The sequence below is a fragment of the Epinephelus lanceolatus genome, chromosome 16 (assembly GCF_041903045.1).
Source record: "Epinephelus lanceolatus isolate andai-2023 chromosome 16, ASM4190304v1, whole genome shotgun sequence".
NCBI classification, from domain to species: domain Eukaryota; kingdom Metazoa; phylum Chordata; class Actinopteri; order Perciformes; family Serranidae; genus Epinephelus; species Epinephelus lanceolatus.
In genome coordinates this window covers 34,532,441-34,604,529 of record NC_135749.1, presented here as the reverse complement: position 1 = coordinate 34,604,529, position 72,089 = coordinate 34,532,441, and the positions used below count along the sequence as shown (strand labels likewise).

The 72,089-nt window shown below is 40.1% G+C and overlaps 1 protein-coding gene across 1 annotated transcript; it reads right to left on the bottom strand.

Moving 5' to 3' along the window:
• Positions 1-26,006: 26,006 nt before the first annotated feature.
• LOC117263978 (cell adhesion molecule CEACAM20) lies at positions 26,007-70,998 on the bottom strand. Its single transcript, XM_033637726.2, has 10 exons — positions 70,842-70,998; positions 70,145-70,468; positions 62,907-63,070; positions 62,227-62,353; positions 59,224-59,502; positions 54,714-54,992; positions 54,050-54,304; positions 51,014-51,131; positions 32,491-32,530; positions 26,007-28,525 (listed from the first exon to the last, which is right to left on the bottom strand). Exons 1-9 carry the CDS (start codon positions 70,888-70,890, stop codon positions 32,512-32,514), a joined length of 1,614 nt encoding a protein of 537 aa, XP_033493617.1. The 5' UTR covers positions 70,891-70,998; the 3' UTR covers positions 26,007-28,525; positions 32,491-32,511.
• Between the last annotated feature and the right edge of the window lie 1,091 nt (positions 70,999-72,089).

The window sequence follows — 72,089 nt, the reverse complement described above, 5'->3', positions numbered from 1 at the left end:
TGTGTGTCCCAATGGATCCTGGGAGTTGGGTTGTCCCCTGACAGGGTCTCCCAAGGCAAAGTGGTCCCAAGGGAGGAGCCAGACTAAGAGCAGTTCAAGAAGACTTCGGTGACACAGCACATTCAGGGAAAGAGTAAGTCGCTTGTTATGTGGACACCGGGACCCCCCTCTGGAGCCAGGGGGGCAGGGGCTCACCAGCAAGCATCTGGTGGCAGGGCCTTGGGCCATGGGGCCCAACTGGGTTCAGCCCCAGTGAATGACATGGAGCCACCACCCTGTGGGACCACCACCTGCAAGGATTGGCATTGGGGCCAGGTGCATTGTGTGTCACGGGGCAGACAGGGGTGAAGACCTGGGTGTGCTGATCCCTGGTGTTGCAGTAAATAATTTATTCTCATTCAGAAGCACATGTCACGTGCACTCACTGTCAGTCCTTATAACTTGGCACAGGTGATAGCAGGAAACATCTGAGTAAATAGTAATAGTAAATAAGAAGATGCAGTGCACATAAGAGGGCTGCATTGGTTCTTCTTAATCTAAATCTGAACCGTTACAAACAACGCCTTTTTGGTGAAACGGTGGATAAAAGACGTTTGTAATGTTTCAAATGAAAATAAATTCAAAGAAGTAATTCAACCCTCTGGTGTGCGGTGCATCTACCTTTTTACTATAAAATAATTTTGTCTGTTGATATGATTCATTCACACAGTTTTATAAGAGCTCATTTACAGCTGAATTGATGTGTTCATGAAGAACAAAATGTTCAATACTGCAACTGTGGGAAACAGGTGATAAATCTGTGATTCAAACAGACAGACGTCATTTATCTAATCCAGCCTGTAATCGTGCTGCGGAGCCACAGAGCTGCAGACATCATTGACTGAAGGCTGAAAGATGTCTCCTGACCTGACAAACTGAGACATGAACAGATTATGATACAAACAGAACTGGGTCACATCAATGATGGTGCTTATACGTTCAGATGTAACAGACTGAATTTAAATGAAAGAACAGTCCAACATTTACTCTTGTCACCCAGAATCAGAGGTTTCATTTCTGTGAGTTCAGAAATAGGTCAAGGATGTGGTTAGCTTAACTTAGCCCAAAGACTGGAAGTGGGGGAAACTGCTGGCTCAGCACCGCCAACAGAGACAATATATGAATTTATGACATTGCTGTTTTGGATTGCAACATTCTGCCCCTCTCTATCAACACATTTTACAAGTTTATCCACCTTTTAAATATGCACCAGTTTGCTAAGAGAAAAACAGCAATGAAAAAACACACACACATCAAACTGTCAGCTTCATCGAAAAAATATGGGTTGAGATTTGGACTGGAGGAGGCATTTTGATGAAGAAAAGGTGTTATAAAGGCTTCTGGAAACAGAGTTTTTAACAGGTATTTAACGATATTCTGGCACTTTTTTCTCTTTAATGTCTCTTATGTTGTTTCCCTGAATTTGGCAGTACATCCAACCAACCTCAGAACAATGACAATTACAATGACATACTGCTGTCAGGTTAAAGGACAACTTCAGTATATTTCAACCTGGGTCCTATTTCCCCATGTGTATGTGTGCGTATGATTCATGGGTACAACTCATTCTAAAATTGGTTCAGTATTGAGGGAGGCGGATGCAACCGGAGCCGCGAAACGAGCTAAAATGGTAACGGGGGCAAATACGTCCCGTATAAGTTTGAGCATTAAAAGTGCTTTTTTTTCGCCACTGACTGGTTCAGATTGCCAGTGCTATGAGTGGAGTCAGCTGTCAGTCAGTGTTAGAGCAGCAAGGGGGAGGGCTGCCCCGCTGGGTACTGTAAGTGAGAATGTGTGTATGAAGTGTGTGTTTTTTCGCCACTGACCGGTTCAGATCATCAGTGCTATCTCTGTGAATAGCATACTAATGGTTTCAAACATTGTTTATATAACATTACCTCCACTGTGTCTGTAGCTCTCTCTACTCGTGGGGCAGCCGTTTTCTTGAGGAAGAGGTGTTTCGGGATTGGATGTCTTCTCTTCTTCGGCTGGCAGTAGTCATCTTGGGAGAAGTGAGCACTGCAGACTCGATGGTCTGCAAGGCGCAGTGTCTGGACAGGAATGTTAGCATCCATTTGTAGCACAACTAGCCACAACTTCAGCATCTCGCCGTCCGACAAAGGCAGCCTATGAAAGCTGTACGGGGTGTTGTGTGACATCCTGTTCTTGCGGGAAAAAGGCCTGTTTATTTGAGCACTCCAAAAACTCCAGTAACAGTCCAGGGGGTAGCACATAAAAGACTCCGTCCTCTGACTCTTCTAGCGTAACACACACACTTCATACACACATACACACATACTCACTTACAGTACCCAGCGGGGCAGCCCTCCCCCTCTCTGCTCCAACACTGACTGACAGCTGACTCCACTCATAGCACTGGCAATCTGAACCGGTCAGTGGCGAAAAAAAGAAATTTTAATGCGCAAACTTATATGGGACGTATTTGCCCCCGTTACCGTTTTAGCTGGTTTCGCGGCTCCGGTTGCATCCGCCTCCCTCAATACTGAACCAATTTTAGAACGAGTTGCATCCATGAATCACACGCACACATACACATGGGGAAATAGGGCCCAGGTTGAAAAATACCGAAGTTGTCCTTTAAGACAGTGGCATGCAGGTGAGCTTCCCTGAGACGTTTTCTGATGGTTTGTGCAAACTATTTGTTGCATGGTCTCAAACTATCTGAAGACGCTGGATATAGAGGTCATGAGCTGGTGCAGAGCTACATGTGGTCTGTGGTTGTGAGTAGTGATGGCCAAATGAAGCCTCATGAAGCATTTTCTTTATTTTATGAGCCCACTAGATGGCGCTCTTGGTTTGTAGAGAGAGGCTCAAAGAATGGCAATTCAGTGTGCTTTCAACCTTTTGTTGAACAAAAAGTGCCATCTAATGGGCTCATTAAAATAAAGAAGATGCTTCATGAGGCTTCATTTGGCCATCAGTAGTTGTGAGAGCCCGGTCTCACTCCGAAGTCATCGAAATCCGGCACTTGGGTGGTGACTTGTGCTGTCAGACACTGACAAAAAAACAAAGCCATCCTTTAACGTCAGCATGATATGCGGCCGGTCGCTGTTATAGTTTAACATTGCTTGGCAGCGTCAGAGGGAAACACAGAGGGACAAGAACAAAAGTTAAGGTAGCCAAAGTCCCAGTAGGGTGGGTGTTCTTCTTTCCTAAACTCAACCAAGTGTTAGTTGTTGAAGGAAAAAAATGCCAATTTGCATTGTTGTACTGATGTAGTGCGTTTATTTTGAAAGAGACTGTATGTGAACGGTAAATTTCCTGTGAAAATGGGAGTGTATTTTGAAAGAAGACAATGCATATAACAGGCAGAACTTGACACGGCGTCCCAGGCCGTCAACAACCAAAGCACCAAAGGTACCTTGCACGACGTATCTGGACGTGGAAGGTCCATGAACAAACATCGATATGTGACGACATTGGAGTGAGAATGTGTTGGTTGTGAGGCTGGTTGGATGTACTGCCAAATTCAGGGAAACAACATTGAACACAGCTTTTGGCAGTAAAATGAACAATCAGTTTACAGGCAGCAGCTCTGATGGACATTCCTGAAGTCAACATGCCAACGGCACACTCCCTTAAAACTTGGGACATCTGTGTTATTGTGTTGTGTGATCAAATTGAACATTTTAAAACAGCCTTTTATTGTGACCATCCCAAGGCACACCTGTATAGTAATGATGCTGGATTATCAGCATCTTGGTATGCCTCACATGTCAGATGGATGAATTATCTTTGTAAAGGAGAAGTGCTCACTAACACAGATTTTAACAAATTTAACAAATTAACAATTTTTAAAAATATCTATGGAGTGCATGAAAAAAGTTTTAGATCCTTCACATAGGCCTTAGGGCTGCTGTGAAACTACTAGTGATGGCCAAATTAAGCTTCATGAAGCATTTTCTTTATTTTATGAGCCCACTAGATGGTGCTCTTGGTTTAAAGAGAGAGGCTCAAAGAATGGCAATTCAGTGTGCTTTCAACCTTTTGTTGAACAAAAAGTGCCATCTAGTGGGCTCATAAAATAAAGAAAATGCTTCATGAGGCTTCATTTGGCCATCACTAGAAACTACGCCTACTTTGGGCAACAAAAAAGTTTGTCTTGGGTGCAATAGACAAACAAGATGGGATGGCAGAGGAGATACCCACACACCAATGTAACTGGGCTAGAAAACCACAAAAAGCACATTTTTTGTGCAAAATGTCTTGAATAAATAGACTATTTTTGCATTGATCTCAGCCTATGGACGTTTTTGTGGCTTTCTAGCCCAGTTACATTGAATTTAACTTAAGCCAAGTGTTGTATTTAAATTTTTGTTCAGTATACTTTGCAGAAAAGGTTTTGAGAAATATCTGTGCACATTTTTTTTCAGTTAGATATTGCTGCTGTGAATACTTGTACTCCTCCATTGGAGGTTGTAATGTTGTAAGCGACATGAGTTCATGAAGAAATGTTTAACAGAATCTTTTCAGGACAGAAGCATTTGAGTCTCCTGTGAAGTAATGCAGTGAATGCAGTTTCCATTGCTTACTGGTATCTACATTTACAGTTCAGATTTTTCCCTTTGGCTCATATTTGTAATAATCTCCTTGTTTTGTCTGTGCATGTGTGTGTATGTGCTCTCCCTCTCGTCAACAGACAGTGATCTAATTGCTGCTGGGAAAAAGAGGTGACTGTGGACAACAATTCATGTTTCTACTGAAAATGCTGACCAGATAAACTGTATGATGATTTCATAAGAAAATGAGGTAAGTGATAGAGACGCATGTCTGTATCATAAAATGCTTATAGGAGAGAAATACTCTCATTACTATAACAAAGTCATCGTTTTGTGTAGTTGTATGAAAAGTGCTCTACTTTGCAACATTTGAAGTTGCATCCATACAGAGTAAGAACAAAAGTCACCTGAAAAAGTCCTGATAAAGTGTGTGAGAAAGGATCAAAAGATAAAAGAGGAATCAGCAGCTGCTGGTGTGTCTGCAGCCGGTGTTTTAAGGTGAAGATGAAAGACTCAACAATATGACTGTGGTTTGTTTGTTTTTTACCTTAGGCAAGATATGACGCTGCAATAAAACTTAATATCCATCTAGATTTTCTAGAAAACTACATTATATTTCCACCAGCAGGATGGAGCCATCTTACAACAGGCTAGCTAGTGATGTCACTGGGATGGTTGTTTACTATAAGCGCTACTTCAGACTAGTTTAACTAATTTTTAACCTTAAAGGGTTTGTTCAGGATGATTGAAGTGGGGTTGTATGAGGTACTTATATGAAGCTCAGCGTAAGTTCAATCAGGAAGACTTTCTTTGCACGTAGGCTACTGACCTGTTGCCAAACCCGGTCTCACACCATTTCTTGTCGTATTCACATTTGTTACTGGCCAGCCCTTCGCTTTAAGACGGTGGCCGTGTGGGTGTGATGTAGTAGATGTTGTGGGAAGTAAAGCGGCGTATAGAGTGTACGGACAGGAATGCACCGTGAAAATAGTAGTGTTCATGCTATGGGTGGTTGCAGTCTGTTTACAGTGTTTAGACAGGCTCCAGTCACAGCATAGTCTCTGTGAGAAGGCCCTGCGTTATGTTATGTTATGTTTTCCTGCTGTACAGGAGAAATAAATGTGCTTCTGCACAGACATCAATCCTCATTCTTCAAGCAGAGCTGGTCCGGACTCCTGGAGCTAGTTACCAGCAACGAGCCAAGTTGTAAAGATAATCTACAGAAAACCAGTGTGTTCCAACTACGGTTCGGAGCGCCAGACTGGAGAAGGTAACACAGTCTATCACAGTTAGTCAACAATCATCACCCCCCTCCCCCCTTAAAAAAAAAAAAGAAGATGTTTTTCGTGTACTAATTTTTAACAACCGTTTATGATCTCAAACACGTGTACATGTGTAAACGTGAAACTATGGATTCATCACCCTCCTTAAATCATACCATCTCTATGGGGTCAAATCGCCAAAGACTTACCACATTTTTCATTCATATGTGCACATGTAAATAAATATTCTTTTACTATCAAAAAAAGTCTCTCCTGTTTAAGTCAGAGTATTGCCTTCAGCAACACATTCTCACTCTGACTTTGTCACATATTGACGTGCTTGTCATGGTCTTTCCATGTTCAGATACGATGTGCAAGGTACCCTGGGTGCGTTGGTTGTTGACGTTCTGGGATGCCGTGTCAAGTTCTGCTTGTCACATGCATTGTCTTCTTTCAAAATATTCTTCTGTTTTCACAGGAAATTTACAGTTTACATAAAATCTCTTTCAAAATAAAAGCACTATTTCGGTACAACATTGCAAATTGATGTTTTTTTCCCTCAAAAACAAAAACACGTGGTTGGGTTTAGGAAAAAAAGAATGGGATGTGGCTTTAATATCTTACGGGACGCATACACCACAGTCTCGCGTGAAAGTCAGTGCTTGTTGGACCCATCCACCAACACTCCCTCCCACCCCACTCGGACATTTGCCCTGTTAACTTTCTTCCTTGTCCCCCCACCTTTTCCCCTGACGCCGCCAGGCACCTTTAAACTATAATGGCAACCAGCCACGTATTATGCGGACGTTAAAGGACTCAGAGTGAGACCAGGCTCTGAGTAGATGGCTGGTTGCGCCCCCAGTTTGGAATAGCAGGCTGGAGTCCCACCAGGGAAGCTCAACATGACATTGCTTTGGACAGGGGTTTATATCAAAATATATTTTAGCCACCTTAAAGGAGGCCCACTTAAAAAAATCAATATCAGTCTAAGTGGACACTATATTGAGGATTTTTTCACAGCTTTATCTTGCTGTCAGACAGCCCTTTTCTTTGACATTAAAGTTTTTCAACTGTAAAACTTCTATATTACTGTGCCGCTGCTGCCACACACTGTATTACTCTGCAGCTCAGACAGGAAGTGCTGTTGTGAGGTCAGACGTAAAAGAAACTTTTCTTTGTTTAAACAGCATAGAAAAACACAAGCTTTTGTAAATACTAGTATTTCAAACAAAGTGCATGGTTGACATTTTTTTCCTTTAACAACAAACACTCATGGTTACGTTTTGCCGACACACACACAGGGTTGGGTTTAGGAAAAAAGAACAGGGTTTTGTTTTACAGTCTTACAGGAAGCAAACACTGGCCTCCTGGGCCACCTTAACTTTCATTGATGTCCCACCATGTTTCCCGTGACGCTGCCGGGTGCCATTAAACACTGGTTAATCTTTGGTGTCTTGATAACGGTCGACTGTAGATTTAATGGCTGAAATGAGCAGAAATACATGCAGGAAATGAGACAAGTGCATCACCCATAAGGGGCAAGAAGAAGTGAAAAATAAGTACTTCTCTTTCACTTCCCTCAGAGGAGAATATTTTCTGTGGAGTTCTCTTGCTAACTGCTGAACCCTGCTGAAAACAGTTTGCGTGTGAGTGCAAACACACCCAAACCCCAGTTTCAAATGTTTCCATTCTGATGCATTCCATTATTCCCTGCTATAATTTTCTGATAATTAGATCCCTACAAGTAAAATTGTACTAATTAGAGAAAACTAGAGACAGAGGTTCTGAGACAGTTTAGAGTTTAATACTTATCATGAGTTGAAAAGCTGTTTTCCTTAAAAGAAATGCATTATTTTAACCCAACGAAATATTCAGATATTTTTCAAGACTAAATTCCTAGATGGGCTTAATTAGATGTGTAAAGCCTGGAAACAAACTGTATGTTTTGTATGTTGAGTTGATTAACGATAGAATTTGAAAAGCATTTACCAAATTACAGCCAAATAACATTGTTTCCCACAGAAAACTGTCATCCCTCTTATGTCCACACTAAGTGGAACGTTTTTTTTTTCTGTGCATATTTTATTTTCTTGAGGCAATGATAATAAAAATCAGTGTTTTTTTGAACAAAGGCCTCTACCAAACAGTTGACTTGCCACTTCATGGTATTTGTAAAACAAAAAGAAAAAACAAAATGACAAAGCATATACTGTTAAATACTTGTAATATGTTAGTATATACCAACATATATCAAAATGTTGCCATGGAATTAATATTATTACCAGTGTTATTTCCAGGTATTTATTCTAGATATTTAATAACAGTACTTTCACACAGCATCTCACAAATTATGAAACAGGTTGCATAAAAAAATCAATTTAGACAGTTTTTTCTACAACTACTGGTATTTGAACCCAGGTTCACTGTAACCTCTGACTTACCCATCTCACTGTTAAGAAGCAGAAAAATAAAGAAGCGTGAATTCTTTCTCCATCTGCAGCATGTTAGTCTGGAGGTTTAAACTTGTGTCCTCTCACAGAGTTGGTGACTAAAACTAAACTTTCATCTCCATCTGAGTTCAGACTGTTTACTTACAGCACAGCTACACTCACAGATAAGTGAGCCTCCTACCTGCCTGTCAAACAGCATCAAACCATTGACCTTCTCTAATCTGGACTAAGTGGGTTCCTGCGGAGATCAGCTGTGAAGACTGGTGGCCGGAGGCGGCTTGCTTCGCTGCCGTTAAGCTAATAACAAGCGGAGCTAACTGCTAACAGCCACTGCTGCAACTTACAGACTCCACAAATCCATTCAGCAGCTCCGCCATTCACAGTCAGACACACACGGCTGATTAGTTACTGCTGAATTACAGCTCACAACTTGCACCAGTGGCTGGAGTTTACCAGAATGTCGCTCAGTAAGACCTCTGAAACTATAACATGTCAAAAAAATATGCCTGTTGAAAAACCCACCACACAGAGCCCTCATGTCTGGAGTGACTTTTTGTTTCTATGTTTCTGTGATTTCTGTGAGCTGAAAGGGCATACTATGTAAAGACACAGTGACATCTAGTGGATTTATTTTAGGCATGACATGCCTAAACTGAATAGTAGAGATAGCTCAATTAGGTTAAGTTAGGTTCAACACATTTTTCATTAAGTGTTAGAGACTCAAAATGTATTCTACCTAATGGATAAGCATAATGTTAAAGGGTTAAGAAATTAAAAGGCAGAAATAAAATGAAAAATATGTCTGTCGAAGTTTACAGTTACGCTTTCACAATCTAACTGTGCCAGTAAGTTCCCAAAACTTAAACCATAGTATCTTAATCTAATGATAGGAATGAAACTGAGCTTTGACTTGAAGGAGGTTATTTTAAAGTAGCAGAAGACAAGATTAAAAAGAGAGAAATACAGAAAACAGTAAAACAAAAACAAAAAATAACCCCCCAAAAATAATAATATTACCATGAACACAATACATTTTTAAAAAGGCAATAAAACAGACTGTCATCTGATTGTCATCAGAAACTGAATGAGTGTGTTCGCGGCTTCAGTAACTCCAGCATTTCATCACACACACTTCCTGTGGTGACTAACCATATAACAATGAAACAATCCAGTAACTGTGAGCTTCATCCTGTTCTTAGAAAATGTGTGCTGATGTGACTGATATTCAAATGAAGCTCATTTCTGCTGGGAAAAGAATGAAAAAATAAATGAAAAGCCCAATGATAAGAAAGTCATGAGGTGAGTCAGATTTTCAAGAGAGCAAGTCAAAATTATTAGGTAAAATATCATGAGATACTGTGTCAAAATTATGAAATAGTCATTTAAAATTATGAAATGATTCTGAGTGAAATTATGAGATTGTAATAAATCAAAATTTGAGATTATTTCAAAATTGTATAGACTGTGTGGTACTACAGCAGGTAAAACTTCTGACTTGCCATGAGCATTTTTATTTTTGTCAGGCCAACTTTTTTTTTTTTTTTTTTTTTGAGAAAAAAAAAACAACAACACTTAATTAGCTCTGGAAAACAGATACTGACTCAAATATGTGGTTTACTATAAATGGTTTGTTTCACTTTGTTTCGTTTTTGTAACTTTTGTCTCTATTTAATAACTTTAAAGTTCACTGCAAAATATAGGCACTGGTTCTTTAGACTGACAATAAAGGCATTAAGTTATCATATGTCTCAAATAAGATTTATGAATATGCTTCCTGTTCTTACACCACTATAATTATGGTTCAGTGAGGTTTAGGGAAAGCTCATAGTCTGTGTTAAAATGCTTAATTAAGGCTTGGCAAGCCACTGCACATGTGACGCACATAGCACCCCTTAATGTCTATGTTTGACACACAGCTGAAACACACTGAAACACCTGGTAATGTCATGAAATCAGTCAGTTAGCTTAAGGCAACAAAACTTGTAGAAAAAAGATCATTTCTTGAGTTAATATACCTATGTTTGTTATGTAAAATAGATAAATAAAAAACATTGCAACCACCATACGTACATTAATGTTATGTTAAAACAACTGGACGTAGGTACATAAGTTACAGTACAGGCCAAAAGTTTGGACACACCTTCTCATTCAATGCGTTTTCTTTATTTTCATGACTATTTACATTGTAGATTCTCACTGAAGGCATCAAAACTATGAATGAACACATGTGGAGTTATGTACTTAACAAAAAAAGGTGAAATAACTGAAAACATGTTTTATATTCTAGTTTCTTCAAAATAGCCACCCTTTGCTCTGATTACTGCTTTGCACACTCTTGGCATTCTCTCCATGAGCTTCAAGAGGTAGTCACCTGAAATGGTTTCCACTTCACAGGTGTGCCTTATCAGGGTTAATTAGTGGAATTTCTTGCTTTATCAATGGGGTTGGGACCATCAGTTGTGTTGTGCAGAAGTCAGGTTAATACACAGCCGACAGCCCTATTGGACAACTGTTAAAATTCATATTATGGCAAGAACCAATCAACTAACTAAAGAAAAACGAGTGGCCATCATTACTTTAAGAAATGAAGGTCAGCCAGTCCGGAAAATTGCAAAAACTTTAAATGTGTCCCCAAGTGGAGTCGCAAAAACCATCAAGCGCTACAACCAAACTGGCACACATGAGGACCGACCCAGGAAAGGAAGACCAAGAGTCACCTCTGCTTCTGAGGATAAGTTCATCCGAGTCACCAGCCTCAGAAATCGCAAGTTAACAGCAGCTCAGATCAGAGACCAGATGAATGCCACACAGAGTTCTAGCAGCAGACCCATCTCTAGAACAACTGTTAAGAGGAGACTGCGCCAATCAGGCCTTCATGGTCAAATAGCTGCTAGGAAACCACTGCTAAGGAGAGGCAACAAGCAGAAGAGATTTGTTTGGGCCAAGAAACACAAGGAATGGACATTAGACCAGTGGAAATCTGTGCTTTGGTCTGATGAGTCCAAATTTGAGATCTGTGGTTCCAACCGCCGTGTCTTTGTGAGACACAGAAAAGGTAAACGGATGGACTCCACATGCCTGGTTCCCACTGTGAAGCATGGAGGAGGAGGTGTGATGGTGTGGGGGTGTTTTGCTGGTGACACTGTTGGGGATTTATTCAAAATTGAAGGCACACTGAACCAGCATGGCTACCACAGCATCCTGCAGCGACATGCCATCCCATCCGGTTTGCGTTTAGTTGGACGATCATTTATTTTTCAACAGGACAATGACCCCAAACACACCTCCAGGCTGTGTAAGGGCTATTTGACCAAGAAGGAGAGTGATGGAGTGCTGCGGCAGATGACCTGGCCTCCACAGTCACCGGACCTGAACCCAATCGAGATGGTTTGGGGTGAGCTGGACCGCAGAGTGAAGGCAAAGGGGCCAACAAGTGCTAAACACCTCTGGGAACTCCTTCAAGACTGTTGGAAAACCATTTCAGGTGACTACCTCTTGAAGCTCATGGAGAGAATGCCAAGAGTGTGCAAAGCAGTAATCAGAGCAAAGGGTGGCTATTTTGAAGAAACTAGAATATAAAACATGTTTTCAGTTATTTCACCTTTTTTTGTTAAGTACATAACTCCACATGTGTTCATTCATAGTTTTGATGCCTTCAGTGAGAATCTACAATGTAAATAGTCATGAAAATAAAGAAAACGCATTGAATGAGAAGGTGTGTCCAAACTTTTGGCTTGTACTGTACATAACATTACAATAAATCAACACTGAGTTTTGGTTTCACAAGGGACACAATCTGTGGTCTCCTAGGTTAAAGTCTTGTTTTGTTTGACCCATCTACCACTGAAAATGTGTTGCTGGACACGATTCTCAACATGGAGGTGACTGAGCCTGTGACGAGCAGCCATTGGTGCTGACTCTATGAACAATGCTTAACAACAGCAACAGTGCTGGCAGTGCTAGCGGTGTTAAACTGGGGTGAACCAGGGGGTGGGTGCTATGCTTTCGCCACTCTGCTGTCCCTATATCAGCAGTAACCACTATACGCACAAAGTGCAAAGTGGTGGCGTTTAGCTAGCCAGTGTGATACACACATGCACGCACTAACATGCAGTGTGGCTGGACTGGTTTATCACAACAAACCACAGAGTAGCTCAGATTACAACACACAAACGTATCTTAATTCTCTCCTCAGGACACCATTACTCAAGCAGTAGTCCTTAAAAGATTTAAAGGAATACCATCAACATTCCTCAAATCACTCCTGAAGCATTATCCACTTCTCCATCTGTTAGATCAATATGTTTGTAGTACTCATATAGTTTCACAGAAATGTGGCGAAATTATCCTATAGCTAGTGTGGTTAACAGCTGGCAACAGAGACGTAACAGATCAGTGGCAGAGAGGTGGATTAAACCAATCTAGTCTCACTCTGCTTGATCAGTGACTTCCGGTGACACACAGGCAAAAAAAGCCGTCCTTTCACATCGGCATGATATGTGGCCAGTCGCCATCATTGTTTAACACCAGGTGAAAGTTAAAGCAGCAGAGGTCCAAGTAGGGCGGACAGGAGGGGTGGTGGGTGATTCCAGCAACCATCGACTTTCACTTGGGAGGCTGGTGTTTGCTTCCCGCAAGACTGTAAAGCCAAACCCTGTTCTCTTTTTCTAAACCCAACCACAGGCATGTGTTGGCAAAACATAACCACGTGCATTTGTTGTTGAAGGGAAAAAAAAAACATAGATCTGCGGTGTTGCACTGACGTTAGTGGTTATTTTGAAAGAGACTGTATGCAAACTACATTTCCTGTGAAAACAGAAGTTTATTTTGAAGTTGAGACAGCGTCCTAGAACATCAACAACCAACACACTCAGGGTACCTTGCACAATATATCTTGACGTGAAAGGTCCGTGACCGAACACCAATATGTGACGAGGTCAGACTGAGAATGTGTTGATTAAACTGCAGACAAACATACAGAACAGAGGGTCATGCGGAGGACCAGAACTGGTTATGATTCTCAAAACAAAGGTTTAAGATAAAGTGTTTGTTTAAAACTACCCCAACAGGTTCTTTTTGGTTTGGGCTCAGCTAATTCTGGAACTCTGAAAGAAAACAAAACAAACACAAGATTCATAGTTGTCAGACCATGATGGATGAATAAAGTCATTCATTTGAAGTAAAAAATTTTGCACAAAAAACATTTTTTCTTCTTTTTTGTTTAACAGTGCAGACAGATCCAGTCGGTCCTTCAGCCAGAGACTCTTCATTTGTGTGTAAATAAGAGACTGATGCAAATTCTCCTGCGGCTCCTTTCTGTATCCTCAGTGGAGTTTAAACAGACCGAAGCTGAAGACACAACAACGTCAGCATCGCCTGTCCTCAAGACCAGAGACTGTTATCAAGCAGATAAGAAATTCTTAACAGGTGGCAGAGAGTGACCATGGAGGTGTTAGTATCACAGAATTCTTAGCATACAAGCTGAGGGAGTCAGGTTAGAGTAAATATTTTGAATGTTAGGAAATATCAAGGTATAATCTGAACATCCCTGATAGATATCAGCTGAATGAGCTACACAGCTGCAGGGGTTATTATGTTCTGTTGAAAGTGTTTCAGAGAGGTGCTGTGTAATCATTTTGGTGGATGCAGTTTGTAGTGTTGTTGAATTATGATGGTAGACTAAACAACACAAAAGCTTCTGAATAACACAGTGCAGTTCAACAGCAACCAGACTGCAGCCTCTAAAACTGTATATTCACGCAGCCCAGTAGCCAGAAGAAAATGTCGGCATTGTACATCTGCAAACCACAAATATATTTCTTTTGTATGTCTCATACAAATCATATCAACGTTTGTAAAGTGACGTAATATATGAGTTGATTTTGCAATCAGGAGGTGATCAGGAGGGATGAAGAATGGCGTGTCACCTAAGCAAGAAACCTGCCAAACTGCACTAAATTGGGTGTGACTTAAAGGGACAGTGCACCCAAAAATGAAAATTCAGCCATTATCTACTCACCCATATGCCGAGGGAGGCTCAGGTGAAGTCCTCACATCCCTTGTGGAGATCCAAGGGGAGAGGGGGTAGCAACACAACTCCACCCAATGCAGGCTTACGGCGCCCCAGATTCAAACGTCCAAAACACATAACTGAAACCACAAAATATCTCCAGACTGCTCGTCTGTAGTGATCCAAGTGTCCTGAAGCCCCGACATAAAAAGCTGTTTGGAAAAACGTCATTTAATTTCTGTTTTTAGCCTCACTGTAGCCTGTAGCTCTAACTGCCTCTCTGTGCACTGCGCTCACGTGTGTGCGCTTGCGTGAGACTGTGAGACATGACTGAGACTGCCTGACCACAGTATGAATAAGGAAAGAGATATTTATCTGAAATGGGTTGAATTATTGAAGTGTTCATCCTGAACTCTTTGTTCCATCAATAAAATTATTTACTTTTCTGATCAACAGTGCCACTTACTGAAAAGTGTGTCTTGATTTAATGGAGAGATTTAGGAAATTTCAACGCATTAAATGTGTTTTTAGTGTCATGAGCTTGCATGCTGCATTAAATTCACCCTCCTCTGTATATCCTGCACTAATCACAGTGCTGGAAGGAAAAAGATCAAACCATGAAATCCATCCAGCATGCTTTTCCCTTTCTACACAGAAACTGACATTTGAATCACAGAATGAATCATCACACAAATATTTCCAGCAATTAGCCCGAGCCTGGCAGCAGCAGTGCTTTCCTTCCGATCCCACTATCAGCTCCTGGGGGAGACATCACGACTCCTTCAGAGGACATCAGTCTGGATTTGGAGACATGCCTGCTGTTTCCTCTTTAAGATCCCTGCCTCTAAAAATGTGACATTTCATTGGAGGAGAATACGTTTGTTCATGCAGATTAGCCTCCATTAATAAGCCTGTTGTTGTGTGACTCCCGTCAGTTACAGGATGTCATGTCAGGACAAATCATTCAGTGTCGTTACGCCAGGTAAGATTTTCACACCCTGGAGATTAAATACATTCCTGGAATTTTTTTTATCACTAAGCTTTTTATTTGCTTATTGCCATGTAGAGCAGCCAGGCCCTGCTGGAACCTGCAGAGGTTTAGTTTAAACTCTTCTGATGATCCCAAAGTTTTATAAGATGCCAAATTTCTCATGGCTGACCTTTGTGTGTACATGTATGTGGAGCAATGTGACTCCACACCTTTTCATTTCAGTGCTTCTTCAAATTAAATGAGATACAACATGTTAATCGGTGAGCTTTAGAGGTGGTGGATTATGTCACTTCTGGTCAGAGCCAGGCTAACTGATTGCCTAATTTTATTTAGTTATGGCACTAATTACGTAGAATTTTAAATATGGCAGACAAAACCAAACTTTTCACTGCAGGCTTTTCAAGGGCCCCCCTTCCATTGGTGCTCCGGGTAATCAATCCTACTTTCCCCTCTACTACGATGCCCCTAATGCTATGCTAAGCTAAGCTAATCAGCTGCTGTAACTTCATACTCAAAGTACAGACAGAGTGAAATCAATCTGAACATCTTACTTTAGTCACAAAGGAGAATGAGCATATTTCCTGAAATGTAAAAATATTCTCAAGTCAAATCTGAAACAGACCAAGTCTGAGTCGTTTCAGATCAGGTTAAGACCCAGTCTACATGTGTCCAAGTCAAGTGATGCACCAAAAAAAGAAAGAAAAAAAAAGTAGTACTCTATTTATACTGTTGTCTTCTTTTTGATCACAGTGGGAGTCAACTGTGATGATATTTGAATCACTCGGTACTGGAGTTATTCATGCTTTTATTACCTCTCAGCTAGACTGTTGTAATTCTTTGTATGTGGGTGTAGATCAGACGTCACCAATATTGGCCTCCTTCCACTGGCTTCCTGTTCATTCTAGGAATGACCTTAAGGTGTTATTGCTGGTTTTTAAGGTTTTAAACGGTCTGGTGCCACCTTACCTAGCGGAACTACTGCATCTTCATACTCCAGCTAGAGGACTGAGTTCAACCAATAAGATTTTCCTGAATGTACCCAAAAGGAAGCATGAAAACAGTGGCAACCAAGCTTTTGTGGTGGCTGTCCCTAAGCTCTGGAACTGCTTACCTGTACAAATAAAAACTGCTCGACATTAGAAACTTTTAAGTCGCTACTGAAGACCCACCTCCCTTTGTTGGCGAATGATTGATTCAATCATTTTCTTTTGTGCTGCAATGTGCTCTACTGTGTTTATTTTTTCTTCTGTTTCTACTGTTGTTTGCTTCTGTATTTATCTGTTTGATTTTTTTGGACTGTTCAGTAGTGATGGCCAAATGAAGCCTCATGAAGCATTTGACATTGAATTGCCATTCTTTGAGCCACTCTCTACAAACCAAGAGTGCCATCTAGTGGACTCATAAAATAAACTCATTCCTCTTTTTCCAGCATCTTTTCAGCCCCAAAATGTGGGTGTTTTTTTAGCAACCCATGGCTCTTTTCCCAGCAGCTTTTCAGTCCCCTAATGTGGGTGTTTTTTTGCGACCTGTGGCTCTTTTCGCAGCAGCTTTTCACCCCACAAATCTCTGTGGTTTTTTAGCAACCCATGGCTTGTTTCTTACAGAGCTATTCCTGCTTTTCCAGCAGGCATTGTGCCCCCATGACTGGGTATTTTTAGCCAAAACATGATCAAATAGCTTTTGTGTCTGTACATAACCATGCATTAAACACAGCATTGTTGAAACATTACGTTTGAACTTATCCATTACATAATAATGTACAAATCTAACATATTCATGGTTTGTAGAAATGTTCAGTTCCATTTCTGGTGCCAGTTCTGGTGATTTGGATGTTAATTCAGTCAGGTTTTTGTGCATATTTGTTGGTTAATCTTGTATATAGACGAGCTTCAACTTCTTTTTAAGATTTGGTGATGAGATGTGATTGTAGAATTTAAGGCTGAAAGTTTGTGATCAACTTTATCGCTCACCAGTGTAGTAGATTAATTTATATGCACTGCTTGCAACTCCACAGGCACAGCTAAAACTGTTTGGCTGAGACTGCCTGACCACAGTATGAATAAGGAAAGAGATATTTATCTGAAATGGGTTGAATTATTGAAGTGTTCATCCTGAACTGAATAAAATTATTTACTTTTCTGATCAACAGTGCCGCTTACTGAAAAGTGTGTCTTGATTTAATTTGGCCATCACTACTGTTCAGCACATTGGTTAACTGTGGCTGTATTTAAATGTGCTCTACAAATAAAGTTTGACTTGCCTTGAATTTGACTCAGTCTAGTCCAGTGGAGTAAACAATACTTGAAGTGGCAATCTTTTTTCGTGATACCTGTAGTTACTGGTGGTAACAGGACAGTTGGCTTAAGACTACTTGCAGAGAGTTCTGGGGGCAGCAAAACAAACTAATGTTGTTTTAATAAAGACATCAGGCAATAATTAGCCTTTTTTCATCTTTCTGTGAGCCACTGTGATCTGATTTTACGCTGCAATTCACAGAAGTCTACGGGTAGCAAGGTAAGTCCCTTCTTTATGCTGCGCTTGCATTTTTACTTCAGTGGGATCATGCTGCCTCAGTGTGTGATGGTACACAGCATGCCAGCATCTCGGGAGCTTAAGAGGCATGACGGGCATGTATGTATTACAACAGAATCAGCCTTTGGTGTGACATAATATACTCATCGGCAGTGCTTTATAAACAAAAACAATGACATTAACATGGTAATAATTCTCGTCTTTCTTATATGGTTGCTTGGAGGGTAAGGAGCTGCCAGACATCATAAGTTTCCCAATTTGCAGACATTTTCGGTTGCTGTTCTTCCTCTATCAGTTGGCCGCTTACTGCGACCAGCAACGTTTAAATCTTCTGCAGCTGGTTGCACGCAAAGCATGTCAAAATGTCACACCTGGGCTGTGTTTGATCCCATCCTGTCAGCTGTCCTGTTTATAGAGACACTGTTTCAGCGCTGTGACAACCTCTGATGTCCCCCCATATTGCTATTGTACCTTTTATACAGAACAGCTAGGTGGCATAACAGCGTGAAATTCCCACCAAGAAGAGGCACTGTCAAAGGGGTTACACCAACCTGTTGTCAACAAATGCCAAAAATGACTGTTGTCTTTTTTGTAGATGCACTTTTGATGAACTATAGTGGTAAGTACTAAGCACAATATATATATAAAAACAACACATTACACAAATTACATAAAAGTTAACTCATGTTTGGCCGGTGAAATGCTTTCACTATGAAGCTCCAGCAGTATGAAATGTTAATTTGCATTGGCGATACCTTAATACAGCATTTTTTCAACAAGTGTCACCCTTGACACCTAGTTCATAATAATGCAAATATATAAATAATGCAATACTTTTGCATTATTATTCATTTAAAATGTGACAAGAAATAGAGACAACTAGTGGCATACTCTCTCTCTACTCTTTCTCTATACAGTATGCTGTCAAATTTGTATCTAGAAACTAAACACGCTTCAGATCAGTTCTCTGCCTTCTGTGTTTTTGTCCTCAGTTGGCTTCTGTACCGGTGGAGCTGAAAGAAAAGACATTCTGTGTTTAAGCTGTGAGTTATTATTCCGTCATTCCACCCAACAAGGCCGTTATTACTCTAACCTGTAATCACACACACACACACACACACACACACACACACACACACATAGAGGGTGTAACCTGCTGGTACTGGCCTACAGGCTACTCACTGAAACACAGTGTAAAATGTATACGTGTAGTGTAAAAGAATCACACTCATTAGTCTAAACTGAGAGTGTGTTCCATTAAGTCTGAATGCTGATGTAACTCATTCACACACCAACAGTCAATCGCTACCTTTCTCCTTCCACAGCAAACACACATCAACAGGCTTTATTCAAACTGTCTGAGTTTATAAGCTGCTTCACCACAAGGGGGTGGTGAGGATACTTAAACATACTGTTCAAAATGATCTTTTCATTTATTTAGGAGTTGGTGCAACATGACATAAAAGGTGACAGGGCAGGTGCAAATCAAAATACCTTGGGAAATGGTAGGAAGACAAGGAAATAAGAATAAGTCCAACTCCTGAGTTGGATGAGTCATAAAAAATGTCCTAAAATGACAAAGTATAGTATGTCGTAAATAAATACATAAAAATGTAATAGCATAGTATGTCATTAAACATCTCATAGTATTATAGTATTAAATTAATATGTCATATAATAATATGTTTAAATAAATCATAAATGCGTCATAGTATAGTGTGTCAAAAAATGTCGTAGTATACAATAGAGAAATAAATGTCATGGTATAGTATGTCATAACTGATCATAGTAGAGGACACTGATAAATAATGAGACATCCTTAAAATGTAATATTATAGTATGACAAAAAAAATCATACAAATGTCAAAATGCATTATGTAAAAAAAATGATGAAATTGACAAAGTATGATGATGAAAATCATAAAACCGTCATACAAGAGTTTGTCAAATCAAATCATAAAAAATGTCACAGTAGTTATCAAAAAAACATATAAATGTCATAATAATGTTTATTATAAAAGAATACAAAAACCTCATAGCGTAGTATGTCAAAAAATAGTATATAATATTTTGTTCAAAGAAATCATAAAAATGGCATAGCACAGTATGTGAAAAAAGAGTCATAGTATAGTATGTCAAAGAAGATCATAAAAATGTCATACTGTGGTATGTTGTTAAAATGTCAGTTTAGTATGTTGGAATCATAAATAGTCTTAGTGTAGTTTGTCAATGTCATCATGAAAATGTCATTAAATAGGACATGATAAAACACTTAAAGTATAGTATGTCATAAAAAATTAAAAATGCAATACTATACAATGTTAGAAAAGGGTCATAGTATTTCCATTTTCAAAGAAAGTACAAAAAAGTCTTAGTATAGTATGTCAAAAAATGTCAGAAAAGTAGGTAAAAAGAATCAGAAAAAAAGTCATAGTTAAGGATATGTATATTTATAAAAAAAAAACATTATGAAAATGTCATAGTATAGTATGTAAAAAAAATCACAAAAATGTAATAGTATATTATGTCAGAAAAAACATAAAAATGTCACAGTATAGTTTGTCAAAATCATAAGACAAATGTCATAGAATAGTATGTAAAAACATCATAAAAATGTCATAATATAGTATGTCAAAAAACAAAAATATCATAGGATGTCAAAATAACATCATAAAAAATATAGTATAGTATGTCAAAAATCAGAAAAATGTCATATTATGGTATGTCAAAAAAATCATGAAAATGTAATAGTATGGTATGTCATTAAAAAACATAAAAACATCATAGTATAGTATTGTAGTAGTTACTGAAATCTTACACTTGAACCATGACATTCAAGCTCAAGGGCTGTAGTGCGGAAGTGATGGTTATGTTTTCACGTCTAACCACGCCTCTTTCCTCTCTGCATGGCTCATTGTTGACTCAATAAGAGGTAACACACATTCCTGACTAAATGCTGCAGGCGTGTTCAGTCTTGTCATCTATACCTGATTCAACACACACACACACACACACACACACACAGAAACACGGACCGTTTGTGTGTTCAGGATAGAGGAGGAGGAACTTTCCTTTTTTTTTCTTCTCCGGTTGTATTTGAGGTTTCTTGAGGAGAACTTAAATGACTTATGTGAGTTCAGGACAGCCGTGCAGTTTTAATGCCTGGGGTCTCTTCATCTCTTTGACACACCAGAGTCTGAGACTTTAAATTATTGAGTGCCTTTCTTGTAAAACCATCTGTCCAACAATTTTCTCCCCTCTCACTGGTTCTGGCAAAGCCTCCCTGAGAAAAAGGCTTCATTTAAACTAAAGAAGCTTGTACTTTCGGTAACTTGACAGCTCACTCCTTCACACATGAACCCTCCTCCTGCACCTGATTGGATGAACACACCTATCACTGGGCTCTCATTGGTCCTCACTTTTGATTTTTAAAATTCAAACATGATAGATGCTATGGAAAAATCTACATACAACTGTGCCACCTCTGAATTTTGATTTGCATAGAGTGCGAACACGTCTTCAGCACTCCTCTTTATTGAAGTGTCCTCTGAACACCTCATCACAAAGTTGCTAAGAGCTAAGGAAAGTTAAATGGGAATGTTTTTTGAGAAATATGCATAATCTCTTGCCTAAAATGAATGGGGCCTTTAAGTTTGGACACACCCGTTATTTTTAGGAGTTAAGAAGTAAAAATGAGAGGATTTCCATGGTTATGTTGCAGAGATCATTTGTGTGAACAGTTGTGCCCCTCCTGTCCTCAGTTTGTTTTTAGAGTTCCTTTAAGAGCTCACTACACACCTTACTGCCTCGAGGTATAAAAGCTGCTTTGAGAAGCTGAAATTTACCCTGATGGAAAAAACATCTGATATTGACACATACCTGCTACAATCGTAACTTAACTGACTTTTTAGAGTATCAGAGTCACATGAGGTCTTTTCAGAGACGCTGCATGTGTGTGCTAGCCTGGAAATCCAGACTCAAATCTAGAAAGATCTTGAGTCTGGCCCTCACCGATACACCCTTCCTACCCAAGGGGCGGCACTAACTGAGGCATATTAAATGCCGCCGCACGCAATTGGATAGCACAATAGCCAATCAGAGCAAACACAAGGTGACTTATTCACTACACTAAGCCCCATTTGTTTGCCGACCAGGGGGACTGACTGATACATTATGCTTTTGCTGTATCCCGTCGGCAAAACAGCAAAAACATCCTTCCTGGAAGTGAAGGCTTCTAGGGCAGTCTTCTGTTCCTCTCTCAAGGAAAAAGATAAGTGTAGTTGGCTTAGCGTTTCTTCCAAAGCTAAATTGAATGGACGTGGTCCTTCGGCAGCTGCCATCTTTTCTGTTTACTTTTCGACTCCTACGGCGCAGCGCTGTCTTCCTCATGTTACGCCCACCCAAAGCCCGCCTCTGTCAGGTAGACTGATCTGACTGGTCCGATTGGTGATTCAACGGACTCTGCACATTGGGGCCAGATCCCCGTGCAGTGCAAATTCAAATTTGCTAGGGGCGGGGCATCTGGATTTCCAGGTTATCTGTGTGCAGGTGTAGAGAAACTCTTTTGTGTTGTATCTTATTAAATCTGCAGCTCTCAGGCTTTCACAGAAATGACAGGTGTCAGGAGAATGGTGCTGAGAGACTCATTTGATCCACACATTTGTTTATCAGGTGGAATTACTACTAGCAGCAGGTCAAAGGTCATGTTTCAGTAAGGTGTTTGCATGTGTGGATGAATGTTTTCATTTCAGTCCCCAGCACAGGGGTGTAAATATAGACAGTGCAGGGAGTGCGGTTGCACTGGGGCCCATGGGGTGGAGGGGCCCGACTGCCACCTGGAAATACACTTGTGTTCAAAGAAGAACTCACATTAAAACAAAAATGGTGCTATTTTCCATACATGCCCTAAATAAGGCAAACCCATCTCCATCATGATTTTCTAGTTTTGTAAAACAGTGTCAATCTGTAACAAATTATAAACTTATTCTACATGAACTATTTAAAAAACCTATAATTTACCAAAAAAAAAACTATCAAGTTAAACTAATAATTTCCTATGTTCTTTTGTAGATTTGTCTTATACAGATAGGTAATGATGATTGCTGTGTAATATGTATGTTAATGTGTCCAATATCAAGTGGATGTAACGTAGAAGTGGCAGTAAGACACACTGTTGCTAAAATATACACCTAAAACTGTGTGTGTGTGTGTGTGTGTGTGTGTGTGTGTGTGTGTGTGAAAGGGCCCCTCGTAATAGCGTGCACTGGGGCTCATTGTAACTACCTTACGCCACTGCCCCAGCACTAACGTATGCAGCATATGTTGCCAAAACAAGATAAAAGCCTTTAGTGACTGAGGTAAGAGATGAAAATAACAAAACCTATGTATGTAACAAGATGATAAACAGAGAAAAATGTGTATAAAGTGAATTAGGTTTGGTTCAGTCTGAAAGTGGGTTGATATTGAAGGAGGAAGCTTTAATTTATAAAAAAAAGATCTTTTTCTGTGTGTGTGTGTGTGTGTGTACGTGCATGTGTGTGTGTGTGTTGATAACCAGTATTTACCCCCCTGTTGATGTAAGCAGTCGCTGTCTTTGTGTTTGTGTTAGATTGTGTGTTTGTGTTGCTTTGCTGTGAGTTTATAGACACCACAGAGGTCATTCACTCACATGCAGAACTCACTTCCACAGGACTCTTCTCCTCCTGAGGTTAACCTCAAACATGTCACTGACATTTCACACTGCTCCAGTCACAACATGCTGTATCACAGCATGGTCGCTCAGTGATAAGTGGCCCCTGGTCGACGAAAGGAGGTACTTTTCACAGAGAGGTTAGGACATTTCCACCCACGTTTGTGGTGAAAAAAGCAGGAGAGGTCTGGACATTTTTAGCGCAATTGTGGCAACAAAAGTGGTTGTTTTTAAGGAGAGTTCGGGACGTTTCCAGCAGCATTTGTGGTGACAAAAGCCACTAATTCTAACAGAGTTTACGACACCTCCAGCGCAGTTGTGGTGACAAAAGTAGGTGTTTTTTAACGAGAGTTCAGGATATTAGAGTGTTTGTGGCGACAAATGCAGTTATGTTTTAACAAGAGCTCTTTATAGTTCCAGCTGCATTTATAGTGGAAAAATTGAGTATTTTTAAAGAGAGTTCATGACTTTTCCAGCCATGTTTTTAACAACAAAAAACTTTTTTTTCTTTCTTTCTTTTTTTTAATGAGTTTGGGACATTACCAGCTGCATTTGTAGCTACAAAAGCATTACTTTTTTTTTTTTAATTTTTTGATGAGAGTTCAGGACATTTCCTACAGCATTTGTGGTGACAAAAGGGGATATGTTTTGACAGGACAATGGGACACTTCCAGCGCGTTTGTGCCAACAAAAGCAGATGTTGATTGGGAAATTTCCAGCCAATTTCGTAGCAACAACTGTTTTTTTTTTTTTGTTTGTTTTTTTTTTACAAGAGTAAAGGACATTTTCAGGAGCATGTCAAGCAAAAAAAGTTCTTTACATTTCTAGTGGCAAAAGCGGGTATTTTTAACTAGAGATCATGACATTTCCAGCTGCATTTGTGGCAACAAAAGCAGGTATGGCATAACGAGAGGCCAGAACATTTCTAGCAGCATATGGGACAACAAAAGTGTGTATTTTTTAATGAGAAGCTGTTACATTTCTAGCTGCATTTGTAGTGACAAAAGTGGGTATTTTTAAACAAGAGGTTGTGACACTTTGCTGCCGCACAACTTTTTTTTTTTTTTCCCCCAGAGTTTGGGAAATTACCATCCGCATTTGTAGCAACAGAAGCAGGTGTCTTTTGAACAAGAGTTTGGGACATTTCCAGCCACTTTTGCAGCAACAAGTTTTTAGACAAGAGTTCAGGACATTTCCAGGAGCATCTGAGTTGACAAAAGCAGGTATTTTTGACAAAAGTTTGTGACTTCTCCAGCTGCGTTGATGTTGACAAAAGAGAATGTGTTTTAACAAGAGTCTGGGACAGCAACAAAAGTGGGTGATTTTTAACAATAGTTTGGAACATTTCCAGTTGTGTTTGTAGCAACAATAGTGGGTATTTTTTCAAGAGAGGTCATGACCAGAAAACGGGTGTATTTCCAGGTGGCAGTCGGGCCCCTCCACCCCATGGGCCCTAGTGCAACCGCACTGCCTGCACTGTCTATATTTACGCCCTTGTGCTGGGGACTGAAATGAAAACATTCATCCACACATGCAAACACCTTACTGAAACATGACCTTTGACCTGCTGCTAGTAGTAATTCCACCTGATAAACAACACATTCCAGTCATGTTGATAGCAATTGAAGCAGGTATTTCAAGCCAAAGATAATGTTTCATCAAAGACCTTGACAAAGTTCATGAGGGACTAAAACATTAGTACGACCAATAAATTGTGATGCTGAGCCAGAGGACCCACAGACCCAAGGACTGCAAGAGCAAAGATAAATGCATATGATTTCCTGACATTGATGGTGTGTGTGTGTTCTCTGTTTATCTCTGGAGTGTTTTGAAGAAAAAGAATAAACTGGAGGTTAATCTGACCCACAGGAAGAGAGCACAAGCAGACACAGATTATGCTGTGGGTTGTACTCCTGTCTCTGTGAGGACCAAATACAGTTTTCGACCTTGAGAGAATATTTTTAGAAAGTGAGGACTTTTTTGAGGATTTTCTCTGGTCTTCACTTTTTCACTCTTTTTGAGACTCATATAATTTGGTTTTAGGGTTTTATTTGGGGTTCTGTAAGAACATTTTACAAATGTCAGAACAAATATTTTTCAACAATTGAAAACAATAACATCCCAGATTTAGATTTTTTATCTAGTTCATTGTCTATAATCATTGTCTATAATCAATGTGTCTTTAAGAGGAAGACCTAAAAGCTGAAACTGAGATGAAATGACTTGTTGAGACGGATAGTTTTCAGTGTGTGTGTCTGTGTGTGTGATCTACGGCTGAGGGCTTTTTCCTGTCTTTCCTCACCTGCCACGCCCTAGTCTCCTTGACTCCGTAGAGAAAACACACACACAAGCGCACACACACAAGGTATGCATTCACACAGTTGACCAACAGTCTCAAAGAAAACACTCACCTTTCTCTGTGATTGGACAGTTTGAAGATACTCAGACTCTGATTGGTTGTGTTCAAGTCACAGTGAAATATAAATTAAAAAAACACAATAAATGAGGCAAAATTAGGAAAATATTTCCACAACTTTTATCTTAAACAGGACAAGAATTTCACCTTGGGGACATTTATTTTATCTTTTAAGATTTTTACAGGAATTTCACAAAGGCGAGACAGTTTCTGTAAACATTAACAAAATGACAGAACAAAAACAAACCTTTTTTAACAAATGAATCATGATAAGAAATAAAAACCCCACATATATTTCCAAAAACGTCACAAATTGTTTACAGTGTATCTATCTCTATTATTTACAGTGAGGGCAGTTTCTCTTTAAGGCTACTTGGGTCATTTTCAACATATAAATGTGACTTGTTAAGGACAACAAAATGTATCTATGTGTGTTGTTATTAATACATTCTGTGCTCTGTGTTATCCCAAACTGGACACATAAATATGTTGAAAATGACACCTTGTTTTTAAAACTTTTTAATAGTCAATTTGAGCATCTTCGACTGCACAAACGATTGCGATTTTGAATGTGTGTTCTGCAGACCAGCTATGATCTTCAGCTCCAGTTACTAAGGTTTTTTTTCTAAACAAAATAAATACTTATCTCACCGGAGATCAGTGCATGTTGAAGTCTGAGATCACACACAACCACTAACCACACAAACGAAACAAAAATAATCATCCATCAGCTCAAAGCGCAGGAGAAATCATCTGAGGTTTGATGACAAAATACTCAAGAAAAGGAGTGTGATCTAGTGAAAAAGCTGAACTTCAAATAACACAAAAAGTGGTTTGTTTTCTTTAACATTTCAGATGAAAGCCAGATGTGTCATTAACCTGCGAATACTATAATTTAGTTTAAAACAACTTCGATCCAATTGTGGTAAAGACTGTTTAAAAAAAATTCAGTAGCACCGCCCTGAAGCTCACCAAAACTTTCCCTCCAAAACTCAAAGTATGTTGCCGCTGACAAACATCTTCCCACCCTTTTTTTCCTCTTCCGTTTTCTTTCTTCTCCCCCTTCACCACCCTGACCCATCCCTGCGTGTTGAATCTTGTCTGTGCCACCTTAAACATGAACCTCCTCCTCTTTCTACTCTCATGCTTTTCCACAGAAGGCGCAAACCATCACTTAAACAAACACTAAAGAGGATCCTGGACCAAACAGAGGGGAGGATGAAGGTAGAGCAAGCAATCCAGAATCACAGCAAAGATTATGGAAGGAGAGTAGCTGAGTGTTTGGGTATCTATTTCTATTTTATCTTTTCATGTGTACAGACCCTAGAGCCTGACTAATATTGGATTTCTGAAGCTGAAATCGATATTTGACAGTTAAAAAAAATATATGATATTTTTCATACAAACACATAAAATAAGCATATTTTGAAGAAAAGTGACATCAATAATGGATCTATTTTGTGCTGTTAGTGTTTGCATGTTCTAAAACACTTCTTTAAAGGAAAGGAATACTCCTTCAGGAACATCAACGGCCCAGTTAAAAATGACAATAAAAACTTTAAAAATACATATTGTACTTGTTTCTAATTGGCTGACAGGTAGGCTGTAAAAACAAATATGGTTATTCCTAAGATACATTCTGGTTAAAAGCTAAACCACCGCTCTATTTCAGTGCTCCAGGTGTTGAAGATGTTTACAGCTTTAAGCTCAGTAGTGGCGAACGTCTATGTTGTGTTGAACGAAAACTAAAAAATGAAGGAAAGCAGCCGCAGAGAGGGACAATATTGCTAATAAAGTTTTGTACTAACCTCAGTAAAGAAAAAAAAAAAAACTCAACTGGCGGCATGTTTGTTACAAAGTGGGCTCAACAGGTGTGTTAGAAAGCTTTCTCAAAATAGTGAGCACCAGAGAAACTGAGGTATTTTGGATCAAACTGTCCTCCAGTAACGCTGTCAACTGCAGAGGAGCATCTAAAACTTAACTCCTTTGCTGCACTTGAAGCGACCCCATCAGCTAAACTCCACCCACCTGGCGCAGAGAGTGACATAAATCAAACCACAACTTTTTTTCAGATATTATTTAAAACCAGAATCCTAAATGTCTACATGTGTGGCCAGCATGTGTGTGTGTTTCCTCCTCAGGTTTCCAGCAGGATAAAGAGTCACTCATCGTAACCGCCAGTCCATCAGCTTCAGTCCAGGAAACGTCTCCGTCACACAGAGTTCCTCTGTGTTTTTAGTTTCCTATAGGAAGCGGCGAACGAGACAAAAGGTGAAGGATGACGTTTGTTAACACCAGGTGGAGGAGAAGGAGAGAAGGAGGTGATGATCCACTGATGGTGGATGACTTTATGGTGAAGGTGAAAAAAAAAAACTCAAAAATGTTTAAAAATTTAGATGGGAACAAACAGTGAAGAGTCCAGCTAAAAATCCAAACTGATAGCATCCACTGTTTGGGTCAAATCAAGTTTCCATTGTCCTCATCCAGGGAGAGAGAAAAGAGAGGGGGTGATGGGAAATCTGGTTTAGTAAGGGCTTCACTGGAAACTAGCTGGATCCAACTGGACGCTCCTCCCCGGCTGCACACATGGATCATGGGAAACAAAACGGTCAGATGCTAAAAAGACAACGAAGACAGAAGAGAATGTTTGCAGAGGTATTAATTTCATTTTAAATTCCACCTGGTCCCTCTCTTTACTTTTATTCCTCTGTTATATTTACATTTCTCTGTGAAGGAAAATCTACATCTGCCTCTCACACACACACACACACACACCACACCCATACATGAATTTCTGCATCATATCAACCCCAACATGCATTCACAGTGTAAGCTTTTGTAAACGTGTTGTTCATCCATGCCTGTCTTTGTTAAACCTGTTTTTGCTTCACCAACTTCAAGAAAGGAGAAAGGTTAACCTTCATTAATGACTCATACTTCAGCTAATTTAAAAACAGGTTACAAGAGCTCATTAAAATCTCATAATAAACTTTAAGCATGTTTTAATTCAAGCGGTTTTGAGAGAAAACTAGACTCTGCACCCCTTCTTTGGCTCTGTTTTCAGGCTTTAGAAAATCTAGCCCATGATGGGAGACTTTGACCAATCACAGGTCATTTCAGAGAAAGGGCGTTCCCATTGGTTGTTCTACAGAAACAGAAGTGTGTGCACATCCCTTCAGAGGGTGAAAATGTGATTCACTGGTGGAGAATCCTGCAAAGAAAGTTGCTATTCCAGCTTTGGCAACAACTGCCTACCCTGCAGTGCAATCCAAAACAGGAAGATACACTTATCTAAAAGAGTCTGACAATAAATGAAATAAGGCAGTGTGTCAATATGTCATGTTAACATGTCAATAGTAAAGAAGTGAGATGGAGTGAAAGTGTCACTAATAGTTTAGCCTTCTGCTAACTGGAGCTAAAGGCTGCAGCTTCATGTTCACGTTTATGTAACAAGCGTTAGCTGGAGCCTTGAATCCGAGTGTGTCCTCTGCCTCACCCCGCCTCTACAGACCACGTTGCCAGGAGGAGAGCAGGCAGCAGCTCTGGAGACAGCGGCTGCAGCAACCCAAATTCAGCCAGTGCAAACCCCACCTCTAATGACCGAACAGCCCTCATTCATTGCTGGATCAGCAAACTTTCTGTTGCTGCCTTTCCACAGGTTAGACCCAGCGCTGTTGCTGGCCACCAGCCTGCTGTGACACCTGGCACTTGGGGTTTTGCACTGGCTGAAACTGAGTTTCCACAGCTGCTGACTGGGGTTTGAAATTAGCACCAGGCACCAGCCAGTGCTGGTACATATGCAAGTGACTGCTAGATTTGCTTCACTCACCAGCCAATAAAACAATGGTGGTCTATTGAGTGGCTGTAGGTTTTAGATATTCCACCAGCCACAGTGACAGGTAGACAAAAAGTTAATTTTCAACACTGCCAAACCAAAGGCCAGTCTCCGGAGACCCCCTGACGTAGTCTATAGTAGCGGGTAATGAGGTGGAGGGTCAGTGGGGTGGCTAGCTAGCTAATTCTTGTGTCATTTGTGGTCTGATAAACAGAAAGAGAGAACGGGGCCAAGAGAGGCTGAATGGATGTGCTGCTTAATCTAAATATTTCCATTTGAGTTCAGCTGATTTCGATGTTGGATATTAGGTTCACTAAGTCTCCTGTAATTAAAGTACGGTTTATGTTTTCATTTGTATATTTTTGTGGCTAGCTTTCACCTTTTAATATTTTCTGTACAATAATACATTTCGTTGTCGTTAAAATGTGCTGTAGAGATATACTATTTGAAATTAAAGACCATAATTAGTGAAACACTGAAAATGATGATATTCATATGATTTTAATTTCAATCTCATTCCTCATTAGTGTTGAGTTTGCTGAAAGGACATCTGACAAAAACTATTTGGGGGTCTTGTGACCACTGATCCCAAACTTTACTGACACATTTTTGTGAATTTGTCATTTTTTTTCTGGAAGCTGCATTACAGTATTACTGGATGTCTGGGAAACCTGATTTAATGTGTAAATAAATACCAACCAGTCACAAACTGCCAAACTAGCACTCAATTAAAATCATAATTAGAATAATTATTATAATTATCTTATTGTCTTATTTGCTGTAACTTAACAGTTTGAGTGAATAATGCCTTAAGCACTGGGTGTTACTCATATATGATACTCTTTAGTTAGTGACAAACATGCATTACTTTTTATTTATATTCATACTGTATATTTTATTTAGAACATAATAACTGCTGCCCTGAACTTTAGGTCATGTGTTACAAGGCATTTGTACTTTGCACTTTCCTTTATTCTACTTATGTGCTTATTTTTCTACTTTTACTGTATATATATATGGAGTATACATATACTATTTACATATTTATTTTATTATGTTTACTGAGCATCTCAGCCACAAAAGTTTCCTTAAGGATACATAGGTTTTTTTTTAATGTATTCTGTAGTTTACATTTAGCTTCTGAATCTACAGCAGAGTGTCGGGAGATCAAAGAAAAAAGCCAACAACGCTAATTTCCTTGAAAACACCTGAAAAGCTGCAGGTAGAAGCTCAAACCAAGAAGCTGCTTCAGGGCTCCAACCCAGACAGGCTGAGTGTGACTCCACTTTAAATCAACACTCTTATCTCACACACATACATACACACACATCCGCAAGGGTTTGGGGTTTGTTTGTTCGACCAAGTGGAGACAGCCTTGGTGGCTACTGTTTCAACACAGACTGCACAAAACACACACACACACACACACACACACAGTACATGCATACACATATGTCAGTGTCTGAGGAGGAGAGGCTCCTTCAGGGACATCAAGACGACTCAAACTGTTTCAGTTTATCACAGAAACAAGTCTGTCATCACTTTCCTGCAGTATTATATAATATGATATACTGTGATATATATGATCTAATTAGCATATTAATACACTTTGAAAATCTCTCCAATTAGCAGTATGGATGTAACACTACGCTAATAAATACATCTGTTTATTGTACAGAAATATTTCTGTTTGTATGCAGATGGACACCAGATATGGTGCTGGATAAAAATTTGGACATTGTGTGCAAAAAGTGGCCACCCACTCTACTAGAATACTGACTTCATTTTAAAGACAGTCTGTAACCTAACATCATTCTGTTCATATCCCAGTAACATACAGGGTGTCCACTAGGGCTGTACCTGACTCAGAATAATGTCCGTCGAATTGGATTTAGCTGTTCGCTACGAATATATGACTATTTGTTAATTTACTTCCACACAGAATTTGAGTTTGATTGGGGTTCAGCAGGACGTTTAGGGTGACAGCAATTTTCATGAAATATATTAAACAAGCCATGTTAGCCCTTGAGGTAATGGGTGCTAATTATGCTAACAAATCGTAAATGTGTCCCAGGACTTGCAATGTTTTTTTTTTTTGTTTTTTTTTTTTTGCTGACAATAGATATCAAACAAAAGCCAGAGACTGTATCATATTAAGTCCCATACACTTAAACTGAATGCTTTTTGACACCTTTTCAAGGTAGTTTTTAATCAAATTTAAGACAGATTTAAAAAAAAAAAAAAAAAAAAGCATTGCAGGTTAGTATAATGGTAAGTAGTTCATACATGGTTCTGTACAGAGTTAGGTTTTATGTAGGAATTTGGTTATTAGAGTGAATGACTTTCTACATTTTGTCAAAAAGTAAATGCACATATAATATAAAATCAAAACACAGCATTAGGCTTAGTGGTAGGTTTGAAGATTTGTAAGATCAGAAATGTGGACTTTCATGCAGATGAGCTTGACTCATTTTGACAAAAAAAAAAGAAGTGAAAAGATTTCTAAATAAGAATAGAGCATTTGTGGTGATTATGACCTCACAAATTCAAATTTAAGACTACTTAATGGCTTTAAAGGCCCTGCAGACACCCTGATGTTTACACATTTAGTTCAATTCTTATTCAACAGTTTATGTCTGACTGTCTGTTTTTACTTTTCTTTGGCACTGACTGGTTTTAATGTCACTGTAGGTTGACATGCTTTTATTTGCTTGTTATAAAGAGTGCAGTTACAAGAGAGACTCACCAGCAATGTGCGGGAACTTCTTTAGTACGGTGACTCAACCCTGAGAACAGAAACACAACAGAAAACAGGCATTAGTACGGCAGCAGCGATGACCTTGCTCTGGAGCACATCTCACATATATCTGTGATATCAGCAGAATGACACTGTTTATGGTTTCACATGGTACGAACACTGAGAAGAAACAAGATTAAATATAAATAAATATGACCAGTTACGTGCAAACTGAGATAAACTCATATCAACAAAATTAAATATTATGACATGTTTTTAAGGATAGATGGAGCTTTAATTTCTTGGCTTGTGTTATTACCACTACCAACAACCACCACTGGGTTTGTTAAAAACAAAAAGGAAAAAAAAAAAAACAACCTTGAATTTTGAAGATAAATATCTTTCATTTTGGGAATTAGCTCTCTGTGCTCAACTGATTCACTGATCGTCTATCTGACAGCATTATCGTTTCCTTGATTTCAGGATGATGTAATCTCATCACACACACACACACACACACACACTGATACAGAGCTGTAGTGTTCAAACCACCTCACACACACAAACACACAGGAAGAAGGTGAAAGGTCTTTTAAGTAGTGACTAATGTATAAAGCTGGAGCAAAAAGCTGACAGCCCAGTCACCAGAAGAAAATGTTGTCTCTGTACTTTTCTGCAAACAACAAATACTTTACATTTGTACGTTTCATAATTATCATATACATAGTATATGAGCTGATGTAGTCATCAGGAGGTGGAGGGAGTAGTGGATGGTGTGACATGTTGACGAGATACCTGCCAGGCTGCAGACCACTGTTTGAGACCAACAAAAACAAAACTGGTTGTTTCTTAGTGACCTTTTGCTGTTTCAGGCTGCTTTTTAGGCACAAAAAGCTTTTGTTTTTTTACCATAGACCATAGTAAAAATAATGGATGTAGCTTCCATGACATCATCCATTGGTTTTGAAGCGTCTAGTTCAGCATCACAACTGTTGCCATGTTGTTGATTTTTAGAGCCAGAAGTGACCATGTTTGGGTGAGAGGCTAGCACTGTGGAAGAGTGAGGGGTGGATCTGACTGAGAACCCAAGGACTCGATCAGCAGAGCAGCCACACCCTTAATCATGTATAACTTAAAGCCTTAATAAAATGTAATCGGTTGAGTTATAAAATGTATCCCCCTGTACAGTTGTCATGAATGTTAAAATTATCTATAGAGACCTTGTACCAGGCTGTGAACAGGTTTATTTCTGCTGTAAAGTTGTGCATTTAAACATGAGGGTCTATGGGGATTGACTCACTTCTGGAGCCAGCCTCAACTGGCCATTAGAGGAACTGCAGTTTCGGGCAATTCAGTGTTGGCTTTTTACTAAAACATTGCTGCTTTTACAGCAGGCATTGTGCCCTCAGACTGCATGACGTGATTTTGCCAAGTAGGACATGCCCCGGATCAACATCCCACATTGTATTCCAGGACCTACACTGCAATCAACCAATCACAGCCCTCTGATATCATCAGTGTGCTGCTTCTGTGCTTCCTTCAAAATCCCTTTGTGCTTCTTCAAAGCTATGTTATCTTTCCAAATTAAAGTTACAACTGAACAAAATCCTCAGAAACATTGAACAAAAACCATGTAAGCTACTGCAAGGTTAGTGAGTTTGCTTGCTCACTAGAAAGGCTATGCTAACAAGTACGCTTACAAATAGGCTAAAATATTGTTCATTAACATTATGAGCAAGGATAATGTCATTTTGCAGTTGCAAAGACCTGTGGAGGATACATTTGGCACACTGAACAATATTCTAGCCTATTGGCAAGCTTACTTGTTAGCATAGCCTACCTACTTAGCAAGCTAACTGGCTAACTCTGCAGTAGCTTACATGTTTTTTCATTCAGAGTTGCTGAGGTTTTTGTTCAATTGTACTAACTTCAATTTGGGAAAACTAGCTTAGCTCTGTAGAAGCACAAAGGAGTTTTGAAAGAAGCACAGGAGCAGCACACTGATGATGTCAGAGGACTGTGGGATGTTGATCCAGGACCATGTCCCACTTGGCAAAATCATGTTGTGCCCCCCCAGACTGGGTATTTTAAGCCCAAACATGGTATTTTCCTAACCATAACCAAATGGTTTTTGTGCCTAAACCTAATCACGCATTAACCGTGCCGTTGCTGAGACACAAAGAAATGTAAAGTTTCAACGTATTTGCTAAATAATAAGGTACAAATGTAACATATCACTGGTTTGCAGGAACATACAATGCCGACATTTATTCATTTATTTTCTATATACGCTTTAAAGCTTAAGTTTTCCCTAGCATACTTACATTCCGATTTTTCTCAACAACATTTTAGCTCCTTTAAAACCCCAAAATGTTTCAGAAGAAAACGGCAGTGTGAAAATGTTTCTGCTTCGCATATTTTCAGAAAAATAAAACACGTATCAACAATTTTGAGTTTGTGCTTTCAACATATCACAGAATCAGCATTTTCTACCTTGTGTGTCTCATCTGGTCACTTCTAGCTGTACAAGTGTACTCGATGTAAATCAGGCCAACAGGGAAATGTGATATTGAGAAGACTGGAAATATAAATATGAGCTTTTATACTTATTTTTTTTTTGTGGTTTTTATGTGTTAAATTTGTTTTTAACACTATTGACACGCCTGTTTTTAATTATCCCATTGTGGGGTTTTTTTGTGTTTGTTTGTTTAATCTCTATTATTAATTCATGTATAGGGCTCAGGTATAACTAATAATAACTGTTGATTGTTGTTTTGTCTTTTCATGACTTTAATGTCTTTGTTTTGTGTCTTATTATCCATTTCTGTTTGTAGGTATGATGCAAGCCCCTTGAAAACAAGATGGTTCGTCTTTAGGGGTTTATCCTAATGAATAAACTTGTACAACAACAGCAAGAACATACTTTATCTGAATAGATTTAGACACATGTGAAACAGATTAAATTACATATATAAATCTAGATCTATCTCTCCGACATTTAGAACATCTAAGTCAGTTTTAAATGATTAGTGAATATGAATAAACTTTCCTCGTAAAATTCTTTTGGTCTCTTACAGATTCAGGTCACATTAGTGCACTTTAGTCTGACACTGCTACTTTGAGCACATTTTTACGGTGCAGTCTAATCTCAGTCAACTTTATATTCTGACTGATTAAACTTGCAAAATATTTGCCTGCTCAGCCACCTTTACATTTACTCATTATGAAACCTTCCTCAGAGAGACATTGAGTGAGTCAGGCAGTGACTACAAAGCAAACAGCAGTCAGCGTCTTTAAAAATACCTTTTTGTTGAGTCACTGAATCTTATCACAGAAACTGATAAATTTTTTGGGCCACTGATAAGAGCAGAAGCAAGACAAGAGGTCATAGAATAAATAAGAAAATCGCTAGTAATTCAATGACAGGACATTCTAAGAGGTCAAAGGTTAGAAACAGAGAGGTGAGAAAGAAAAGCTGAGAAGAAGACAGAGAAGAGGTGATGATTGGAGTCTTTGATGACGACAGAGAAAGTGTCTGCGGTAGAATAGACTTGGACCCTTCAGCTATTTATCGACTTTACAATGTGTCTTAAAAAATTAAAGAGTTTACATAGGGGCAGACAAGAAACATTTAAGCGTCAGATCGAGGTGGAGCCATGTTTGTTCGTCTGGAGCTGCAGCTGTTAGAAGAAGACAACACTGACTATGTTTACAGGCACAGAATATTCCTTTTTTGCCTTTATTCAAACAAAGATAATATTACTATGAAACTGCTGGCTAATGAAAATGAATATTCTACTAATATTCCCAATTACACGCACTGTGCATACTCTGATTTACGTGCCCTAACATGACCTTTCTGCTTATGCCATTCAGCAGCTTCCAACCGATGGTGGACTTGTTGGACTGTGGGAACACAGCCTCCCTCTTTTATTCCTTCAACCACCTTCTTGAAAAGGTTGGTGTTGGGATATCTGCACATATCCAAACTAGGGATGTTCCTAGCTACCAATTTTCCAGTCAACTAAATGAAAATTTTAATTAAGACTAGTTGACCAGTCTAAAAAAGGGAAAACAATCCGCTAGCAGCAGCCGTCATTCCGTGCAGGTTAACATCCAAATGCACATGTTGAATGTGCATTGCTCAAGTCGAGTGATTATATGACAGTTTATTTGTTTACATATTCTAGATCAAAGTACTGCCATACCGTGCTGGTTTTGTGAGAGGACATCGCTCTTATTTCCCACCGTGCTGTTTTAAACTCCAGTTTACTTGCGCATTACCACAGGGAAGGGGGCTACTGTCTGACTGCTCCATAGCACCTATTAGTGGCGGGCGGCTGCATGACAGTTAAGCTGCCTTGTACATGAATACAACATTAACTGGTTTAACCGACTAATATTTCTGGTGCCTAGTGAGGGGGTGGACATTTAATGGTTTAGACAGCTAATCATGCGCATCCGTAATCCAAACACCTGCTGATATCCAGGTCTTTCATAATGTTTAAGGGTGCTTTCATACCTGCCCCGTTGGTGGAAACACAGCAATTGCACCCGGGTGCGCACCAAAACAACCAGGTGTATTGTGTGTTTATTGCTTGACATTAACTTTTTATTGCAAAAGTAAGAATGAGTCATTTGTTCTTTCAAAAGTGGTCTTGCTTGAATTCCTCTTCTCTTTAGAGGATATAAAAATAACTTTTTAAGACGTTTTTTCTGCTTGATTATGCAGAAAAACAAACCAGAGGTCGAAATTAAATCAGATTAAACGAGCAAAGATAAAGGAAAAACTGTAGGGCTATAGAGAGATCAAGAAGAGCTGAGCAGCGACACAAATGTGAGCTGAAGAAGACGAGTGCAGACATGACAGTGACATTCCTGCCATTCTCTGAAACACAGGCCTCGCCCTCGTTAGGGAGAGGAAAACAGCTCATTCTTGGATACATGACTGAGGCCAAGTTCTTTAGAAAAGATGCTTCAAAGGTCAAAGGTGTGTTACATTAAAAACAAAAACAAAACAAAAAACAAACTGAGCAGGTGAATCCAGGTGTTTTAATGACCTCACCTGCTGCTGAACACTTAAAGCTGTGTTTTATGAGTCACGTAACACTAAATCCACTTTTTGAGTTTGTTTATTACAAGTTTAACCTATTAAAATCTCAAAAATATTTTCATTTCTGACTCTAAAATTGATCAAAGACAAGCTGCAGCGAAGGTTTGTCATATTTAATAAGTTGCTCTGTCTGCATTACTGTGGGTAAAAGCCTTCTGGTGGCATGTTTGTCATCTGCTGCTGCATCTCTGGAGCTAATAATGCTGGGTGGAGATGTGAAGACTTAAAAAAAAAAACAAAAAAAAAAAAACAAACTCCTCAATATCCAACTTGTAATTATGACTGATGGGTGTGACGTGAACGGGTTTTCCCAGCTGGCAGTTTTTTTCTTTGTTTGTTTGTATTTTTTAATGTGGCATCAAGAGGAGGTGATAGAAGAATGATTTATAAATCATAGAAGTTTGAGTAACTGTGCAAAAGCATCTGACTAGTTTGCTGCTAGATTTAAAAAAACAAAAAAACCAAAAACAACCTCTTTTTAAAAGATTCAATCAATATGAAAATCCCCACTGATGGCACCAGAAGTATGCATGTATCTCAGCAGTTAGGTTATATTCAGCCTGTTCCCTGTAATTATTTCAAAATAAAGCTTTTTATCTCCACAGTCAATTTATCAACTTACAAAACAACCACAGAATGAAAACATCAAGTAAATCACAGGGTGAAGTCTGGCATGCTTTTATGTCATTTTCCTCTTCAAGATCAAATTCAAAGTTTGTGTTTAATGCATAAATGTAGACACTCTGGCTCATGTGCGCCACAAAGAGACAAGAATCCAACTGGAGTGTCTGTTGGAGCTGCAGACTGATTCCCCTCCAGCTACAAACAAGCAAATATCCCTAACAGTCAAACTGGTGAAGCAGAAGTCTGCTGGGTCACGGGGTCGACTGGTTTCTCTGCTGACGTTATAGTTTTTTCTAAAAGAAAATTTGAGGGACTGTGCGAAGATTAACCAGCCCCACAGCCAGAAAAAAAATGTTGGCATTGTATGTTTCTACAAACCATGGATATGTTACATTTATCAGTTTCATATGTATCATATAATTTGTTCTAAAGTGATGTAGGTCTGATTACATGTATATGAGCTGACGTTATCCTTGGGAGGTGGAGGGCTGCACAGCTCCAGACCACTAGTACCTATTTTTAACACTCATGAGCCCCTTTTACACTGCCAGATTTTTCGCGAATGTTGGGCTGTTTTGCCGGCAAGCTGCGAGCGTTTATACACACAGAGTCGGATTGGCGAGTTGATCCGAGGTGCCCAATTTTCCGCCTCGTAGGGTAGTCATATTTGCGGAACCCTTTTAGTTTAAACAGACCGAGGCGACCTTCCACAACGGGAGGGGCTGTTAAAGACTTGTGGGAGGAGCTGTTGATTGACGTACGTGCGACCCACTGGCGGTGGATAAACAGGAAACAGCTGATAGCAGGAATTAGCGAGCAGCTAGTAGCAAGAGGGAAACGCAAACCTGACAGACACTGTAAAGATGAGCAACTGAGGAGACAAAAAATTGCACGCCTTCCTTGCCCTCACAAACAAAGAGGCCATTAACCGTCAGATGACAGGAACGATGAAGAATGGGCCAACTTATGAGAGAATCGCCGAAGGACTGACCAGCAACGGCTTCCCTCCCACATCACTGTTTACGTCACACGCTGAGCTACACGTTTTGTTACTTGCTCACGCCCCCCATTGCCCCGAAAAAGGCACATTCTGTATAAACAAAGTAGGTAGGCAGCATTTTGCTGCACTCCCCGATTTTGTTTTTATACTGCCAATGCTGAAAAAAGACTGATTGGGCTTTCCTGCATATTTGCACAACTCCTATCTAAAAAGGGCTACAGAGAGACCTTTAAAAAAAGCTTTTCTCTCCAGTCTTCTGCAGACAGAGGGGAGTAAAGTCTAGCAACACAGGCTTGTTCAGGGGGTAGAAAGGGGGTCATCGGGGGTTGGCTGCGGTCGGCAAGACATCACTGCTACCCGCTTGAGGGTCAGCTGCCCGGCTTTTGGATCTACTCCTGAGAGGGTCCATCTCTTAGCACGGTGCATCTGAACCAATAATGGAAACAAAAATCAGTGCAGCATGACTTTACTCTGCACAGCCAAGAGTGCCAATGGAAAAAGGGTATAGTAGTAGGAATCTCTAGGCACCTCACGATTTGATTACAATTTCGAGGGCTATGATTCAATGATAAAAATGATTATAGATGCATCTCGATACATTAACATTTTTGGTTTCTATATTATTATTATTATTTTCACTGTGTGACTACTTGCTACTTTAAAATAACAGCAGACTGTGTTTGTAGTGATCCATAATTACATTAACAGATTAATGTAGCCTACCTGTGTATACTGTGGCTCTTGTCCAGGTCCTTTTTTCATTCAACTTCATAGAAGCCAAAATACTTCCATACCCCAGCTTTTCAATCGATCACTTTTATTTATAAAGCTCAATATCACAAATCACAATTTGCCTCACAGGGCTTTACAGCATACAACATCCCTCTGTCCTTCAGACCCTTGCAGCAGATAAGGAAAAACTCCCCAAAAAAACAGGCAGTGCCAGTTGGATTGTATCCAGGCTATTTATGCTGGCGCTCTGTGACATTGGCCTTTATACCAGTAATATATTGCAACAATGTCCTTAAACCACTCTGTCAAATTAGACTAACACACCCATGCTAACGCTAAGTGCTAATGTCACTGAACTTTGTCAATCTTCTTTGTCTTCTTCTGCGGCAGTTGGTTGGTTGGCTGCCAGTAAACACGCATCCCAGAATGTCAACCAGGGTACCTTTCATGTCGTATCTGGACGTATGTGACAAGGTCGGAGCGAGAATGTGTTGGCGATTGGTGGGTGGTGCATTTTACTTACTGTTGAATAATAAACTGTCCACTGCCTTTTTATTTTAAAACGTTAACTGCATCAGTAAAGAGCAGCCACTCCACTGCACATGAGCTCCAGGAAAAGGAAACATAGCAATGACTTGGTAAAAAACAACCAGTTTTGTTATTTGTTGGTCTTAAACAGTGGTCTGCAGCTTGACAGGCCTCTTGCCAAGAAGTCACGCCATCCACCATCTTCTCCCCCTTGACATATACTTTGTCACTTTAGAAACACTGATATCATGCGCATGAAATGCGTAAATGAAGCATAGCCATGGTTTGCAGAAGCATACAATCCCAACATTTTCTTCTGGTGTCTGGGCTGCATTCAAAGTTCATTCCTGACCACTGGAAGTAGCAATTGAGAAAACACGCACATGGACAAAAAGTCCTCAAAGTCCCAAAATGTAAACTACTTCTGCTTCTGCATGAAGATCATGTAATATGATCAAAAATCTCCAGAACAAATACTAAATGGTCCCACTGGTGGGACTGTTTAAACAACCAGAGATCATTTTGTGACATAAACATATATAAATCTGGACTCTGAAAAAGCACCGGCTCAAATAAAAATGACTAATCTCTTACTGTGCAGGTTCCTTTATAGTGAAAACACCTGTCACCACAGGGAATTACATAATAATCCAAAATCAAGTTCATTATAACACCATTAAAAAGAAGCTGCTATACATACTTCCTGCCACCTTAACACATACACACACACACACACACACACACACACACACGCCTATCACTGAGAAGGAGGCGGAGTCATCCTGGCTGTGACTGACAGCAGAGTGTAAAGGAATGCAGTCAGACTGTGTTTTTTAAAATACCGAAACTCACACAGACAGACCTAATCCGGGGTGACAAGGCCACGTTCAATGAGAGGGTGTGTGTGTGTGTGCGTGTGTGTGTGGGGGGGGGGGGGACTCAAGCAATTTAACCTAATTTTGAAGCTGAACTGCAGACATTAAGATGCTAATGTAGATACATCCTTAAATGAATCCATATTCATCATCAGATGCATCAGTTCTTGTAAATACACACGATGGAGCTGCTCTTCAAGCGTCCTCCCACATCTCACTGTAAATACAAGCCTCTATGTTTATACCTGTCCTGACTGTTTACTGATTTTATCAGTTTAATCCTCTCTCCTGTCATGAATTGCACAAGGTTTTCTCAAACATGGATCAACATGTTCAGGGCAGGATGTTTCAGTGTGTTGTACGACATGATACTTTGTCTGCACCTGCAGCCATTGCTGATTCGTCTAATTCCTTTTCTTTTTCATTTAAAGTTCATACGGGCTCCTGTTTATCAGAGGACAGGATCTTTATTTAGATTTCTGTATCCCTCTCCCATGCCCCCATATAACAGGTGTGTGTGTGTGTGTGTACTATTGTATCCTGAAGAGAACCGGTTTTAGTTCTAGACCTTCAGGACAAGAACATTGTTGTGCAGTGAGGTAATTTTTCTCTGAAAGCCTTGTTTTTGAATGAAAACCTGTTGCTAGAAGCCCGCACATAGTTTAGATTTAGCCCCTTAAGTGGCAGCATGTTTGCTGAATTAAAGGAAAACCTGGACCCTATTTTCCCACATTTTTTTTTTTTTTTTTTTTTTTTTAAACTGGTCGAGTACAAGTGCGAGCACTGCAGTAACATCCGCAACACAGGGTGCGATGTAACCACCACTATTATTATGCACTGTCAATTCAAGTCCACCACAAGTGCTTGTATTTGCCACTGACAGATTATTATAAGTGTCTGATAAATATGTATATATACATATATATATATATATATATATATATATAGACATATATATATATATTTACCTTTTGCTGATACATTCTGTTTAATTTTGTCTAAGCCTCACTCAAGGACAAGTTTTGCACTGAAGTAGCACAAGCTGAGTTGTTGTAGGAAAACATAATGTTGTATTTCTCTGTAGGGCTCTTGAAGGCTATATAACCACTGTTCCTACAGTGACAAGTTTACATGCATAAGTAAGATATACAAACATAACATTTGCAATTGCAATATTTGTTGTGATTTTTTTGCATTTTATTTTCACTGAAAATAAAAAAAAATAAAAAAAATTATGATGATATGATTTTTGCTGGGTTGCACCTAACAAGCACATCTAGAATATGATTTGTAGGCCGGAGCATCTCTGTAGCCACACAAAGCTTTATCTACAGTGGTATGTTATGACACATTTAAGGCATCTCCTTTGATTTTAATATTGCAGTTGGCCATATTGCAATTTCAATAATATTTCAATTCATTGTACTGCTCTAACTATGAGTGACCACATGATCAAATGTTAGACAGACATTATAAATAATTTCATCATGTTGAGAATCTAACTGCAAGTGCATTCCCATTAATATCAGACGCAGAGTGTCGCACATTTATTCCACCGCGCCCTTCTTTATAAAAGGTATAGTAGTCAAATGGGGGGAGGACAAAGACGTCTCGCCTTTAGGCCGGCAGCGGAGGTAGAAACAGTGGTGAATGGGACGGGACCATGGTTGGGACAGGAGTGACGCTTTGATGGCATCTATGTGTGCAACCCACTGACGGGAGATTTAGTAAGCAGCAGTAGCAGTTAGCGGCTAAGAAAAAGAAAAACACAACAGCCGAAAATGTCCTAAAACTTAAGGAAATAACGAAGTCCGGCAACTCCTTACCCTCCAAACAGAGAGCAACATCAGCCACCATATAACAGAGACTGTAAAAGATTGTAATTGCCATGTTATACTGTTGTTATTGTTTATAAAGCATTGCAGATGTGTATTTAGATGACAAACTAGGGGCCAATGTTGTGTTTAACGGCATACTCATTACACCTCTCTTGCTTCCAGGATGCCAGCATGCTGTGTAAAATCACACACTGGGATGGCATGACGCCAGCGTTGTTTGGTTCTGTGTAAAAAAGCAAAGGCGGCTTAATGAAGGGATGTAGCTGCCCCACCGTGCAATCTCTGGTTAATGCTAGTTAGCTAGCTAGCATTTGTAGAACTCAACCTGTTAGCTAGCCCAAGGTGGATGTGAGCCTTGATTAAGTTTTGTTTAACTAACGTTACATCATAAACTTTTACCTTTAGCTGTTCCAAAACCAAAAGGATGTTCTGCTGCCTTTTCATCTTCTACTTGGCAGCTTTAGACTGAGAAAAGATCATTTAATTCACTGTGCCAGCCGAGCATTACCCCCGGTAGCTCCTGGCAGCTTTTAAGTTGGAATGTTGTCTTGCATGTTACTCAGTGCATGAGTTAACGTTGTGAATCAATCAACACACCATATATGTCAATATGACAATTTTGGTCATTCCATTTGTTTTCATTTGCTCTCTTGCATGACATACGCTTTAGCGATGACTGTATCTCCAAGCGCTTAAAACACGTATATGAATTTTAATCAGAGCAGCAGCAGTGTTGCCAACTCTTTTCCAATGAAAGTAGCTGGCACTAGCTCCAAAAGTCACAAAAGATTGCCAGATGATTGCTCATTTGCTTACTGGTAACTTTACTGAGCATTTATTTGGAAGTATTTTACAACTCTGCTGTACTAGATTCAATAGAAAAATCCTCAACAAAACATTTCAATGCAAAGAGAGCTTTCTTATGCTCCTAATCCAGAGAGCGAGAGCATCGATGTAAACTCACAATGACTGAACTCCCACAGTGCCCACACTCCAGGAGTGCCTGCGCAGGAGAGGGGGAGAGACTCAGAGCTGTTGCCAGAGGAGCCGTGGACAGCAATTACTCAGAGTTAATGAATTATACATTTATTTCTCGCTTTTTTTTCCTGATGGTTTGAATAAGTCCTAAATTTGTCGCTTGTTACTTTTTTTTTCGAAATTAAGTCATTACGAGGGTCTGAAAAGTCCCTTGATCTAGTGAGAACAATGAGGGGCGGAGCGTTGCTCTAATGTGCTCCGGCGCAACACTTATGGGTGCAAACTTGTACTTAAATTGCAGCCTGCTTCACAGCTGCCAGCTGCAGCGCTCTCACTCAATACTGGACCAATTTCAAAAAAATTTGTTTTACAAGCCCCTTTTTCACAGTACCTGTTCAAGGCAGGAATATCGCACTCTTATGCCCCCCCGCCATGCAGTATATAAGGTATGATTGCGCAATAGGGGGACAGAGTGATTTCACGCTGAAGCCACTACAAGAGGTAGTAACAGTGCCGAAATAGTGTCCGTATAAACATGACGGCCGGCAGGACGGGACCATGAGCAGGATGGGGTTGACGTTTTGATGGTTTGCAATGCGTGCAGTCCACAGCAAGAGATTTAAAAAGTAGCGGTTAGCAGTTAGCAGCTAACTTAATGAGGAAGAACAGCAGCTCTAAATGTCCGCAAATTGGGAAAATAATCAGATCTGGGAGCTCCTTACCCTGTGAGTGGAGGATGAAATCAGCTGCCATATAACATATAACATTGCCATTTTATGCCATTGTTATTTATAATCACTGAAGACATGTATGTTTTATGTCACACTAGAGGCCGACACTGTTGTGTTACATGTCCCGCCTATCATGCCTCTTTTGCTTCCGCAATGCCAGCATGCTATCTAAAAACACACACGAGAGTGACATGATGCTGCTCTCGTTTGTTTTTTTGTAAACATGCAAAGGCAGCATAAAGAAGGGACTTTGTAGTGGCCCTATAGCATGAACTCTTTGTAAAAATGGCTACTTAAAAACAAAAACACTGGAAAATAGGGTCCAGGACCAACATTACCCTTAAACCACTGAAATAATACAAACTACACCTGTAATTCTGCACTGCCAGTACAGGTTCTCCACACTCATATCTGTCTGCTGAAGTCATCCTGCTGTCGACACGCCTGATGGCTTTTCTTTTTGCTTCTCTGCTGTCCGGATGTTTGACAGACTGTGTGTGTGTTTACAACACCTTAATGTCTGGAGACGGCTGAAGGTAATACTTAAAGTCATGCCTTCCTTGTCTTTCCATCTCTTTGACTGACTTCTTTGATTTTGTCTTCTGCTCTCATATTCCTTCACTTCCAACTGCACAAAGCTTGGTTGATCACAAAAATCAACTAGACAAGGCATCCTGTTATATTTTGGTGGACTCACCGCTGTCTGGTAAACCAAAGCAAAAACCCTCCATGTTCCTCTCTGCAGGTATCAGTCTGGGAGTCACCTACACCTCCACCAACAACACCAACATGGAGCCCCACTGCAGAACAAAAGCCTCCTCTCATCAGTGTTGACACCTGCTAACACTGACAATAACAGCGATGAAGATAGAATGACAGAGGGATAGATGAGTCAATTATCAGGCGGCCCCGGGGCTCTGAGAGGTGCTCTGCAGCCCAACACCACCTCCACCTGACACCTGATGACCTCGGTAGCATAATGTGATCAGTGGGTCATGCTTGACTGACAGCAGAGTTTGTTAAAGAGGAAGTCTGATGGGGGGAAGGGTGGGTTTGGTTTAAGAGAAGACTCAAAACCTCAAGCTCACAACCGCACACAAACAGGATTTCCTTTACTTTCTCTAGTAGTGTTGTATCGGGGTGATCTGCAATTGGGCAGCCACATCGCATGTTAGAAAACAAACAGCTCAGTACTCACAAGGCAAAGCTACAAACTAAATGCTGATGCGGACAGACACGTGTTTGCTGTTCTGTCTGTACTACACTGGGTCTCAGACATGTTCACACATTTTTTGGTGTGTAAGGCTGCAAGCTGAAGGTCCACACAGGCCCTCAGGGACATTGGCAAAGGACAAAATTTAAAAACGGTGTATACGTTCAGAAAATTAATATGGCAGCAAACCAGTGTTTGCTATGTGAAGATATCGTGGAATAATTGCGTATTGAGCAGAGAATGAAGTTGTGCTACCTCTGTGAGTGCTCAATTTCGAGCTTCTCTGTTCTTTGTTTTGATAGCGGGTGTGTATATTCCACTGGCTATCTAGTGACCGCCACTCTGCACTGCACTCTTACTGCGGTTAGCACTGTTATCGGGATGTTGTCATTGCAGAAGTGTAGCGCCCACCCTCTGGTATCCCCAGAGGATAACATTATCTCTGTCAGCACTGTTGCTGTTGTTAGCACTGTTCACACTGTAACTGCTGGCTCAGCCACCTCAGTGTTGAGAATCTTGTGCAGAATATATCCGATAGGCTCTGAGTCATACATATACCCTTTTCCCACAAAACTATATATAGAGGTTTTTTTTAAAAAATGGAAAAACCCTAAAAATAGGCAATGGGCTCCTGTCCCATTACCAGTGGACAAGAGCCTTGTACCAGGCTCTGCAGCTGATGACTGTGCCTTTATGTTATATTTCAATCACTGAAGTGCCGAAAAAACAGGTCAGTAAACAGTAGAAAGCAGCATGGAGGCCAAAGAATATCTCTCACTTATTCAGTCTTCATTCTTTACAACTTGAATGGCGATTGAGTGCTGCTTGGATGAAGACAGACGGAATTTGTGGCAGTGCATCATTCCATTGCCCTGCAAAAGGGATGAAAAATTTGCGCATCCACCCAGGTGTCATATTTCCATACTGATGATCAGAGCCAATTTGAGCTAGAGTACATACCCGTGCCTACTACAGAGTCGTTTGTCCAAGGAATTACTGCTGATTGCAACCTTTTCCATTAAATACAAAAGCCAGATGGGTGTTTTTTTGTCCAGTATAAAAGGGGCTATAGATACTCTCTAAATGTTGCATACAGCACCTTTTAGTCACATAGACACACAGACAGATCAATGGCAACAAGAGATGGCGTGGTATTTAATTTCAACTGTGAACCATCAGCTTCTCTTGATATCATTCCCTAAACCTCATCAGGCCGGAAAAAGAAGTTGTTGGCCATAAAGTAGTGACAGTACCGTGACGGAGAAGAAGGAGGAGAGGAAGAAGACAATGACGATAGAGAAGGACAAGGTAAACGTCCTTGGATTTTTTTCCTGTGACTTGAGTCGACACAAGGTTTGAACAACTGTGTGTGTCAAAGCTGCAAACTTTTGGTTTCATTTTGCCAAAGTCAGGAATGTGCTGGCATGTCTCTGCATACATTACTGACTCATCTGTTTGTTCACTGTTTCGGAATGGCAGCTTCCTGCCGTGCTCCACATTATGTTGAAATTTGACAGGATGTGGTGGAGGATTGCATCACTGCCACTGTTGGGAATAAGGTGGCATTCAGGTGTAAAAAGATGTAATCTGCTGCAACCCGTCGTCACGCTTTGTTGCTTCATGTGGCTGCAATGGCTGTCTTTAGTCTTCTGGGGCAATACAAGTTGAGTTTAATTTCTTCATTAGCATAATATTTACACATCTGAAGTAAGTTTTTCCAATGCCAAGGCCAGATCAAAACGTCATGTCTCAAATCAAGTGTTTAGGGATTCGAAGTCTTTTGTCATTTGTGACTTCAGTCCAACTGCAGTTTGAATACAATGTGTCATGTCTACAAGTCAACATGGCAAAAAAATCTCCACCTTTTTTTTGGATGAGAAAGGTTCATGTTGTTGCTGTTTCCACAGTCGACAGTGGCCTTTAAACCTCAGCTTTTAAGCCAGCATAGATGAGGTGTAAAGGTGGTTTCAGATGCTGTTACACAATCCAATAAGCACTTTGTCTGAAGCATACAACGGGCTCATTTACACTCAACGTTAGATATGGAGACGGGCAGAGCCTTTTGTCCATACTCTGCATTTATTTTATCCATATTTGTGCACATTTTCTGAAAGCTTGTGGATACAGATGAAATGGAGCAGTACCACTAGAGATTGTGGAGGCAGTGTCACATAGGTCAAGCAAGATAGGACCATAGGAGACGACAAAGAAATTTAAATAATGGCGAAACGAAACGAATCGGTGCATAGTGAAGGGAATTCTCTGTCTACCTGTTGGATTGTATACAATAACTATCGTCACCTTGTTTGTTGTAGTGTGAAACTTTTGATTTTGCACTCTGGTGCCATCTATTGACTGTATCTATGCCAATATAAAGGACACATGGAAGTATGACGGCAGTGATGTTTACAATGTTTGAAAAGGACAAATCTATTTTTGTACCTAAAGGGAGTATAAATGAGCCTTAAGGCCTTACAAGAGGACTTTACCCAGTTACTCACCCCGTGTTACATTGAATTCAGGAAGAAAACTTGGCATGCCTCCACAGTGAACTAAGAATCCAAAACATTTCTAATGAATTGAAGTCACAGGGGAACGTGAAATGTCAAGACATCCGTTTACAAACTCTCACACAACTCATGCAGAAAAGTCTCGGTACTTCCCAAACACGTGCATTTTCAATAAAATCTTTTGCACGAGTAGCACCTGTGCAGTTATGCGGTGTTTTGAATACTAAGGTTTTGGCAAAAATGTATGTGATTGGGAAGCAATGAGCATAGGACTGGATAAATGAGACTTAGATTATACTGCACAAGTTATGTAAGAGTTTGTGAACAGGTTTCATAAAGATTTGCTGTTGTTAAACGCGGCCCCCTATGACTTCAATTCATCAAGAATATTTGCAGTTTTTTGGATTCTTTATTTGCCATGGAGGCATGCAAGAAATACAAAGTTTTATTTACAAATTCAACTTAATACAAGGTGAGTAACTCATATGCAAATACTTATTTGGGGGGTGAAGTATTCCTTTAAAGCAAATCACCACACTTGAATCAAGTAAAATGGAACTACACTGTACAAAGTTATTCTAAAAAGTGAATTTATCAACAGAAATTCGTTGAAATGATCTCACCATGCTCACCTGTTTAGAGTTATTAAGAGAGAAAACCTCCAAACACCAAAAACCTGATAGATGACTAACAAGGAGATTTTGGCAGTGTCTCTCTGAGCTTTTCCCATCAACTGTTTTTGAGGAAGCTGGTTTGCCACTGAGACTTACAGCTCATGCTTCCCTTTCCTTGTTCATTTGAATGATGTATGTTTTGTGAAGTCACTTCTAAAAGTTTAAAACACTTTCAGCAAAAGGTTTGCAAAAGCACTGGAGCTGCTGTTGACATATCCCTGAAGCAATGTTTAGTGTTTAGAGACGTTTTCAACCCAACAAAAAGCATTTCTAAAAGGTGAATATGTTGGGAATTATGGTGCTTATGTGACAGTTACTGTTTGTATATAGTGCTGAAGGGCGTGGCGGCCTCTCAGAGTGTGTGCATGTATCCGCATGCATGTGTGTAACTGTGTGAATACATTAGTCTGACATGTTGCAAGATGCCAAAGCCTGAGAGGAATGAAGAGAATTTCCTAGAAGGTCATTAAGTAGCTGACATGAATACATACAGACAGACACACAGAAAACAACAGATATGCCACACACACACACACACACACACACACACACACACACATACACACTTAAATAAAGGAGGTCAGATAACACACACACATATCTGTTCTGTACTGACAGACATTTTTACAATGGTGCATGAAATCATGGAGAAAACAGCAGCAAAGAAACTAATGAAAAACCTTTTCCGTGTAATGAACTGTAGGAAAATGTCGTGCATTTTTTAGTGACAAAAAGTATGACAAATATGAGCACACTCATAACCCTCCTTTCTTTCCTTGGTCAAAATTATGCGGACACTTATGGGTCTATTTTCCCAATTCAGGGTATCTCTGTTTTTACTGCTATTTTATAGAGTAGTGTTCTTCCAATGTTATGTCCACCAGTTTGGTGTGGGAGAACATGACTCGTCTGCACAAAGGCCTGAACTCAACACCATCTAAAACCTTTGCAATGAACTGAAACACGAACTGTGGGTTAGGTCTGATCACCACATGTCAGTGGCCAAAATCTGGTGGCAAGCTTTCTCAGAAAAGTGGAGGTTGTTATACCAGCACATTAATGCCCCTGGATTTAGAATAACAGGTTCAACTATTGCCAGAGACTGCCACTAAACCACAAAGGCCCACTTTAGATTCATTTCCTGTATCTGTGTCACATGGGTTTTACCACTGCCCCACCCCTTTAGGAGACTCGTGACAGTCCTGAGTCTATTCATTCCAATGGGAGAAGTGAACTTGAGTACAGATTGCCTTCGTCCCATAGTCACTGAAGTAAATATTATACCCATTTTTCACAAGAGAGAAACCACACCTTAATAAATTATGTACATGTAAAAAATAAAAAAAACAGGAAGACCAGAGCACAACTTAAGTGGCTTCTATTAGTTTTTTTAGCAAAAGAAAAATACAAACATCTTCAAACTTTCTGAGATAACACATATCTGTCTATGATGTGTAAAGGTCCCAGGAAGCACCTGGCATTTAGAAACTCCCCAAAACGGACAATTTAACAAACATGCTCGTATTGTGAAAGTCTATCAAATTTCTCCAACCTACAACCCCAGTCAGGAGGTTCACCTGCACACCAAACCAAACTGCTGTGAGAACTCCACAGCGATACCACAGCTCTCATTGTCATCGTGTTCTGATTCACCAGATCAACACCTGTCACCCAGTCACAGCTCCAGATCAAGACTTAAAAAAGCAGAGTACTTACGGTACTTTCTGTCTGCAGTACACGATTAAGGCAATGGCAGCACCAAGAGCAACGAGAATGGCGATGACAATCCCAGCAATGGCTCCGTCTGAGAGACCTTCATCCAACGCTCCTTCCTCTATAAAAACAACAAACTTTATTATATTCTGTTAAAAGGGAATACTCTAATGCAAATTCACTTTAAATTCAAAATCATGATCCATCTGGGAGAATCATAGTGGCATGCCCTGACACCTCTATAAATCAACAAAAACAGCATTATATTGTATTATTATGAGTAGTTACTGTTTATGTGGTGTGCAAATTGCTGCAATGTTTGAGGGCAACTTCATGTTTCAAAACAGAAACCACAGAAATGACAATATATGACTCAATCTGAATGTGAGTGGCAGTTTGGTGAATAACCTCTGTGGAAGTATTACCAAATGCTGATACTGTACACACCCACATCACATGCTGTATGCATCACTTTAACGATTCAACAGAAATGAAGAGCCACTTTCCAACATGAGTTAAAGGAAATGGCAAATTTGGAATGAAAATAGAGACAGTACTTACTCACCCTCATGCCGACAAGAAGTCCAGTGTAGTTTTTAATCCACAAAACTCGTTCGGGGTATCGGAGGATACAGGATTTTTTTTCATACACTTGAAGTGCACGGAACCCACATTTTGAAAATGTAATAAAACTCCGCTACTCGCAACTCTGGCAACTTGCGCGAGACTAGCTGATGGCTAGTGGTGGTGCTAGTTCTCGAGTCTCACGCAAGTTGCCATGTAAACACAGCACCAACTGACCACGGTGAGAAATGATGCTATAAAAGTGGAGTAAATTATGTCTTTTCAAGTCAATTTTGCATGCCGCGGCTTCAGGGCACTTGTTTTATTACATTATTACATTGTTTTATTACATTTTCAAAATGTGGATTCCGTGCACTTCAAGTGTATGGAAAAATCTGGCTGGCTGTTATCCTCTGATACCCCGAACAAGTTTTGTGGACTAAAAAACTACACTGGACTTCTTGTTGGCGTGAGGGTGAGTAAGTACTGTCTCTATTTTCATTCTAAAGTGGCCATTTCCTTTAGTCAAGGAAAGAAGAGAAGGAAAACTGAGATGCTGCTGCTGCGGATCGTTGGATTGAAAATAATAATCCTCCAGGCTATTGGATCTTAACAAGCATGTAGCATTTGGCATTTAAGCATGCTAACATTAGCAGCGATCTCAAACAGCAAAGCCTGATGGGAATTTCCTTTTTAGTTTTAGAGATATCATGTCATAGACCTAAATGTTGGAGAAGTGAATGTTTGCTAGCAAAAAAAAAATGTGTTGCAACCTGATCGTCTGCAAGATGGCCGCAAAGTGCTGCAGGGATGAGTCCTAAAACCCAGAAATGAGTTAGCACTCCCAGTTCCCTTGTCTCAAAGTCAGTGGGTTTTCGGTAAGATGTCTGAAATACGGTCTGTGGTTAACAAAAGCCTAGAAGACTTTTATGTTTTGTTCTACAACATAAAATACATCATCAAAAAAGGCGGCTTCTAACAAGGAGCTACATGCCACTACAGAACTTCATCACGCTAAACGCCGCTTTACAGCCTGGTTGTGGTGGTGACGTGAAGTCATGTGACCGTGGTGTAGCTTGTTAGCTTTTACACTTCAAAAGTCATAAAAGTGGTGTTCATTTGTGAGGATTAACTTGCTGAACAAAATGTGAAATTGCTAATGTAAGCATGACAACATATTAACATACAAGATAGCCACTATTTGATGTTAATACGCATATAATATTTAGCATTTAAGCATGTTAAGATTAGCAATAACCTCAACTACAAGACAGCCCAGACACAAATTCAGTACATTTTTGAGGTATTCTCTCATGATATCTCTAATCTTGCAGCCCAGTCACCAAAGAAAAATTTCAGCATTGTGTGTTTCTGCAAACCACAGAGACATTACATTATTATGTTTCATAGGTATCAATGTTTCTAAAGACACATGGTATATGACCTGACTTTGTCAGGTCATATACCATGTGACCTGACTTTGTCATTAGGAAGTGGAGGGGATAGTGGATGGTGTGGCACCTGGGTTAAGACACTTGCCAAGCTACAGACCACTGTCCCATACCAACAAACGACAAAACCGGTTGTTTTCATGGCTAGCCATCCCTGGGTTTTTAACTATGTTTTAGCCACCAGACATTGTTTTTTTTTTTTTTTTAAGTGACCCGTTGCCACGTGCTCACCGAGGATAGCGCCACGAAAAGCAGTTGTTTTTTTCCGAGACCTCACAGCGTTTCCAGCCAGAATTGTGCCACCACAACAGTGTTGTAACCACAGTGTTTTTGAAACATAAAGTTTCAACGCATTCACTACATAAAATTACAAATGTAATGTATCTGTGGTTTGCAGAAACTTATAATTCCAACATTTATTCTAACAGTTCAGTTGAAGCTGTGCCTGACTGCTAACATTATCATGTTGACATGCCTACAGTAAGTATGTTACCACAAAATTTTACAGCTATTGGATGTTTAAATGCAAGGAAAATTTAGCATAATAACACATTAGAATGAACGTTGTTACAAGGATTTGGTTATTAGTTTTAGAGTTGTCCTGTCATGAACTTAACTATTGGATGAGTGGAACTTTACTAGCATGTGGGAAGCAATAAACACTTTATGTTAATGCCATAAACAAATGACAACTGGACGCTGCTGCTGAGTCATGAACCGGTTAGGTTTCTTTTTACCTGTGCGATGACATAAGACAAACAAGTATTGTCACCTGTTGGCAGAGCTCTCCAGCTCAGTCCTCTGCAGTCTGTACTACTGATTGATTGCAGCAAAGGTGATTTAGGAATTGTGAATGAATCTACTTCTGTAAGTCAGTCTGAGTTTACAGAAGTAAAATGAAGTCTCTGATTTGATGCTAAATAATGAGCTTTAATTGGGTCTGGGGCAACTGGCCTGTAAGATATTGTCCTGCTTATACATATGTGCAGCTGATACGGGTCCAGGCTACAGACATGGATCTTACCTTTGACGGACAGGGTGTGAGTGTGCGTGGTGGTCTTGTCAGTGACATCGTTGTGTGCCTCGCACGTGTATGTTCCGCTGTTTTTGTAACGAGCCATGTCAATCCTGTACTTGGCCGTTTTGATAGCGGTCATTGTGCCATTAAACTTCCAGGTGAAGTTGGCGGGGGGTACAGAGGCAGCAGAACAAATAAGCTCCACTATGTCATTCATCTCTACAGCCTCTGGACCGTCCACCTTCACTCCTTCAGGACCGTCTAGAGGACAAACAGAAACAAAAGAGGGTTTATTACCTGCATGCACCTGCCCCTTTCACCTCAGGATCTTTGCCTTATGTCGCTCCCTCCACACCCCCCTTTAACTCTCCTGTGGCCCTCTGGGAAGGCACCTCGCAGTTTGATACCTAAAGTGGTGCAAGTGCTGCATCATATTTGTCTGTTTACCTAATAATTCTTATTACATACATGTTTATTGCTTCTGTTTGATTTTTAAGGCATTTTATAGACGTCTGAGTGAGTTCTGGTAATAAATGTTCTATAAAAATAAATCCCTGCCAGGGCAAACAAATACACTCCCATAAACGCCTCACAATGTAAAACCATAAACCTGATAACACTGCAGCGTCACCCCCACATCTTCAAGTCTCTTAGCACAACAAATACTCACAGTTGACCACCATCTTGTACGTGGCTTTGTCTGTGTTGACGGGGTTAGTGAGCTGGCACGTGTACTCTCCGTTGTCCTCCTTCTGCAGCAGGTTGATCATCATGGAGCTCATGTCGGTGGCGAACACATGGCGGCCGCCAGCAGACAGGGCTTTGCCGTCTTTTAACCAACTTATGGTCTTCACGGTGCCGGCCGTGGCCTGGCAGCTGAGGTTGGCTGTGCTATTGCCGGCGATGAGGGTAGCAGTTGGACCACTGACTTTAGAACCTGAGATGGCCTCTGTAAACATTGACAGGGGGAATAATTTTATTTATCTTTTTACAGGTTTTTTATTCTATATTTTACTTCCATACATTCATTTTGATCTTATTCAACCCTTTATTAAGGTCATTTTTACTATGATGACATTTGAGTTCATATATTTACTTGCACAACTAAATTGTACTTTTGTTAGACAATCAACATTAAATGAAACAGAACTTAAAACTTAAAATGAGTGAGAGAAATGTGAAGTGGTGAAGTTTTAAGTTGAAGATAAACATTAAAAGGGTACTACAGATTTAAAAAAAGAGGATGACTTCAAAATATCCTGACATTTAGTCCTTAGTAAGGGGTAAAGCTCCAAAAACACTGGATCCTACATTTCCCTTAATGCAGCTGGATAGTGTCTTTAATTAGAGCCTTCCTACTTGGTAAACACCCACACTTCTCCAACTCCACACCTCCAGCTAGAAACACAGGCTGTATTTTATTTAACTTTTAGTTAAAAACAGCACAGCATTCTCATTCAATTCAGTGAGACCACACATGAGGCACAGCAGCTGTGCTACAGAAAAACCTGCAAGGTTGTCCTGCAAACTACAATTACTGCCTCACAGATATATGTCTCCCCCTTCCAGTCAAGTTTCTCTTACAGTTTCTTCCATGTCTGTGAAAACATGGATGCTTCACCTGCATCTTCCCCCGGCAGCACAGAAGATCAATACAATCAGCACAGTTTCAAAATTAGTGTCACCACTTCAGTATCTGACCAAATGTCTCCACTTCTGTTCCTGAGTTACGACTCTGAGTGATGGCCAGAAAAGGGTTTTATGCAGAATATTATGATGTCACACCTTTGGCCTTAAAATGTCATTACTTCATCATTATATCCTTTTAGACATTTATGTGAAGTTTTGTAATAATAAGCGTAAGAATTCTTGAGTTATAGTCAAAAACATGTTTTGTGAGATTACACTGACCTAGACAGACAGCAGGTTGTCAAACTGCCCCCTGAGTCATCCTAAAATATGCCTGGAAACAGCCATCATGGAGGCGAAGCTCCTGGACCAACTAGTTTTACTCCCTGTGATCCACCCTCTTTTTTAGGGTCTCATGTACCCACACAGATCTCTGTTTCCCTGTGCCCAACAAACTATTTGCTGACAGTCTCACCCTCAACCAGAGCTACAGCAGGTACCCTCTGCCTGTCCATTTTAAGAACCAGATGCTAATTACTGTGAAAAAAAATAAAATAAATAAACGGTAGATTGATTATCCTGGAAGGTTTGGGTAAAGAGGTGATGGTGTGGTTGCCTGGCAACAATATTTTTTTTACTAATGGCATTCAATTTTTTTTTTTTAAAAAGGTAGCGTGGTGCATCTTGCGTTTCGCAACCTACAAAATGCTGTCTGTGTGATCGGGGCCTTAAGGTGTTCTTGAGATATTGTGTTTACAAGAATGAGACGTATGCAAGGTCACACTGACCTTGACCTTTGATCACCAAAATCTAGTCAGTCTGGACATTCGTGCCAAATTTAAGGGAAATCCCCTCAAGGTGTTCTTGAGATTCTGCATTCACAAAAATGGAACGGACAGACAGACGGAGGGAGAACCTGAAAACATAATGCATCCACCTACAGCTATGGCTGGCATGGAGGCATAAAAAGGTGGACTTCTGCAAAATAACAGGAGGCCAGAGGCCAGTTAACAAACAAAACATTAATAATATTTATAAGATAAATTAAATAAATTGGGCAAATCCGGTCACAGCAGCCAAGGGTTAGGTGTATGCAGGGGCGATTCTAAGTTTTTAGGACATTTGGTGCTCTGTCGAGAGTCCAGGGATCCTCCCTGGCCCATTTTTCTTATAAACAAGCTCTGTTATGATGATTCTCCATGCACTTTAGCAACTTATTTACATTAAAAGAAAAAAATCCCCGTTCAAATCAATCCATTTTTATTGTGAATTAGAAAATGGTCAGCAGGCCACCCAGCACCATGTTGAGGGCCAGATTTGGCCCACAGGCTGTAAACTGAGTATCACTGCCGTAGACTAACCCTCTGATGAAGAGCTTTGTTAAAGCAATACCTTGCCTGTTTAGTCCAACTTTTTATAGACATTGCTGCACCTGACTATCTTAATCCGCACATATTTTGATGATAAGTCTCCTGTTCTTTTACCAGTGACTGCTGATTTTTTCTGTTTTTATTCAACTGTTGCTCAGAGGGATCTTTGTCTCTTTCAGTTGTTAGTCTGGTTGAACCATTGTACAGCATTTTCTTCTCCATGAAACATACCCTTCATACTAAATAATACCTATTTGCGAGTAGGAGTTTCTACAGCCTAAAAGCGTCAAAGACCATTCAGATATACAGAGTAATCCTCTCACACATGTGACTGGACCCAATCAAGCTTTTGTGACAGATTACAAAGTTGAATGTTACACTGTACATACCCTTATTTAAGACTGTAATGTTTGTAACCTTATACTTAAAGCTTTACTCTACTATTTCAATCTGCCAAACACCTTGAGTCACCAAAGTAAAATGTTCACGTCGCTTCCTTTTTTATGCAAACTCCTCCTCTCTGTTATCATCCAGAAAGAAAACACAGAAACTCTTCAGGGCATAATGTAAGACCATCCACCAACCCAGCAGGTTTCACATTCACACACACACAGAATTTGAAAACAACCTCCTCCAAAAACAAGAAGAGAGAGATTCCTTGGCAGTAATTATGGACAGCACAGGTTCATGCTGAACCTTTTGCGGCACTCTCTGTGAGTTAGACAATGTTCCAACACCTCTCAGGTAAAAACTATGATGTTACTGCTGTGGGTCACTACATCTTGCATGTGCTGAAAGTGTAACAAGCTGCTAATATGACTAGTCCATGTAACAGTCTCATGCCTGGAAGGTATGTCACAGAGAAAAGAAAAGGTTTCAGTCTGCTCTTGTTCAGCTGTCTGTTGGTAGAGTTCAAGTGAAGTTTGGCCTCATTCTGAATGGTGAAACTATTTTGAGCATTTAAGATGTAATGTCCCGTCAAATGTCAACTTCGTGTCACATGTATAGATTATTATTTAGAAACCACAGCCAGGTTTGGCCACAACTCACAGTCATTTTCATTTTAAATTATATTTCAGTTTTCAAATCAATCAGCAAATTTAATCAGAATGGCAGCTATTACTGTTAAAAGCAGTTATAATGTAGCTGCAATTTTTGGTTTCTGCATCTCAAACTTCAGATTTCATGACAATCAATGCAGTAGTTATTGAGACATTTCACCGGATAAAACAAATGTTGTGGTGGTGCTAGAGGAAAAGTCGGGGATCATTAAAGTTGGTATGATTCATCATCATTGTAATTTGTGGAGATATTTCAGTTTAGACCAAAGTGGTGGACTAACCGATTGTCAGACAGAGAGTAGCCTTTTTTACACAAAAGGGACGCTACAAATCCCTTCTCTTATGCTGCCATTACATTTTTTCACAGAACCAAACGACGAAGCTCCAGTGTGTGATTTTAGGCAGCATGCTGCCATCATGGAAGCAAATAACACATAAGTGTTGGCCTCTAGTGCGATATATAACACACTCCTCTGCAGTGCTTTCTAAAGAATAACAATGGCATTCACATGACAATACCAATCATTTACCATTCCTCTATATGGCTGCTGATCTCGTCCTCTGCTCGGAGGGTAAGAAACCTCCGAATCTCATTGTTTTCCCAATTTGTGGACATTTATGGTCACTGCTCTTCTTCTTTGAGTTAGTTGCTAACTGCTAACAGCTCCCCCTGAGGGTCACATGCATGTCGTCAAAACGTCACACCTGTCCTGCCCATGGTCTGGCTTGCCAGCTATCCTGTTTATACAGACACCATTTTGGTGCTGTTACTACCTTCTGCTGCTGCGAGACAACTCTGTCCCCCCATTTCATGATCATACCTTACATACAGCATAGCCAGGTGGAATAATGCAACAATATTCCCACCTTGAACAAGCTATTTAAAGGGGCTGCAGACACTAGCAACTCTAGAGCCACGCTGCTCATCTGGCTTAAAAGCAGAACTTTGACCAAGTCACAGAATTTAAATACCTCATTCAAGAACTCCATGTTGGCAAAGGAGTACAAAGTTTACAATGAAAGCAGCACTAAAAAGTAGCTGAGCGGCTGCAAGGAAACAACCATTCTAGCAGTTTAATCACCCAGAGTATTTCTCAAAAAGCTCAGTCAGATTACTCACCCATCACAGCAAAGGACACAGCAGGAGACGGGACAGTGCGTTGGGTCTTGGCATTTGTGGCCCTGCAGGTGTATGCTTCCTCTTTTGCCCCTAATCTGTGTTTTTCAATCACTTCAAGGGTCAGGACGGGACCTGAGTTCTCCATCATCTGCTCGCCGTGGTACCAGGTGAAGGTGGCAGGTGGATTTGAGCGAGCTGAACAGGTCAGGTTGAAGTTGGATTTGGCTCTGATAACCTTGGGAGGCGCCAGAGGCGTGATGGTGACTTCATCTGGTCCATCTGTGGAGCAACAACACATGGAAAGGGGTAAGATCAATTTCAATTCAATATAGAGGATGGTCTTGATTTGAACTACTGATTGTGGCTCACTTATTTTTCATGAGCTTCTTGATACAGTTACTTCCTAATATAGGCACATCAGTAGTATTGGCAGATGAAGGCTTTCAAACAAAATATCGGGATCGGCCCGGAAGTACCCTCTCTGCCGCTATGACAGGCTGAATTGAATTATGCAACTATAATTAGTAGAAATGGGTCAAATTTATCCTGGTTATGGCTGTTGTCATGATTATCTCCAGGAGAGCATCATGTAAACCCGTTTAATTGGGATAAATTTCACAGTTTTATTTGAAATAAATGTACATAAATGTAACCTAAATGTAAGTGGTTTTCTTATTTTATGATATATGATACAGATGTTTCCTGCCGCCTCTCTGGCAGCTCAGCTAAATTTGTGCTAAATTTACACTCGTATGTGTTTTTTTTAAGTGTTGGTGGTGCTTTTTGTGGTTGGCTTTGGACAGTGGTTGCAAGTGGCTGCGAGTCACTCATCAGGACGAGGACATCAACTCTCCAGTCTGTAAACTCTCCTCTCCTGCGACTCTCTTGGCTAGCCAGGTCGAGGTTTTTAAATGTAAACATCAGTAAACATTGAGAAGAAGATGAGCACCAGCTGAACTGTCATCCTGCTAGCCATTGTACAGGCAAAAAATATACTGGACAACCTCCGTGCTACATCTGTGTCCAACGTGATATCAGCAACTGTAATAACCTTTGATTCACCCAAACTCCTTCACAGTGCCATTCAACCAGGAGACTCTTTTTCTAATTGCCAATCTGACAGAGCAGAGGACTCTGAGAGAGAAGGAGAGGAGATGAGTGCTTTACAGTGAATAAAGACTGGTGTGACGGTAGGAATGTGAGGCGCTGTCCCGTTCCTGCTGTGGATCACTGCTATATGACATTCAGAGACGGCTGTGAGTGAGTGGCACTGTTTGGGAGGAGTGACCGTACTGTCATCTTGGTAGTTCGGGATGTGTGAACTCTTAAATCATTCCACAGCCAGAAACCATGGATTACCAGAACCATCTGGAAACAGGGACAGTTATAAAGCAACAGCCAACAATGTAAAAAGACATTAAAAAAGGACTAAATGACACAAGTTAAAGGAGCTGATGGGATCACACTTCACTGGAGTTGTAGGTTATATAATTCAATGTGACAAATAATTGATTGATTAATTAACTGATTGACTGATTATTTTGCTCAGTGAATGTCTTCATAATAAAAAGCATTGTATTGCATGCTTGCATCTGCCACTAGAATTATAATGTTAATTTCACTAAAGGAGAGACTTGATGTTCTCTGCAATTAGGTGAAAAAAAAAATGTGCATATATATGTGCACATATCAGTATTGGCAATTGGCTACAATTAGTTGAAAAATATCAGCATATCAAAAAAACAAAAACAATAACACATATCCCCAGGAATTACTGCTACTTCAAAATATTACGTTTTTACATTTTATTTGAATGAGAGTTTCGAAAGAAGCAAAATGCTGAAAAAATACATTTCTATTGTGATGTCATGCACATTCATGTTGTAGCCACTCACTGTATTCAAATATCATCTTTTCTCAAACATCAACATAAAGCCAGACCAGATGATACCCCCCTGAGCTGTGGCGGAAAGTTTTTGATTAATTAATAACAGGGTTAACCAGCGGTCAGTGTGGTGTCACTGCCTTTCAGGTTAGTCATGGGGAAGGAGTGGAAGTACAGGCCGCTGTGTACACAGTGCGGTTTTAGTACAGGCTGAGACGGAGCGCCCTGCAAACACACACCTCAATCTAAACTGCAGGAGTCACGTGGCTAAAGCACCTCTTAGACACTCGTTTATACACCGGTGTTTTAGGAATCAGAGCGGGTTTACAGTCATAGCAGTGGTGGATCCAGTAATGCTGCCAAAAGTTGGGCATCAGTGTGATTCTGAGTAAAAAAAACAAACAGTAAAACTATCATTGGCAAATTATCCGCTCAGGTAAAGGAGTGACAGTGACTCATGTCTGACCTTCTTTCTTGTCCAGCGGGTGTGGAGCTCACTCAGTGCTCACACAATGCAAGACTATGACCTCAGAGTAAATTCCTACATGGTGAAGCTGTCTTACTGTTGTGAGGGTGGATTCAATAAATAAAATAGAGTCTACAGTAGAGCTAGAATTTGGCCGGGTCAGTATATCTGCAGATATTAGCTTATTGCAGATATTTCTGTATAATACATTGTATTTATGTCGGGCCGATAACTAACAAGAAATTTCAGTACAGAAATGCCAAACTTAAATATGCGTGACTTTGGGCCTTGTAAATGTAAGTGGGGGAGTTATTAAAAAGTTCACCCCCTGTACAGTAGTCATGATTGTTTAAATTATAGCTACAGAGACCAAAACGTTTTTTGTACCAGGTTGTAAAGACGTTTATTTCTGCTTTAAAGTGAAGCATTTTAACATCAAGGAGATTGACTCTGAGATTGACTCTGTTTTGGAGCCAGCCTCAAGTGGCCAATTAAGGAACTGCAGTTTTTGTCACTTTCTCACTGGCATCATTTCTCAGCCTTGGAGTTTGGTGCTTCTAAATCACGCTAAAAAAGTATAAAGCTTTTATGTCTCTTCCTGTGTGGGAGGAGTTACCAGGCAGAACACTAGCAGTGTAGGTGCAGTACTTACAGTGGACAGTGAGGTTGAAGGGGGCGCTCTTCTCTGTCTCCAGACTGTTAGCAACGCTGCAGTAGATGGAACCAATCAGGTCCGTCCTGAGAACATGATTTATGGTCAGGACACTGGATGTTTCGTCCTGTGATTGAATCCAAGGCAGAAAGTATATCAGTAATACAGTAATTAAAGGAATGAAAAAAATAAAACAAACTACACCTACCAGAAGAGTTTTATTGTAAACAAACTGACTATTTTTTTTTAATGATAATCTGCATTAAAAAAAAAAACAAAGAACAAAGAAAATTTGTGATTAAAACCAGAGAATACACATATTACATGCTCCTCCATAAATTGCATTTGCAATTGCAAGTGTCACCTTTAAGCACTTTTTTAATTCATAGATTGATTGGGCATATTAATGGGATGGTATGTGGAGAATTAATTAATTTATGTTTGAATGAATATCTGCTTTATGAATAATAAAATCTGACCTTGATTAAATTAATTTCTAACATAAATTTAGCATATAAAAAGAAACAAAGAAATAACAGATGAATAAATTAATAATGAATGAATGAACTACAATGGAATAACTTAAGATAAAATGTAAATCTTTCCTCCAGGCTCACACTCAATCTATACAATAAAGAACTTTTAAACAACTATGCATTTAAAAACACATGTAAACTGACAGATTTCTCTGCGAAGTGTTTGCCATCAGGCACGATGGGCGTGGTGCCTTTGAGCCAGGTGAACTTGAGGAAGGAGCCTTTAGCCTTGCAGGTCAGAACCACAGTGCTGTTGTGCTCGACTGCCTCAGGCACATTGGAGGTGATGGTCACATCAGACACCGGCACTGCAGGGAGAAACAGTGAGATTGATTTGCATGAGGAACAGATAAGTGAACTGTTGGGTAAATACAACTGAATGGGGGAGAAACTCATGTATCATATCCTGACTGTATCCTTACTGTAAAGAATGATATATTTTAAAGCTACAGTTGGCATCCTTTATAAAAATAACTTTGTCCTATTTGGTGAAACTGTTACTACATCCATACATACATGAAAAAGATAGTCTGTGAAAAACTGTATGTTCCTCTGCAGCAAAAAATATTCCTATGAGAGCTGCTTAGTGGCACATGAAGTCAAAATGGTTCAGCTGCCACGTATAAAATCACCTGGATGATCCGGGGATTTTTGCACTGCTTCCGCACTTTGCAGCCCACAGAGCATACGCACTAGAGACTTGTGGTGGGCAAGCACAACTGACTGCTGCCGAACATCTTACTTCTGCCGGCTGAGCAGCTAACTTCAGGTATAACGCTCCACTAACTTGAATCGGCATGAAAAGGGATGAGTCATTTCGTGGGGGATGAACGCTCAGAAAAATGTATCTGGTGATTTACAGATGTCTGTTTCCCAATATAACCCAATGTGAAAAAGTCTTTTTGGCCCACAGGCCATCACATGATGGACCCCGGAAAATGCAGTACCACTGTTTGGCCACTACAAAAACTGGCAGCTACAAAGTCCTTTCTGTATGACCTCTTTGCATTTTTACACAGAACCAAATAACCCTAGCATCATGCCACTCCAGTGTGTGATTTTAGACAGCATGCTGGCATTGCGGAATAAAATGAGACGTGACGGGCGTGTCAGGGAACAACAGCGTCGGCCTCTAGCTTAAGATATGCATCAGCAGTGCTTTATAAACAATAATAATGGCAGAATGGCAATAACGATCATTTACCATCCCTGTTATATGGCAGCTGATCTTGTCCTCTGCCCAGAGGGTAAGGAGCTCCCTCATCTCATTCTTTACCGAATTTGCGGACATTTTCAACAGATGTTCTTTTTCTTTGAGTTAGCTGCTGACTGCTATTAACTGCTTTTTAAATCTCCCACAGTGGGCTGCTCAGAATACGTTGTCAAAATGTCACATTCACGCTGCCCATGATCCCGTCCTACCAACTGTCCCATCTATACAGACCTCGTTGTGGCGCTTTATGTTGCTGCTACCTCCGCGATTGTACCTATACAGATCAGCGAGGCGGAATAGGGGCGTGACATTCCCGCCTTGAAAAGGCGATGTAAAAGGGGCTAAAGAGAGTTTGTGACCCACCGCCATATTGAAAACAGTCGAGTCAAAATGAAGCACCAACCACCGGTAGGCGCAAACAATCTCATTTTACAGCTAAACAGAATACTCAAATATGTTTTTGAAAACATTTGAGGTGAGAAATAGGAAATGCTGTTACATAATCTTGCCTAGCTTGACATTTTGACCACAGTTCACGAGCAGATGATTGACAGCTGCATTAGAGACTCCTAAGGTTTATTCCCTCCCACAGTGGATCCCTGCAAATGGTATTAGAAGCACTACAAGGAGAAGGAGGAACATGAGTTTTTTCACAGATTATCTGTTTTAATGGGCTCAGTGTGACAGCGGCATTCATATAATAAACAAGTTAACTGCACTGACAATGAATGGGAAATGTGCAACAACATTTTTTGATCTTTACAGTGCAGAGCCTCTCCTCCTCTGTGTCACTGCATTGTGTCTGCAGCTGACTGTACAAATAGTATCGTGAAAGTCAAGAGTGCTCACTCAGCAGCAAAATCTGGGGACCAAAATGTACAGCACACTGAGTAGCAAAAAACCACAAAGCATAACAAAAAAAAAAAAAATCTACTGCTTGACTTGAAGCAATCTCAGCTGACTGAGGGGTCTCTTTTAAGGGGGCATCCCTAGTTTCTTATTTTGTGCATTTTATACTATCAAAGAGAACTGTGCACAAAAACATCCTGTCATTTTATATACAGAAAAATGTACTAACCATCAAAACAAAATGGATCCGAAAACACCAACTGTCAAAGCTAATGGCAAATGTTAAAGTTAATCGATATTTTTATTGACGAAACCCTACTACAAATGAACTTTTTGTGGTGGCATGATCATACGTGGGGGTGGAGAATTTAATAAGCTTCTTGCCTGAGGCTGGTTTCTCTTCACACTGTTGTAACTGTGCTCTGAAATCAACATTTCAATGGGGTAAATTAAGATGGCAGAGAAATCGCACCCACTAGACCTGCTGGACTCGTTCTCAATGATCCTGGAGCTTCGTTTCTAAATGTACGGATGATTAGGCAACAGTAGGTGTGTGGGAACAATGTGAAGGAGTGGTAACCTGTTCTGACGGCGGGGCAACAGACGAGGCATCCAAGAGCTCATGCACTAACTTCACAGAATGGTTACTTTGGAGATGATTCTTTTCAGATGTATTTTATTAACTATTTGTAAACCAGACTGCCCTGCAGGGACACTGAGGATCCACATTGGTGGTTTTGTTTTGTTTTGGTATTTATCAAATGTGTGGTTTTACTGGTCGACCACTGTGTGGAAACAATGCTGGGAAAAAGCATGCATGCTCCACCGCTAACCATCCTTTGATAAATAAAGTTTCAAACTGACATCTTGTAGTTGACATAAGCCTGAGTGGAGATGTGCACATTACCAAAGCTGACCATGGCACCAAGTTGATTGACCTATTAAAAGTATACACAGCTGAGTAAAGCTGCAATGATTAGCTGATTGATCAATTCATCAAGCCATACAGATTTAACCAACAACAACTCGTCTGATAATTGTTTCATTCATATGTCAAATACAATGTCAAACACTTGCTGATTGAAGCTTCTCAGATGTGAGGATTTGAGACATTCCTTTGCTGTTTTGATAGTAAATTGAATATCACCAACAAAAGAGGATACTGAATATTTTGGCTAACAATTAATCAAACAAACAAAATGACATAATCGGTAATAACATGAATTATCAGCTGCAGCCCTACTTGGTTGCTTTACATTGTCAAAGGGTTTTCTATTGTTAATGTCACTCCATCTGTGTCCGGTAACCTCTCTGTGTTCTGATGTTGAAATATGTAAAAGCTACAGCAAATCTTAAGAGTTAATTCAGTGCATTTGGTCCTCTAGTGTGGAAAACATGAAATCAAGTCAGTAAACAGTAAAAAGCAGCATGGAGGCTGGGGAAAACTTCACAGCAGTTACTTCTTTTTAGATATCTCTTACTTATTTAGCCTCTCTTTCAAAGTTGATGCAGACTATCTTGGATCTATGTTTGAATGCTTCTTGGGTGGAAATGGATAGTATTTCGTGGTGGCACATCATTGCATCTTGGCAGTAAAGGGGCTAAAGTTAGCGCGTTAACCCAGTTGTTGTGTTTCCATCAATGCCGATCAGAGCTGGAGCCCATAAATACCTGTGAGTACTGCAGAGTCATTGGACCTGGGTGTGAATGCTGATTGTAACTTCTTCCATTACATTAAAAAAAACACGCTAGCAGGTGTTAGTGGGTTTTTTGTGTAGTGGTAAAGGGGCTCAAGTGCAACACGCTCTAGTCACTAGAAAAAAATGCTGATATTGTACGTTTCTGCAAAGCATGAATGATACGTTTGTACGTTTCATACGTATCATATCAACGTTTGTAAAGTGATGTAGTATATGAGCTGACTTTGTCAGCAGGAGGTGGAGGGGATGTTGCATGGTGTGACACCTAGGCAAGATGCCTGCCAAGCTACAGATCACTGTTTAAGACCAACAAACGACAAAACCAGTAGTGATTTAGCAAGTCAATTTTGCTCCCAGCGGCTTTTTAGGCATCAAAGGTGGGTGTTTTTTGTAGCGGTGATAGTGCCACAAAAAGCTATTGTTTTTACTAAAACATCACTGCATTTCCAGCAGGGATTGCAAACCCAAAATCGGGTATTTTAAGCCAAAACATGATCTTTTCCTGACCATAACAAAGTGGTTTTTGTGCCTAATACTAACCACACGTTAACCACAGCAAGTATCCACCACATATTCACATGAAAATGTATTGTATGTATCCATGGTTTGCTAAAACATACAATGCCAACATTTTTGTCTAGCGATTAGGTGGTGCAACAGTGAGGCTAATTGATGGGTTTTGATACACGCCTAATATAACACTACTTAAAAGCAGCAAAATGATCATTTCAGTCAACCTCAAGCAACAACAGCTACATCTAGTGTTGCACGGTATACCGTATATACTACGGTACTAGAGTTTTCCAAACGGTACTATACTGCATTTGGAAAATACCGGTACTTTGAAATTGATTCAATTCATTAATTTAGTTAATTTATTTTACTCATTTATGCACACAAACGCCTTTCTTGTTTCTATTGGAGCACAGATTGCACAAGTGGTGTGTATGACAACACCTGTATCAACATTCGCAGCTGGCGCACGTGAAAAGACAAGAGAAAGTCTGCCTCGCAAAGGGAGACAACACAAGACAACACAAACTTGGTGGGACATTTGAGTTACCAAACCGTGACGTCCGTACTGAGGTACTTACCGAACCATGATTTTTTTGGTACCGTTACACTCCTACTATTTATTGTTCTAAAGGTTTGTATCCAAAAGGACTTTTCCTTAGGAAAAGTACCTAAGAGTATCGAAATTCATATTGGTATTGGTACCGAAACAAAGATTTTGGTATCGTGACAACACTAGCTACATCTCACCTCTGGGTGTTATTTAAGAATGCTTCTCAAGACTTAGGAAATACACTGCCATGCCATAAAAGTGGTGCTTCTGTCCACCTGATGAATATTCTCTCTCTTTTAGCTCCGTTTTTGAGCTCCACCAACTGCTGAGAGATATATCTGTCTCTTTAGCTGCTAAATGCTTCACCATGTTCACCAGCTTTAAACTTGGCTTTATTAGAAAACAGCTGAGGCTGAACCAGACAAGAAACGTGCCACCAAATTAGTTAGTTAAGAGAGGCTTAAAAGCTCTGCAAAGCTGTGTGTGTTCAATACGAGTCAATGATTTTCCAAAAGTCAACAGATCTTGCTAAACACACACACACACACACACACACATATACACACACAGGTAATACTAACCTGTCATAATCATTGGATATAGACTGTCTAATGGGTTTTTGTATAAGATATTATCTGACCACTTTTTAACAGAAATTTTGGATTCACTCAGTGGCTTTGCCAGCACTTGTGGTTAATGTGTGTGTATGTGTGTGTTTTAGAGCTTTGAAGTAACATCACTACAGTATGAGGGCTGTACAATACTCTGGCACCTGCATGAAGTAGTGAAGTCACAGCTTTGAACAGAGCACAAAATACCCCAAACTGTAACTGCAACTGTAACTTCAACGCAAACAAACACACAGGCACTCCACCAGTAAAGCACAGTACTAGGAGCCACACCCTTAAGTAGTACAGTGCAAGAGGCTGTTGATTTTTCCTGTCCGATGAATCAGGCTATGAGGACACAACTCCTCTATCAGGAAAAAGCTATTTATTAAACTGAAACACCGGGGGATTTACTCACTCGAGGCATTACGATGCAGTGATTTTACAACAACAGCTCATGGGTGTAATTAGGCACAACCTCAAATAAAGTAACATCATTATCATGTAGAAGAGAACTCAGATGCTCCTGAAATGTTTTAAGGGATAGTTTGGATTTTTTGAAGTGGGGTTGTATGGGACACTGACCTACAGTGTATTACCTACAGTAGATGTCAGTTGGCACACCCTCCGTTTGGAGAAGCACACAGAAGCTAAGCAATGTACTGCTAACTGTGTTTTAGCCACTTAAATAAAGGTCCTAAAAAAATCAATATCACTTTAAGCATTTGCTATAATGAGAGTATTTTCATCGCCTTACCTCACCGTCAGACAGCCTGTTTTGATCAAGAAGCCGTTAACAGCTTCAGATCCCCCATTTCTGCTCTTGTCAAATCCACCAGACTCCACTGACAAAAGCAGTAATTTTAGCTCCCTGAACACAGGAGCTGGTGGTCTACCACTGTCTCAAATCATTAGTTTGCTTGTGTTATTGTGTGACTTTGGTGAAATCCAAAATAACCCTTTTAAACACCAAAGTTACACAATAACGCAAACAAAATATTGATCTGAGGCAGCAGTAGACCAGCGGCTCCCATGTTCAGCAATGTTAAATCCCTGTTTTTCTCAATGGATTCTGGCTTTGAGGAGAGCAATATAACCACTATATTGTACCATTAGAAATCAGTCTGACATTAAGGTAAAGCAGTGAAAGTATTCTAAATATAGCTTTCTTGATATTTTTTTTTTTTAGGTGGGACTTTTTTTAAGTGGCTAAGATACTTTTGTGGCTGACCTCTTCACAGCAGTAGACTGCTTAGCTTTAATGTCGGGCTCCAGCCTGCTTCTCCAAACTGGGGGCGTGCCGACCAACATCTACTATACTAACTATGGACACGCACCTCATACAACCCCATCTAAAAAAAACCGTGAACTATTTCTTTAAATTTCAGACAGAACAAATGAGGAGAGGAGTACCCTACCCCCTGCCCCCTCCGCCAAAGAATATAGTCCTCAAACAATCGCTCTAATGTGTGGCTGCTAAGCGACGCACAAAGTGCTCCCTTAAGATTTTCCAGTAGCGCAGGGATAGGCCTACCTGCACTCCGTGGCTCTACACCCTCAACAGGTGTGGCTTGCGCCTTCGAGCTGCACCACATAAGAAAATCTAACAGTTGTACATTAAGTGTATCTGAGAGACATTACGAATCCCAAAACATAAATTAAAACACTTTTATTTAAGCCTCTAAGAGCTGATTATCAATTCGGCATAGATAAGAGTCCAAGAAATAGTCGACAGAAATAGAGTGCCCACTCAGAAACGAGCTACTTCTATGTGAAAGGACCCGTAGACCGAACACCATTTGGAAAACACTCATTTAAAAAGGCACTTGTTCACAGACACGTAACAAGCATCAAAATATAAGACTAGAACTACTTTCTGAATCGTTACGAAGATCTCTTGAATTCGGCATTACATGTAGCCTATTTTAACTTGGAAAATTACTCACCTAGAACACGGAGTTCTATATCCCCGGTTTGGGTATCAGCTGATACTGTGGTGATGGTGTAAACCCCGCTGTCCTCAGTCGTCAGGGGTCCAAGCGTCAAGTAGCCGTTGGTCTTGTTAATCGACACTCTTCCGATGTAAGGCTCTTTCACAGGCTGCAATGTTCCTGAACTGGAGGTAGCAACAGGAATCGGTTCGCCGTCGGTTTTGAAAGTCCAGATTATAACGGCTAACTCTGCTTTGCCAATGAGTGTCTTCAAAGTTACATTTGTCCCCAGTTTTGCATCCACCGGACCCGGCGGCAGGACGTTCCCTGCACAGCAACCTGAGGGGAAGAAATGTGAGGGACAAGTCAGATTAAAGACCTGTTTTGCCTAAACGAGAAACATGTCAAGAACTTGGGGAAAAGAAAAGTAGCTGTGGTGATAGCCTACTGCATGAACAATTAAAATGATCAAGTAGCCTATCCTATAATCTTCTTTTTATTTACAGAGAAGTTTCTCTTTGCTCTGCTGCTTCCTAGTAAATAGCCTATATTACTTTACATTAATGGATGCCACATTTCAATTCACAAACGATGGCAACACAGCAAGAACATTTATGTTTATATATATATTTTTTTTAAAAAAGTCACAAATAACATAAATAGCAGCTCAGTCTGCAGTTTCATCTCACACTGAGTGTTTGCTGGTTCTTACCGATAAAAGAGAGCAGAACCAGAAGCGTCTTAAAGGCGAACAGATCCATTCCGGACGGTTCAAGTGTTTCCAGCAGAGACAGAGACGAGAATGCGACAGTACCTGCTGCTTTTAGAGGGACACACCCAGACAAGGTGAACACACACACTCCCCGTATCTATCTACACTAAACACACACACACACACACACACACACACACACACACGTCACTGGTATGATGTTGTGGTAATGTGCGCCCCCTTTTTGAAAAGAAAAAAAAATAAATCAGTGAATCATTTGCATTCCTGTAGTTCATGTTAGAAGTTATATTTCACTTATTCCACCATTCACAAGTTCAAACAAATTCAGCAGGGGCGCTGTTAGGGAATTAATTACCCAGGGGGCCTTTGAAAAGCCTGGAATGAAAAGTTTGGTTTTGTTTGCAATGTTTTATTCTTATGGAATTGGTAGCAAAACTAAATTTAGTTTTATACAAACGGTGTCTGTCCCCCGACCACCTAAATTATTTAAATCTAAAATTAAACAAAGAGGAGTTGTGCATAACAACCTCATAAAAATTAAAACCTCTTCTGTGACAGAAAGACAAAACAGGAGAATTAAATGCGGACTGTTAAATATCAGGTCTCTATCGTCTAAAGCAGTGTTAGTAAACGAATTAATATCAGATAATCATATTGATTTACTCAGTCTCACTGAAACCTGGCTGTGTCAAGATGAATATGTCAGTCTCAATGAATCCACTCCTCGCAGTCATAATAATACCCACATTCCTCGAGGCTGCGGCCGAGGAGGGGGAGTTGCAGCCATTTTTAACTCTAGTCTGTTAATCAGCCCTAAACCTAAACTAGATTATAATTCATTTGAAAGCCTCGTTCTTAGTCTTTTACATCTGACCTGGAAAACCTCGCAGCCACTTTTATTTGTTATAGTGTACCGTGCTCCTGGCCCGTATTCTGAATTTGTATCTGAATTCTCAGAGTTTTTATCCAGTTTAGTTCTTAAATCAGATAAAGTTATTATTGTAGGCGATTTTAACATTCATGTCGACGTTGATAATGACTCCCTGGCTACCGCGTTTATCTCATTAATAGACTCCATTGGCTTCAGTCAGGGTGTACATGAACCCACTCATTGTTTTAACCATACCCTCGATCTAGTTCTGACGTATGGAATTGAAATTGATAACCTAAAAGTCTTTCCACAGAATCCCTTGCTATCAGATCATTATCTGATTACTTTTGATTTCT

Excerpts from the sequence above, each read along its gene's own strand:
- LOC117263978 (XM_033637726.2), bottom strand. The coding sequence starts at position 70,890 with ATGGATCTGTTCGCCTTTAAGACGCTTCTGGTTCTGCTCTCTTTTATC. Across the intron at positions 54,993-59,223 it reads TGTGTCCTTTGCTGTGATGG|AGGCCATCTCAGGTTCTAAA; the intron begins GTGAGTAATCTG and ends CAATGTTTACAG. Across the intron at positions 51,132-54,049 it reads TCACACCCTGTCCGTCAAAG|AGGAAGGAGCGTTGGATGAA; the intron begins GTAAGATCCATG and ends TTGTTTTTATAG.